Genomic DNA, 71,367 nt, shown 5'->3' on the forward strand with positions numbered 1-71,367 from the left:
CTCTATCTCCTTCCCTGTGACTCTCCCCATCTCCAACTCTATCTCTTTCCCGGTCTGACTCTTTCTCTTTCCTTTCATTCTCTTGATCTCTCTAACTTTATCTGTTTCCCTCTCTAATTCTATCCATTTCCCTCACTCACTCCTTTCAAACTATCTGTTTTCTCCCCACTCTCTCCTCTTCTCTAACTCTAGCTCTCTCCCTCTATCCAGATCTATCTATTTCCCCTTTACTCTTTCCCTCTCCCTCTCTAATTAGAACCCATTTGTCATACGCCCTTGCATCCATAATTGTACATTATTTTCTATCCAGCTTGAGAGAGGTAATTTAGTTGAAAGGGCGACAAAGGTTAGTGGAATATTTTGTTTTTGAAGATTGACTTAATACTTAAAAGATAGTATTCCTAACATGGGTAGTCGTGTCATGTGTTTATTTGATTTATTTGTACTGGAGCCACGACAAAACTTGCATGTTTATTGTTTAATATTAACTTTGAGATTATTTTTTTAGTTCAAAACCATGACATTGACTTTCAAACATTAATTAGTCAACATGACCAGACCAAGACAGAACCGCACCAAGAACAGACAGTACAGCAGGCCTGGTTTTGGATTTTAGTTATAACTGGACGAAGACCCCACTGTCACCTTCTTTAATCTTTGAAACTTTAGGTATTAAAATATCTTCAATGGAGATCTTTCTGCTCATATTTAACGTTCTAATTATTCCGGAATTTTTTAAGTACTTTAATTTTTCTTTAAAAATAAAAAAAATACTTTTTCCACTAAAATATTAATAAGTTAAGGATTAAATTCATAAGATATACAAAACATGGTACCTGGAGCTGAAGCCTCACATATAAGATGAAAAGAAGCTGATAGTGTCTTTAAGTGCCTCGATGAAGATATCTACTTCCTCTTTGGTGTTGTAGAAATGGAGGCTGGCTCGGGCACTGGAGCTAATCCCCAAGTGGCGGTGTAGAACCTGGGTGCAGTGGTGTCCAGATCGAATCGCCACTCCATGCTGATATCAGTCAAGGCTACTACGTTAGATCTAATACAGAATTTGAAATGCGTTATTAAACAGGTTAAAAGGTCCAAAGTATTTTGAGTTTAAAAGATAAACTCAGAGAAAGATTCTAAAATAGTATTTCAACTATGAAAGACTGAATGTAGTTACTATTGAATTCCACAGGGTTGGGATTATAGATAGAGAAGGGAGTAGAGATTTAAGCCAAATATATGTCTTCCAAATGCGTTATAAAACAGGTTTAGAAATCAAAATATATTTTGTAATTCGAAAGATAAACTCAGGGAAGAATCAGGAACGGATTCAAATATTGATTTCAAACAAGAAAATGTAGCTGTTGTGGAACTCCACTGGGATAGGAGTAAGGGAGAGGAGGATGAGAAGTAGGGGGAGAAGTGCACAGGTCGTCAGGAGGAAACCCCGACACTGTGGGAATGGGGTAGTTGATGAAGATAAAACCAAACTCAATTAGGAAGAAAGTTTCCTCAGCTCTAATATAAGCATAGGTAACTTAAAGGTAGATAATACAATGATAAGCCTACTTCTAACCTGCCAAGAAGTTATTTCTAGGCGTTTTTTCACGCAAACGAAGGAAAAATCACAACAGATGTAAATAATGGGCCGGACTGGGCAGAAGTAATTAGCTTTAAAGGGAAAATGATTTAGCTTCTAAAAAAGGACGTCATAAAAAGGTTATTAGATCATTCTTTTATTCAACTTCTGGAAATTCGGATAGTATCATGAAATTAGATGATTATTTTATCTGATTTCAAGAAAAGAAAACACAATGTGATCAGAATTGGGGATTACATACCTGCCCATCTAGCAGGGTCGCGATGTCAGTTGGATGGATGTTCTCCACGTTGAAAGCACAGAGTGGAGCTTGGCGGCCCGTAGCTGAAGGGGCCGGCCCATAAATCCGCACCTTCGGCACAGCCTGGAGACTGTGATAGAGATAACTGACCAGCTCCAACTGAAGGAGCAAGAGATTGAATCAAGAGGGGAAAAAATAGTTAGCAGTGATAATTGCTAGAATATATTTTTCTAGAGATTTAGTAAGATTTCATGCCTCGTAGTCATGAATTCTCTGCATTCCGATGCCGGACAAATAATCGACTGCGGCACCCAGCCCGATTGCTTCCCCAATTGCCGGAGTCCCTGCCTCAAATCTGCCACAACAAATATTCAATTATTTCTCTAACAGAAATAAACATGTGAAAAGATACAAATCATGAAGTCAATGAATCTTCAGATTCATGTTTGCAAGCCAATTTAGATGCCATCACATGTGACAAGGCAAATGAAGATAAAGATGAATAGGAATCAGGAAAGCCAATATTTTGAGCACCACAAATACACAGATATATACATGTTACACATCATAAACCGTAGAATTCCTAACGGTGAAAGAGGGATATAAAGAGGAGAAAGAGAGAAACAGAGAGATTAACTTTCTTGTTGCCCTCCTGTGGGGAGTCCTACACTATTCAAAGGAAAAATAAAAAGGCAATGGAAAAGGGAGACATACCCCTCGAGTGTATTAAATAGTATCACGAAACTACCACAAGCACACATGGGCAACGATTAAACAAGCAGCTAATGATTAATATAAGCCGTAATATTAATAAATTCAATGGAAAGTAGAACTTTTCGTAAAGGAGAAAGAGTAATTAATTTATATTTTTTGAACTTAAATCCTGAACCTTGATGGAGGATCTGCGTAAGTTGAATACTCCTCAAAAACATCAGCAATCATCTCGCCTCCACCTGACTTAGACAAGATTTCAGGCATAGGCATGGTTTCAAAGAAACTTCCAGATTTAATCAACCATGAAATTGTCGAAGCTTACCTAGAAATGGAGGCATCGCAGAAAGAATGTTGATCTTGCCGTATAAAAAACCAACGCCTGTAGGTCCACACATCTGGGTAAAGTCTTTTTAAGTCATAGATTACCAGAACTGGTGATTATGCTTGAAAAGGCAGAAAATCTGCACCTTGTGAGAAGATGCAACCAAAAAATCAGCATCTAGCTCTTGTACATTAATTGGCATGTGTGGGACACTTTGGCAAGCATCCACAAGGATTTTCGCCCCAACAGAATGAGCCCAACTAGCAATTTCGTCCACAGGAAGGAGAGAACCTTAAACAAAAGTAAAATAGGTTGCGTTATCTTAAAGTAAATACTAAATAAAAATAATCTGATGAAGAAAGTTTCAGCAACTTGTGTCCGAGGGGTTGATAATGAAGTAAATGAAGATTATTGATTAGCATTGCCGTCCGCATAAAAAGCAAGCCAATGATGATGGTACTTAAAAAAATTAATATAATAGAGTCTCAAATATTGTTTGAGCCAAACACAAAATAATTCCCAAAGCCTGCAGTGAGTTCGAGCAAAGTAGAGATAGAGAATTAGGATGGATACGAGAGAAAGTGAGGAAGGCAGAGAGTGATGGGGAGAACATGAGAGAGGGATGGATATGCCCCGTGCTATCCTCCTCTGACTCTGCAGAGCTGCCGCTGTTGGGGTTTACCAAAAGTACCCCTTGTCCAATCTCCAAAAACCTCCACCATACATTATCTCACACGAGACTCTGAAGATTCCCTAGAACAAATGATCATTATACCTTTAGTAGGCCAGCCTAGTCAAAGAGCCACTTAAGTTCCTTTCATAATATTTAAATCCACATTATTACCCAGGATCACAGGGATCAGAAACGGCAGTGGCAACAGAAAGAAAGGTAAGAGTGCAAGGCTGGATTCCAAACCACGTCAGTGATCAGTATCAATTTTTTTCAGGCTTCTCGTCGAAATTCAAGACCATAAATTGGTCGGGCCTCTAACTCGTATCTTCATGGCAAAGGAAATGACGAAAATATACCTAGCGCATTTGAGACATGGTGAACGACAACAAGCTTCGTTCTATTTGAAATGAGCTCTTTTAGCTGCTTGATATCAGGTTTTTCTTCTGCAGTCAACCCAACGAATTTCAGAACTGCACCAGTTTTCTGAGCAACAATCTGCCAGGGGACTATAGCACTGTGATGTTCTGCAACTGTGAGTATAACCTACAAAAAAGGATAGTAAATCACCGTTGACTCCTCATATACGCCAGCTTGGGCAAAGATATCAGGGACAAAGAATGCACGCAAAATGAGGGCAATGAAAGATTAATGTTCCTCTATTGGGGAAGGAAAGAGAGTAAACAATCGATTGAAAAGATAGAAGCAACTACAGTTCCAGGCCCCAGACTGGTGCCAGAATCCCCTCATGGAGGATCTCCCTGGCAATTCAGCAACTTCATTGAATGTTCTCGCTAGGGAATGGATACATGGATTTGAAGGTAAACAACCCTAAAGTAAAAATGACAGAAACACCCTGATTGGAGTGGGGGACCCAAACAGGGGTTGGGATAAAATATTTGAATAGGATCTCTGCCAAGAAGCTTATAAAACCTCGACTGACAGTAGACAAACAACAAAATGGCCCTCTTGGTACTCTCAAGAATCACTTTCAAGCCACCTCAAACTCTAAATTAAGAAAAAAGATGAAAAGAGCTTCCACTTTAGAGGTTTCACTTGCTGAGGTTAGACAGGAGTAAAAACTTTGCACTGGGATCACAGTCAACAAGCCGTTCGAGAACACAGTAGAACCATGGAGATCCTATTCAAATATTCGGTAATAGTTTCCATGTTACTCTTTCTTTGAAGATGCCATTCATTTTTCTCAAAATTCATCCGATTGATCAAATCCGAACCAGAACATGATAGTCCAGATGAGGGAATAAGGAAGGAACTAGAATTTCCACAAGCAGAAATTCTTGGGAGACAACAACCGGATGCTGCTGCCCAACCAAACATTGATTCGATGCTACATCCAGTCCTAAGAGGAATCAGTGCCTTCCAAAAGTATTCATACCTGGCTAGGAATCAAGATTTTTTCCTGTTTTTTCCCAATACCGAGTCTTGCAACCATCCTGTTGGGTTTTTCTTCTTCTGCTCATAGGTCCACCAACGGACTCTATCAGAATTCTTGCATTTTATCAGCATTTTGACCCGACTATGTACTTCAAGAGGTCCTCACAAACTATATGAGGTTTCAAGGCGGATAGCAGAAAGAATTTATGCCTTTGATACGCATGAGAGAAAAGGGATTGAGAAAATAAACATTCATCAAATACGAAATTTCATATATTTTATGATTCTGAAGTATCCAAGCCCTAGCGTGATTTGCCTGTCAATTAAGCACCTAGAAAGTAGTTTTTTCTGTCTCTAATAACAATAATGAGCGGATGGCGATGAGTCAAAAGTGTCCCTATAAATTTTCCTTGCCAGGATGACGATAACAAAAAAAAAAAATTATCATCGTCATAATCTCTCTTTCTCACCAAGAGATGACAACGTAGAAATCAAACCATTCATCGCCGTTCACCGTTTTCCCTTTGTTAACCTGATTAAGATGATGAGATGCGCGATGACATCATCATCATCGCCATTGGTCCGTGTCAATATGACGATGACAATGATGAAATCCTCTTGTCAGCGCCTCTCATCATCATCCCTCTGTTAACCTTCCTCAGATGATGCTAGATAATAAAATCATCGTTATCGTCACCATCGGTCTGCGGCAGGATGACAACACTGATGACTAAATCGTTATCATCACTCCAGCTGTATAAGATGACGACGACGGGTTTTCACTAAAATAATTCAAAAGAAAAATACCTCATCACCGGACTTCAAGTTCGTGAGGCCCCATGAATAAGCAACCAAATTGATCGCTTCAGTTGCATTGCGAGTGAAGATGATTTCTCTAGATTCAGATGCATTTACAAATGTTGCTACCTTCGCTCTTGCTCGCTCATATGCTTCTGTAGCTCGCGCACTAAGCAAATCAAAAGATTATAAACATGAAAACCCAGTTTTTCTTTCTACTAGCATGAATATAAGTGATCAAATTCAGAAGATATCATCGTTTCACCAACATTAATACCTCAGATAATGGATGCCTCGGTGAACATTTGAATTATAGGACTCATAGTAATCGCTCAAAGACTTCAGGACAGATGAAGGCTTTTGAGATGTTGCAGCGTTGTCCAAATAGACGAGTTTGAAACCGTTTACCTCCTAAACAACAGCGACCCACAAAAAGAATTTAATCGAACTAGCCAAAAATTGCCCAGGAGACATTAACTGAAGTTTTTCATAGATAAATAAGTTTCTCTTCGTACCGTATCATTAGAGCGCGAAATTATTACACGACCACAGATTGTAATTCACGCTCAAAATTTTAAATTCAACAGCCTAAAATGAGAATTCTTAAAAGATTAGGAACACCGCATGCTACCTGATGAAGAATGGGGAAGTCGGGCCGAGTGAGATCTCCTAGAGAATGCGTCGCAACCGAAGATGATGAAGAAGATGAAGAAGAAGGCGAGGAAGAAGAAAACAAGCAGTTCAGGCGGCCTCTTTTTCCCGCCCTAACGTTCCCACCAATCGATTTGAAGCATGAATTGAACCCACTTGCAAATCGAGGAAATACCGTCATTGGCTCGGCGGGGAGGCTTCGGACCGACGCCATGGCGATAGAAAACTGACCCCGGCCGAGGAGAAGATCGGATTGCGCTGGAGAAGGTCGAAAAGAACCGATTTTGAACCTCTGCTTTTATAGGCGCCGCTGTACAGAGATTACCAGAATCTTCCATGATTAACCAAGTTAAATTCTATGATTAAGTCTAAATAAACATTACTCACATTTCCAGGACTCTATAGACATATTTGACTAGAGAGAGAAATTGAGTAAAGAGAACGGGGAGGTAGAGAGAGAAAGGGATATGGAGGAAGAGAGGGAAAGAGAGAGTGATTGAATGGTCTTAAATATCCTTATTAGCACTTGGGATGGGACGGGAAGGGAGGACTGGCGGTTGACGAAGACGTGATGGTTGGCGAAGAACCCCGATGATGTGACGTGATGGTTGACAGAATGTGATGAAAGCATGATGCGATGAAGTTTTGGGTGTTTCACTACTGGAGGTGAGGGCTTTCTGAACTATGAAAAAAGTGGGGAAATGATGAATTGCGATGTCCTATGATTCCTCGTTGCTATCGCCATCTCGGTCGCAAGGATGTGGATTATGATTCTCGACATGAAACCAACACTTCGCAATAAGAGGATTCATATTGTGCACATTGAGTTTTGAATATGATGACTGCACTCACTCGTAATATGCACTGAAAGGATTTGTGCAAGCCTCCAAGACTGGGTAGTGTAGTGTGTCACGACACGTCTTCACAATAGGAGTGTCATATGTTTTTGTGCTTCAGTAATACCTTGAGATATAAATGTATGGGAATCATGGCCTCAATCTACTCATTCTGAATTTGAGTTCGTATTTGACAATCAATTTCCAAGGCGAATCTGAAAACTGAAAAACATAAGTAGAACAAAAACTATCACCTTTCAATTTATTAAATCCGTTATCTCTTGGTTCCCTAATTGAGCATATTTCAGTTTTTCAGCTTTACGGCCTCTTAACATATACATGCAATCATTAGAGCATCAGATCTCATCTTATTTCATCAAACTATGCTACCAAAGAACTGATTTCCTCTCCATTCAGTCTCACTAGAAGCAACACTCGATAAGATGGAGATAAAAAAACCGAGGCAGTCAAGAAAATGACTTGCTTGGGTATTAGAAGAGTGCTCCCCCTTCTATTTATACTATTTTGGAAGTTTTCATAGAAGTCCATTGACATTCTCATTTATGTTGCCGAATGTTGAATATATACCCCAACATCTAAAAATGTGATGTGTGTGACCCTCAAGGCCAAAGTATCAGTGTAGTTAACGACTCTAACAACGGAATAAAATTTATTATTTAACCTCATTAACAGTTTAGTTAATAAAAATCAACTGGGTGAGTTGTCAGCCCATCGAGTGCCAAGATACACCTCGTGCTTTAGGATGTATAAAAGAATATGTCAGCTCTCTGATTGAACATTTAGTATTGTTGATTACCATGTGTGTATAGTATTTCCTCCACGACACTCTCAAATGACTTAGGGTATGGTTAATTGCAAAACCCTAATTGGTCTTTCTAGTTAGTGTTGATGCGTGATGAAATCACTGAAGAACACTTCTTTTGAAATTTTACTACCTTGGGATTTAACTACATCTTAAGTTAATATCCTCTCACTCGAGGCAGATGATCTCAACAAATCACCTTGGTGGATCTGATGCTTCATCAAAGCTAGGATGATTCGTAAACACAATCATATATTCTCAAAAATATTATCATATATTCATAATGTGTCTATGATGTTTTGGGTCTGAGGACCACTTATACAGCTTTGACGTGAATCTATTTGATTGATGTTAGGTATAATACTATCCAGGGACTCATAAGGATCAATTCAGTGAACTCGTTCTCAAAATAGCACATGATATATATCCTTAGTATCTCCAAACTAATGACCATACTCATCATATGATCAGGAATAGACAATAATATCCAATTTGGATATTTTGATGTCATTCTCAAGTATCAATGATTGTGTAAGTGGTTCTTAGGCCTAAGAAACCAAATACATCTTATGGATGGACAATTGTGTTTTGGCAAAGATATTTGAGTCCTGGGATTCAAACATTCTTAGCTTGCATAACAACAAGTCTTTAAATTTTATTGAGTTATCAAAATGGGATCTTATGGCTTCAGTATACTATGATAAAACTTAGGAAAGAGTATGCAATAAAGTCATTGGCAAAGGTAGTGGAAATATGGGCGAAAGGGTTCTCTAATTGTTCTCGATGCATCAAATTCCAATTGCAATGAACAATTAGTGTTTCATAGTTGAAAATGCCCTAAGGCATTCTAGGTGTATCTCATAGATAAGGCATAATTTTTACATGGTAACTAATAATAAAAGGTTAGATGAAATGATTGATGCACCCATTGCAAATTCTTGAATGACAGAATATGTGGTGTTAATTGGCGCCTTGTTGGTGACTCAACTTATTGATTAGGCTAAATCATTACAATATTAATTAATATACATACTGAATAGAGTCAATTAATTAGGTTTATCAATGAAGGGTTATTGGGGTTATGGAGTCATGAACCATACCGGTACATGAGCCTAGATGGCCACATAATGTTTATGGGGATGTCAGAGGATATGTTTCTCATATAACGGTTTTATGAAAAACTATAATAAAGTAAAAGGAGATAATCCCCAAACAAAATATGCACATGAAAAAAAAAATTGTGCACTCCTCCCTCTCTCCTTGGGCACCCTCCCCTGCTTGGGAGACCAAAATGACAATATCATTTGGAGCAATGATGTCACTTATCAAGTAGAAGATGTGGATATTTGATGTGTCATGACCACCTAGATACTTGTGTTGGTGGAACACGTGTACAGCTCATGATGACTCATTGGAGGAACCACAATAGATAACTTATTAAATTCCAATAAAAGATGCTTCAATCATCAGTATTTTGAAAGGTTTCTATGATTTTTTTTATTCCGCAGCGTGAATCAACTTCAGATCATTGATCAAGGCCAAAAACTCCAACAATGTATTATCATATTAATGAGATATCCTACACGAGAACAAACCTGATACAAGCGTGCCTTTTGATGGAGACAATTTATGGTTTTAATCTTAACTTCGTTGTAAATTTAATCTGCCTAAGTAAAATAAAATTGTAATTATAGAAAACTGAATCTAATATGAATAATGAGAGTGAGACCATCTTTACACGGACTGGCCTTTAGAGGTAAATCTAATACTTTAGTTAGGGTTAGGGAAAATAAGATGATAATAAGGATAATAAAACAAATTATTTATAAGCTGATTAAGAGGAGTGATAATAATAATTATAATAATAATGAAGATAGGGAAAGGGTGGAAGATACGCAATTAGTAAGTGGGCATAAGTTGTAAGCTTTAGAGAGAAATAAAGAAGGTAGATGTAAGGTGTTTATAAGATAAGATAATAAATATACTATTTTTTTAGAGTTAATAATTTTAGGGATATTGGAGATAGTTAGTAATTGGAGAGTTAAATTTATATATATGATTATAGTTAAGCAAGAATAATATGATTTTTGTAAGATAGATAGTGAGATACTATAACTGGATAGTTAGTAAGATAGATAGTGGAGGATATATTTTGGATTTTAATTAAGATACGGGAGAAATAAGTTGAAGAGGGATTAGAAAGAATACTATGATTAGTAGGTGAGATTCTCCGTATGATTATTTATTTTAATTAGTTGTATGTTATATGTAATAAAGATGGAAAGATATAATAGTGAAGAAGGATGATTATGTCGGGAGTAAGCTAATAAGAGTATTCATTTTAGTAAGGTACAATAAGAAGGATAGCTGAGAGATTTGAGGATAATGGTTATAATGATAATAATAAAGGTATTATCTTATTCTATATAGCTTAGTGAAGTACAGAAGTGTTTGTATCTAATGAGTTTTAAGAGTAAAGGAGATAAGGAGAGAATACATTTCATCTAACTTTAGAAGAGTTTATTTAATATGATAGAGATGGTGAGGATAAGAGAGGATGGTTAGGATAAGTAAGAACACCTAAGAGGTAAATATTTATAATATTATATGACTATTAGTTAGATTATAATAATAAAATGACTTCTGTAGGTACAATATTTAATCAGTATTTTTTAGTATTTTTATGAGGCATAATCGAGAGAAAATACGGTAAATTGGGGAACATTCCAAATGCACAGTAGGTGTTTGAAAAGATGCATGAATATAATTAATCTATGAAAATAAATAGAAAACCATGTCCAAATTTTATTTCAATCACATTCAAGTATCCAAATGAGATGACCAAGTAATCTACCTTACGGAGTTCAAAAACTCACCTGAATTGCCTGTTTCAGGTTACCTTATGAAAAGATTATATTAAAAGTATTTTTTTAACCAAATGGCCATGAAATGAGAATTCACATCAAAACAAAGATAATAAGTGAAATGATGCCAAAATAACCTTAAAATATGTAGGATCTAATGCTTCATTTTTGTTTGATCAGTTATATTGCTCGAAGCAACCTCTATAGTTCCATGATCAATGCGATGTAATATGTGCTTTAATTTCCCAGGAAGAAGTTATGAAGCGAGAGCTCATTGTAAATCAAAATGGTGATATAATGAACAATATTATGCTTAAACGTCTTGACAAGTTCATTTTGCAGTATAAGGTTCAAGAGAGCTCAAGATTTTGTTCATTTTTTATCCACATCTAAGTTTTTTTTGGGAATATGCCCGACCATGAGGCCTTCAGGTTAGTTAATTGGACATTATGTCATTAAGTCAGAAGTGGATATCCTCAACTTGAAGGTAGTGAAAACTTCCATGTAGAAGATATTCATGTTGGACCGAGCCCAGCAACCATTAACTCTTTCTCTCTTTTTTCTTTCTCTGTCTCTCTCTACGGCCTAAGTGTAGGTGGGCCACAAGCCTATAAGTGGCCCACCAAGAGGCCTCCCCCTCTTTCTCTCTCTTTCTCCCTCTCTTTCTCTGTTTTATTCTGAGCGCAGGACTGTCCCACGTGGGACCTTATTTTAAAGAACCTCCCACGTGGGAGGTCACTTAAAATCTTCCCACGTGGGAGATTGTAAAGGGGCCCCTTTAAAGGGGCCCCAAACCCTAGCCGCTTTAGTGAATGACATTTTCTCCTTTCTTTTGTTCCAAAAAGCGCCGCCTGAGGCTGGAGCTCTTCCTCCCTTCTCCTCTTCCTCCATTCCTCCCAGTTTGCTCTCTCTCTGCTCCCTTTGGCTGCCTCTTTCTGACATGGTATCAGAGCAGTAAAGCCTAGGGCTTCATCGACCAAGGATAGCAGAGAAGTTTTGCTGGAGCAGCAAATCCAGAAGTGTGTTTTCTTGGCCTGTCCCTACCACCTGCCTTCGAGTACAACCTTTCTACCACCTCCTCAGACATGGCAAGCTTTGAAGAGGCGAGTTCAAGTCAAAGACTCCCAGGGGTGGTCCAAGAAAACTCTGAGGCAAGGATAGGAGAAGTCAGTGGGCTGGTTACATCCCAAAACTCAGAGGTTGGAAGAGGAACAATTGTGTTTCCCCCTGAAGAAGTAAAGTTTGATGGGGGAAACATGTTTGAATGGTCAAAGATGGTGACTTTGACAGTTTATGGATTATTTCTGGGGGATCATCTCACTGATGAACCCAGAACTCCTGCAGATCCAGATTACAAGCGATGGAAAGCAGAGGAGTCTCTTATTTTGCAATGGATGCTGAGATCAATGACGCTGAAATGAGGAGGGACTTTCTCTATTGTACAACAGTGAAGGAGCTATGGGATGAAATCCAGAAGTACACGTCTGAGCAGTCAAATGATTGGAGAATCTACGAGTTGAAAGTGCAGGAATCGATGGCGCGTCAAGGCGGGGAGAATATCCGTCAATACTCCTCCGGCTGAAGGCAATTTGGAGAGAAATTGACTACTTATGGCCAGTACAGAATCCACAGTCAATAGAGCGGCAATACATCCTGAAGCAGCGCATTTTCACGTTCCTCATGGGACTTAACCGGTCTTCGAATCGGTGAGGAGTCAACTCTTGCATCGAGAGAAGCTGCGTCCTAGAGGAAGCCATTGGCGCCATCCTACAAGCTGAGAGCAGACTGGCTGTCTCGTCAGACTCACAGGCCAGAATTCGGCTGCCCTACTTACAAAGCGTCCTGAGGGTCGGACGAATCCTCCGGGGGTGGCACTGCCCGACCAACCCCATCGAGCTCAGCGAGGTGGCGGCGGGAAGACAATCGAGACTCTCTTTTCTGCAACTACTGTAGAAGCGTCGTCATACGAAGGAAACTTGCTGGAAACTTGCCTGGAAGAATCAAAATTGGGAAAGAAGGCTCTTGTAGCAGCCGCAACCACAACAATCTGGCCCCACTGTTATCAGTCCGGAGTTGAGGAGGTGCAGGAGAAACTCAGTTCTACTGCCCTCGCTCAATCAGGTACATCCTCTCCAAATAGTTGGATCGTGGATACGGGGGCCACAGATCATATGTCTCCCGATAAGTCGTTTTTCAATCATTATTCATCCACTGCCATATCTCATAAAGTTCAGACAGCCGGAGGAGGATTATTGGCGGTCAAAGGGGTTGGAAGTGTTTTGCTTCATCCACTTGGCGAGCTTAAAGATGTTCTCCATGTTGAAAACCTGAGAGCTAATTTGATATCCATTCAGAAAATTGTTGATGACTATGGATGGAGGTTTACTTTAGATCGTGACGGGTGTTTTTTATGTGACAAGGACTCCGGGAAGAGGATTTTATCCTTTAGAAGGGAAGGCGGCTTGCTCCTCTTGGATGGTGGAACCGGACAATGCATGCTGTCCCGGAGGACAAGCTTGAAGCAGGAGAAAGTGATCCGTCTCCACCAGCAGATGGGTCATCCTCCGTTCGATCTCCTTAAGACTTGTTTTCCCTCATTGTTTCGAGGAATTTTTGTTAAGAACTTATTTTGTGAAGCATGCCATATGGCAAAACTTCGGAGAAGTACGTTTAAGTTAATGGATGATCGTTTTCTTTCGCCATTCGATTGTGTCCATAGTGACTTGTGGGGACCGTGTCCAGTGGAAAGTATGACGGGGTGCCGTTACTTCATTATTTTTGTTGATGATCACACAAGAGTGATGTGGTTATACTTATTGAAGTCTAAAGGGGAGGCTCCAAGGGTAATTGTCGAATTCTGCAAGATGATTGAAAATCAGTTCGGGAAGCGGATTAAGCGGCTCAGATCAGATAATGGGTCAGAATTTCAGAATTCTGAAGTTAGATCCTACTTCTCAGATGTGGGAATTGTTCACGAAACGTCGCGTGAATACACCCCAGCAAAATGGGCTGGCAGAGAGGCGCAGGGTATACACTTGCGACAGCCAGGACGCTATTGTTTCAAGGTAATCTTCCAAAGAGATATTGGGGAGAGGCTGTCCTGACAGCAGCTCATCTGATAAACCGAATTCCTATGCGGGTGATTGGTTATGAAAGCCCTTTAAATTTGCTTAAAAAGTTCTTTCCCAAGGTGCGACTCTTCTCGGGACTTCCTGCTCGTGTATTTGGGTGTGTGAGTTTCATCCATCAGAATATGGGAAAACTAGATCCAAGGGGACTTCGGTGCGTGTTTGTTGGTTACTCTAGCACACAGAAGGGGTATAGATTTTATCACCCACCATCTCAGAAATTCTATGTCTCTGCCGATGTCGTGTTCAATGAGTCCGAATTTTACTTTCAGGCAGAAAATTCACCTCCAAGTGCCTCCTCAGATGACAGTATTCCGTTTTTTGAGTTCCTTCGTCACAGGGACACAGTCATGGCCACTCCGGTCCCACTAATGCCATCGATCCAAGATGATCCACCTGAATCTCCATCAGCTGATGAGGTCACCAAAGTACAGTCAAAAGAAGACGGCCAAGTGGACCAGCCTGTGGTAGAAGATGAGCAGGTGAGTGAAGCATCAGCAGAAAGTGAAGAAAAATCAGATGATATTGTTCCCGGTCAACCAGCGGATGATGATCTTAGTTGGCCGATAGCACTTCGAAGGGAGTACGAACATGCAGTGCGGGCTATGTATCCTATCAGTCAAGATGTTAAGTATGGGCGATTTAGTGAGCCATATAAGAGTTTTCTGTCTCAATTGGGAGATTTCGAGTTCCAAATAAGGTGGAGGAGGCCCTTCAAGATCCTGGATGGAAAGCAGCTATGGATGAAGAGATGAGTGCCCTCATGAAAAATGAAACATGGGAGATCGTGCCATTGCCCAAAGGCAAGAAAGCAGTTGGGTGTCGCTGGGTATTCACCCCGAAGTTTTCATCCGATCAAACATTAGAGCGGCTCAAGGCCAGATTGGTTGCTAAAGGGTATACCCAAACGGAAGGCATAGACTATAATGAAACATTTGCCCCAGTGGCCAAATTTGACACGGTGAGAGTATTGATTGCGCTCGCAGCCAAGTGTGATTGGAAAATTCTCCAACTCGATGTGAAGAATGCTTTCCTTCACGGGGAGCGGGAAGAAGAAGTCTATATGCAGCCTCCCGGATATTTGCTGACCAATAGTCCAAATCAAGTTTGTCGACTCAAGAAGGCATCAGACGGACTGAAACAGTCCCCCAGGGCATGGTTTGGACGGTTTACTAAGGCGATGGTCGAATTGAACTACCGCCAGGCGAGAGGAGATCATGCACTGTTTATAAAAGGAGGCTCGACTAGTAAAGTAACTCTTTTGTTAGTATATGTGGACGATATATTGATTACCGGAGGGGACCGTGAAGAAGTTGGTCAGCTGGTGGCATCCTTATCCAAACAATTTGATATGAAAGATCTTGGGCAGTTGAGGTATTTCTTGGGAATAGAGGTGGCATACTCAAAAGAAGGCATCATGCTCAGTCAGCACAAATACATTCTTGATCTCCTTCAGGAGACAGGGCAATTGGGGTGCAAGCCATTTTCAACCCCTCTTGATGCAAATGTGAAGATTGGAAAGGCTGATGGGGGGGCAGCAGTTGATAGAACATCATACCAAAGACTAATTGGGAAGTTAATTTACCTCAATCATACCAGACCAGATATATCGTATGCTGTCAGCCTGCTAAGTCAGTTCATGAGCGAGCCCCATGAAGTTCACCTACGAGCGGCGTATCGCATACTTGCCTATCTGAAATTTACAGTGGGGCAGGGACACTTCTTTGCACGTGACGGAGGCTTATCTCTGGAGGCTTATACGGATTCTGACTGGGCGGGGTCTGTTGTCGACAGTCGATCCACATCAGGCTACTGCACATTCCTAGGCGGTAGTTTGATCACATGGAGGAGAAAAAAGCAGAAAGAAATCTCTCTGTCAAGTGCAGAGGCAGAGTTACGAGCTCTTAAACGGGGCGTCTCAGAATGCCGATGGCTGAAACACCTCCTGGAAGATATTGGTTTGTACGACGGTGGTGGAATCGTACTACATTGTGATAACCAGTCTGCTCTGGCCATTGCGAAAAATCCTGTTCAGCATGACAGAACCAAGCATATGGCCTTGAATCGACATTATCTGGCAGAGAACATTGAGCGCGGGATCATCAGACCAGTCTTCATTCCTTCTGCAGACCAGAAGGCGGACATCTTCACCAAGCCGCTGCCGGGTCCCAGATTCCAGTTGCTGGTGTCCAAGCTCGGCATGGTCAACATCCACACCTAGCTTATGCGGGGTGTTGGACCGAGCCCAGCAACCATTATCTCTTTCTCTCTTTTTCTTTCTCTGTCTCTCTCTACGGCCTAAGTGTAGGTGGGCCACAAGCCTATAAGTGGCCCACCAAGAGGCCTCCCCCTCTTTCTCTCTCTTTCTCCCTCTCTTTCTCTGTTTTATTCTGAGCGCAGGACTGTCCCACGTGGGACCTTATTTTAAAGAACCTCCCACGTGGGAGGTCACTTAAAATCTTCCCACGTGGGAGATTGTAAAGGGGCCCCTTTAAAGGGGCCCCAAACCCTAGCCGCTTTAGTGAATGACATTTTCTCCTTTCTTTTGTTCCAAAAAGCGCCGCCTGAGGCTGGAGCTCTTCCTCCCTTCTCCTCTTCCTCCATTCCTCCCAGTTTGCTCTCTCTCTGCTCCCTTTGGCTGCCTCTTTCTGACAATTCACAATGAAGGGTAACCTCTTGAGTACTTCCAAAAATGTTCATAAGGTGTCACTTGCTATGGATTTTTAAGATGAAGCTTGTGAATTTCATGATCTTTCTTTATCATATTAAGGCTTCATCACTGTAGCCATATTGAAATTATTTATTGAAATGGTCATTGGTTATGTCATATTCCATAATATTATATATTTAATTTAATTATACTAGATGCGTGCTTGATAAGATAATGAAAACACAATTACAAGGGAATGAACACCAAATATATACTGTCTAATAGATAGATTTCATGGTTCTTACTCTATACAACACTAGGCATGATTGGAGTTTGAGGCTCAAGACAGCATTGACACAAAACATACTTGAGTGATTCCCGTTGCAGGGATGGAATCCCGTTGAACAGATGGAAATAGATGAACACATCTACCTTTTAGAAATCCTGCACCAATTTCACAGTAGTTCATCTCTTTTTTTTGAGATATGTTTCCCATATGAGCACTTTTTTTCCAATTGGATGAGTCAGTATCACACATGTAAGAGGTCAAGGCTCAGTATGTATAGCATTAAATTTTTCATAACCTTGAAATCTTGGCTTTCAGTCATTAAGTATAAGTAGGCCAATCCTCCTTAAGGATGATGATTAGGACAATTATGTATTCATATTCCAAATTTTGTTAAGTAAAACTATGGTTGTTGTTTCTTATATCTCTTTACTTTCAGGTAGTAAATATTTATGCTGAACATTGATGTATTCATATTCCTTGTCACAGGGTGTTATTTCCCTACATCCTCCTTAATTCGGAATGTGCATTTCCTTCACTGCTATAGGACCAAATTCCAATTTTTTTTTGAAATTGAGCTTGTGGAATAAATTTTCGAAATTCAAAAGTTCGTAGTAGAATTGAAATTTGAGATTGCATTACCAAGGTTTATCTCATCAATTTCAGGTCAGCTTTAATGTCATTATACTTTAATATTTCATGACCATGAAGAAACCCTTCAATGTCATTGACTGAGAAATCATTTCCTATAGTATCCATTTTTTGTGGTGATGGATGATTTTTATTTCTCTGATTTATTCTTACAAACTAGGATATCTTCCTGGAGAAAATAATAGTTATTCTTCTTATTGCGTATTATATGGTAGAGAAAATATCCCAAATATAACTTGAAATATCCATATCATATAAATATTTCAAAAGTGTTGATATATTTTTAACCATTTGTTGTATGGAATGATTCAAGCCACAAAAAAATTAAAAAGCATTTATCTTAGATTTTTTATGTTTCTTAAGATCTTTCTCCAGCCTGGCCCATGATCTCCAACTCATCTCAAAGAGATTAAGTTCAACGATGTCGATGACCATATATGTGTCTTTCTGCTATTCTTGCTTCATGGTGGACAATGTTGATGTCCAAAAAAATTTGGAAAAAGACCCTGAAGAATACCCAGTAGATATAAGCTCAGAATATGACTAGAGAGGATATTGCCTCTTGATCACATAGTACCCATTGATTTGCAATTATTCTTTGTTCCAATGTTTCACTACTTTGAACATACTATAGGTTTGTCACGACAGCATATCTAAATTTGGGTCCCATGAATGCCTGACTTATGCCCTCATAAACATTTAATTATAACTTTTGGATTATTTCTATTGCTTACTTGTTTATACCATTGGTTTCTGTTTTTGTTAATGAAATCTAATATCCTTAAAGAGACCTAGAGACAGAGAGATAGGGAAAGAATAAATAGAGATACATATAGGGTGATATACAAAGAGTTAGAGAGATAGAAACAAAATTCTATATAACAGGAATAGAGACACATATTGAGCGAGAAAAAGAGAGATATCTAGAGATAGAATAGATATGGTGTATAGATAGATGGTGAAATAGATGGAAACAAAAAGATACGCGTAGGACAATTATGAAGAAGAAACAGGTAAAGATATATATATATATATTAGAGCCAGAGAGAGATAAATATAGAAAGATGGATAGACGAAGACATAAAGAGACAGGGATAGAGAGGAGATATATTTAAATAGAAATAGGCATTATGGAAGAAATAAATAGGGACTTAAAGATAGAGGATAGAGGGAAATAAAGGGAGATCGACAGTCATTAAGAGTTAATAGTATAGGGCGATAGACAGAAAGAGCTAGAGCAATGTAGACATTTCAAAAGAGAGACAGAAAGAGATATATAAGGAGAGAGAGAGAGAGAGAAAGGGAACATGGATATATATAGAAAGAGAAATTGGGAGAGATGGAGAGAGACATATCAGGAGAGAGAAAGATACAGAGAAATGGAGAGGGACAGAGACGTAGAGTTTGAGAGAGAAATGATTTCAATAACACTTACAATGTGGTAAATAATGTTCAATTTGCTTCTATCTTCAACTAGTATTTTCAATCATTTCTTTTGCATGTATCATCCAAATTCATCGTCCAGTCGTCATCAATAAGTTTTAATGGGCATCTCATTCATCCACAATTGAAATCACCACCAACACCGTCATTTTGTCCATGAATTCTCCCAAAGTTTGCACCACCATGATCAAACAACATTCTAGTGTCTGGAAATCTTGGAGAGAGAAAAGTACTGAAGAGAGCCATATTGGAGGGTCTCAAACAACAAGCACAACCATGGTATGCCCAGAAAATCAGAATGAGAGAGAGATAGGTAAATAGAAGATGCACAGGAGAGAGAGACAGGGAGAGGGGGGAGAGAAGGATTGAACAAAAAAGTAGGTAGATGCATGAAGAGCTATAGAGAGAAGTATACAAAGAGAGAGAGAGAGAGAGAGATAAGATATGAGCAGTGAAGAGAGGGAGGCAGAGGAAGAAAGAGAGAGAAGCATAGAGGAGAAAGAGGGCAGAGAGAGAGAGAGAGAGAGAGAGAGGAAAAAAAAAAAAAAGAGGGTGGTGGGCTGTTGGTTCCTTAGAGAGAAGAGAGAGAAAGAGGGTGATGGGCTGTTGGTTTCTGGTAGAGGAAAGAGAGAGAGAGAGAGAGAGAGAGAGAGGGGGGGTGATGGGTTGTTGGTTCCTGAGAGAGGAGAGAGAGGGAGAGGGTGTTGGGCTGTTGCTTCCCTTAGAGAGGAGAGAGAGAAAGAGAGGGTGGTGGGCTTTTGGTTTCTCAGAGAGGAGAGATAGAGAGAGAGAGAGGGTGGTGGGCTTTTGGTTTCTCTGAGAGGAGAGATAGAGAGAGAGAGAGAGGGTGGTGGGCTTTTGGTTCCTCTGAGAGGAGAGAGAGAGAGAGAGAGAGGGTGGCGGGCTGTTGGTTTCTCAGAGAGGAGAGAGAGAGAGAGAGAGAGGGTGGTGGGCTTTTGGTTTCTCAGAGAGGAGAGATAGAGAGAGAGAGAGAGGGTGGTGGGCTTTTGGTTTCTCAGAGAGGAGAGAGAGAGAGAGAGAGAGAGGGTGGTGGGCTTTTGGTTTCTCAGAGAGGAGAGAGAGAGAGAGAGAGAGAGAGAGAGAGAGGGTGTTGGGTTGTTGGTTTCTGAGAGCGGAGAGAGAGGGTGTTGGGTTGTTGGTTTCTGAGAGAGGAGAGAGAGAGAGAGAGAGATGGGCTGTTGGTTTCTGAGAGAGGAGAGAGAGGGAGAGGGTGATGGGCTGTTGGTTTCTTAGAGAGAAGAGAGAGAGAGGGTTATGAGGTTGTTGGTTTCTCAGAGTGGGGAGAGAGAGAGAGAGAATAAGAGGTTGATTGGCTGTTGGTTCCTGAAAGAGGAGAGAGAAAGAGAGAGAAACGAGAGACAGAGAGAGAGAGAGAGGGTGTTGGGCTTTTGGTTTCTCAGAGAATAGAGAGAGAGAGAGATATAGAGTAAGAGGTTGATGGGCTGTTGGTTCCTGAGAGAGGAGAGAGAGAGAGAGTGGTGGTGGGTTGTTGGTTTGAGAGAGAGAGAGAGAGAGGGTGTTGGGCTTTTGGTTTCTCAGAGAAGAGAGAGAGAGAGAGAGAGAGAGAGAGTAAGAGGGTGATAGGCTGTTGATTCCTGAGAGAGGGAGAGAGAGAGAGAGAGTGGTAGAGAGAGAGAGAGGGAGAGAGAGAGTGGTAGAGAGAGAGAGAGAGGCTAGTGGGATGGTGGGGGAGGACGGTAGAGGAGGGAGGCGGGGCGGACATAGGTGAACCCAGAGAAGGTGCAAGAACCCGCCACCGGGCTGGCCACGGGGGAGTCGGCCAGGGGGGCCGTCGTCCACCGCTCGTCGAAGTTGGCCACGCAGAGCCTGCCCGACACGCTGGGCCTGAACCCCGGCGCCATCTCCCTCGCCTCCACCCGCTTCCAGTTCACCCCCCTGAACCACCGCTGCGTCTTAATCTCCCCGCTCCCCCCCGCCCCGCTTCCCAGCCTTCTCTCCGGCTCCTTCTGCAGCAGCTGCACCCCACCACCACCTTCTTTTTCAACTCTTTTGTTCCTTTTTAAACAGACAAGGAAGAGAGAGAGAGAGAGAGAGAGAGAGAGAGAGAGAGGGTGCAAGTATAGTGCAGGGACGCGGACGGGACAGGACGTGGACGGTTCGGGACGAAATTCGTCCCGTCTTACGTCCCATGTTAGCGTAAGGACGAAGGACGGGACGGTTTTTTGTCTGCGGACAAAAAATCGTCCCGTCCAATAATCTCGTGACAATTTTTCGTCCCGTCCAGTCCTCCCGGGATGAATTTTCGTCCCGAAATTTGTCCCGGACGAAAAAATACATAATATATTATAATATTTTATAAATTGTCCTCGCCAGGCCACGTGGCAACATCTCAACCGTCGGATGTGAATCCGGCGGTTTTCCGTCCAGATTCGTCCGTCTGTCGTCCAGAGAGCTCCGGACGGGCGATTTTTTCGTCCCACGAAAACTGTCCCGTCCGGTGGTCCCCAGGATGAATTTTCGTCCCAGAATTCGTCTTTGCTCCCGGAGAGGACTATTTTTTCGTCCGGGGACGAAAAAACCGTCCCGTCCGCGTCCAGGATCTATAGGTGCAAGACTAGTTACCCCTTTGAGCAATGCGTGAGCGTCGCTGGAGAGATACCCCGGCAACTTCATCTTCTCCTTTATGATCTTCTGCTGAATTTTCTCCCTATTCCCCCCGCAGAACGGAGGCTGCCAAGAAAAAAAAAAGAAAAAATAAGTCTTTTTATCTTGGATGCATTCGTTTGTTGTTCTAATCTGTATGCATATCTTTTTATCTTTCTCTCTCTCTCTCTCTCCATCTATAATTCTCTAATTTGTGATAACTCTCTTATAATTTTCTATATACCATGTATCTATCTATCCATCACTTGACATCATCCTACATACCCATTTATCTATCGTTGATCTCTTCCTATATAATTATCTCATTTGTTATTCTATCATCCACCTAACTCTATCTACCGATCAATCTGTGATCCCCCCATCTTTTAATCTGTCTCCCTATATCATCCATCAGTCCAAAATCCTCTTAGCTGTCAATCCATCAATCATCTTCAGGCAACAGGACTAACCTTTCCTTGCTTCTATCCATCTCTTCTTCTGTATTCATACTCTTTCTCCTCCAACTTCCTATTTATTTATCTGTCGGTATGTCACTATACCATCTATCGATCTATCGATCTATCAATCACTCTGTCATCATTCTGGCTACTCATTTATCCATATAATTCTCCTATCTTTTAGTCTATGGATCATCCCAGGCAAGAGAACCAACCTTTCCAGTGAGCATCTCGAACAACAAGACCCCCACGCTCCACCAGTCTGCCGCCTTATCATGGCCCTTCCCCAGGATGATTTCCGGAGCCATGTACTCGACTGTCCCGCAGAGCGAGTTTGATCTTGTGTTCTCCTCGAATTGCTTCGCCAGCCCAAAGTCTGTCAGCATCGCCTGGCAAAAAATAAAACCATTTAACAGCAATAGAGATAAAAAGCAGCAGAAACAAATAATTAAATTAATAAAATTTATTTACATGGCCATCAGCGTCGAGGAGGATGTTCTCAGGCTTGAGGTCTCTGTGCATGATCCCATTTGCATGAAGATGTGAAACCGCAGAGATGATCTCCGCCGCATAGATCCGTGCCAGATCCTCACTAAAATAAAAACATAATAATCAGAATTTTAATATTTTACATAGAAGCTTACTGATGAGAAATCATGATCTCCGTCCTACCTGAACATCACGTGACGATAAAGCTGAAAGAAGAGGTGCCCGCCGTTGATGAAGTCGAGCACGAGGTAGAGCCTATACTTAGTCTGCATTTTGATTAAAATGTTATTTCCCGAATAAGATCCACTCCATGAAATTGATAAATTAAGCATCACGTACCTGGAAGGAGTACCGGAGTTGAACGATAAAAGGATGGTCAACCTTAGTCAGGATGTCTCTCTCCGCTTTCATGTACTCAACATGGTTCTTCTCCATGATCTTATCCTTCCTCATAACCTTCATTGCATATATTTCCGAGGTGCCCTTCTTTCTCACCTGGAAAACCTTTCCAAATGCGCCTTGTCCAACGAGCTTCAAAACTTCAAAGTCCTCAAGGCCCACACCTCCGGCTTTCTCGGGTCTAACAACTCCATCTCCCAATACTTCCTCGGCAAACTCACTTGAACTTTTCTCCGAGTCCAAATCCGACTCGGCCGAGTCGTCGGATTCATCTATGGTGAGCTTAGCGAGGTTGAGCACTTGGTTCACACAAGAAGAGGGACCCACCAAGGAGTGAGATCTATTGTGAATGACTTCTGGGTCGTCGTAAACTGATGCTTTTAAACTAGACAAAGGCAGTGAATTCACCGAGTGAGCTTCAACTGGGTTTTGTTGAGGGGTAGGCCCAAAAACGTCTGAGAAGTCGAACTCGACAAGATCCGACTGGACGACATCAGGAAGCTGGAGTGGGAGGAGCAACTGCTTGTTCAGAGCTCCTGGGCAATAAGTCTGAGATAATCTGGAGATTTGAGAAGAAACCATCTTTTTCAATGCTGGAGAGAGATGGTGAAATTGGAATCACTGGGAAGAGACTCTGCAAAGGCTATGGCTGAATTCCTCCAACTGGACTCCTGATAATGGCCTTGAAAAGCTGGAAGTTTACGTAGTGGACCAGTGCCCCCAAAAAGCCGGGATGAAGGCAGACCAAAGTCCAGAACAAGTTGTCCTTGTTTCCCGATTTACAGGAAACGGCAGATACAGCGGCAGTTTTTGGATTCATGAAGTAGCAACAGACTGTTTCAGGGAAACCGAAGGTCAGGAAATTTAACGCAAGAAATATGACAGCAGAGGAAATGAAAAAAGGTGAAATAAATTATCAAGAAATGGCGATCATAAGAAAAAAACACACGCATTTCATACAATATTACGAAATTAATTCACAAGAGGAATCAAGGGAAGCCAATTCTCCTTGATAAAATAACAGAATTTCGATAAACTTGTATTTGTATTTGAGAAGTAACGGACACAATGGTCCTTTTTTTGAATTCATGACTCAGAAACTGACTGTTTCAAGAAACCAAGGTCAGAAAATTTAACCCGAGAAATAAGGTAACGGAGGAAATCATCTATTGAGGAAACACATTTTCGTTACATAATTATGAAAGTAATCGATGGGACGACAATTCTTGCCCACAAAGTAATAGTTCTAACACCACAAATTGCCCCTAAAAATTACACAACGGGGAGAAACCAAAAAGAAGGTACATTGAAAGAATAAGACGAGAGGGTGGGGTTTGAAGAAGCGCAAACACTAAGGAGACCCTAACTGAGAAATCCACTGAAAAGATCCCAAATTACCAAATTGATTAGAATGCAAGGTAAACGAACAGCAACCGAACACTCCGCCCCCCAAAAAACAACCAAATTCATCAACAAAACAATGGAAAACTAAGGTACATGAAAAAAACAAGACGATAAGGTATTGTGTGAAGAGGCGGAGACCCCAAGAAGATCCTAATTAGGAAAATCAAGTCAGAAAATCCCAGACAACCAAATCAATTAAAAAAGCAAAGACGACGAACAACAACCGAAATCTCCGGGCCCCCAAAAAAACAACCGAATACATCAATAGAACATTGGAAAAAAAGCTACGAGAAACTATAAGACGATAAGGTATCGTGTGAAGACGCGCATAAAACAGGAAGAACAAGCGAATAGGGGAAACGGAGTAAAAAACTCCCAGATTACCAAATCAATCAAAAATCAAGGACAACGACAGCAACCGAACTCTCCGCCCCAAAAAACAACCGAATTATCAACAAAATAATGAGAAAAATAAGATATCGTGTCAATACGCACAGACAACAAGGAGACGACAAGAAATTGGGGAAGCGGACTCAAAAACTCTCAGATTACCAAATCAATCAAAAAGCAAGGACAACGAACATCAACCGAACTCTCCGCCCCCAAAAACCAACAGAATTCATCAATAAAAACAGAAAAAACCCGAGAAAATTCCCAACAATCCGACTCCACTGCAAGTTCCCCGGCGCCTTGACTAAATCAAAAACAAAAAAAAAGGAAGATCTGATCTCGCAGGCTTACCTTTTCCCGTTCTCGGGGGGGATTCGTGGTCAGGGCTGAAGAACTCGCCTGGTCGATCTCTCGATCTGAATTTCAACTGCCCGCCTCTCTCGATCTTTAAAACAGCCTCGGGACGACACGTGTCACTCTCCCATTGGTCGGTAATCTGTCAAATCGTGGCCGCGAAACCTCCCGCCACAAGGAATATGCGATCTGTTAGGGTGGCACCTCACGCAATCGAAATGACCTTTCTACCCTTGCATTTTCATCGTATTTGCAAATGTGTAACTGCCCTCGCTTGGATGACGATGACGATGCCGGTGACGCATATTCTATCCTTATCTAGAGAGAGAGAGAGATGGATAGGTAGGATAATTTGAAGGGTATAGGAGAGAGAGATAGAAATAAAAAGAAACTCCAAATCATCCTTGCCTATCCATCTCTCTCTCTATATATCTATCACTATATTTATCCATCTCTCTATCCCCTGCTCTCACTATATTCCTCTCTATGTATCTTTCTCTCGCTCCATTTCTGTCTCTATCTATCCATCTCTCTACCCTACTCTCTCTCTCTCACTAAATGACCATTCTACCCTTTACTTTCATCATATTAACAATAGTGTAATCAATTCATATTGCTGATGGTTCGAGCCTTCGAGGACAGTGACAGGCAATATTAAGATAAAACCCCTAATTATCCCAAAAGTCGCAGCAATATCCGAATTGTCTTTCTTTTGTTAAAATGGCCGATCTACAGCGAAGCGCTGGGACCAGAATTTAAAAAATAAAATCAACGGTCGAGAGACCGCGTCGTCGAGATCGAAGGCTTCAGAAGGAGACACGTGGAAGATAGAGATGGAGATAACGGTCGCTTTCCTTCCCGCCGAATTTTGACGGGGGTTTGACTTCTATAATAATTAAAATATTTGGTTTCTTATCGAGTATACTGTGCTTCGAATTGTATTAAATAGTCTTCTTCGTTTTCTGCAGAGAGAGGAGAGATAGATAAATATATAGATGTAGAGATAGAGATAGAGATAGAGATAGAGAGAGAGATGGCGGATGGCATGATGGACCATGGTGTTTTAGTGTGACTTTACCTATCAATTTGAGGTTTCTTGAGGAATAAAGTGTATTCCAATGTTAGATCTCTCCATCTCCATCTCCATCTCTATCTATAAATGTTTGTATATATATTTATCTCTATCTCTCTATCTAATCCATCTACACGTCTCTTTCTCTCTATTTATCCACCTATCTATCTCTGTCTTTCTATCTACCTCCATATATCTGCCTATCTATCTATCTCTCTCTATATATATATCCATATGTCTCGTCTCTCCCTCTTTCGCTGTCTTTCTACATATATCAATATCAATCTATTTGTATATATCTGCACATATCAATATCTTTCTATCCTATGTATGTATATATATAAATCACATTCTCTCTATATATGCGTACCCATCTATCACTCTCTATCTCTCTATAAATCTTCATCAGTCTGCATATATTGATCTCTCTCTATAATTCTAACAATCTCCATAGATCACTCTACATCTATCTCCATCAAGTTCCATCCGTATATGTACATATCAATCTATATACTTACCTCTCACTCGAGTTCTCTCTCTCTCTCTTTCTCTCTCTACATCTAACTATGCATCTCTCTCTCTCTTTCTCCCTGAAGATGTTTACATATCCATCTTAATTTATCTATCTGTCTATTTCAACCTCCAACTATCTCTCTATCTATCCACAACTCTCTTTCTCTCTCTATGCCTAACTACACGTCTCTCTCTTTCTCCCAATGACCTCTACCAATCCATCTCTATTTATCTCTCTATCTACCACTGTGTGTCTCTCTCTCCTTCTATCTATCGCCATTAATCTCCATTTTTATATCTCTCCAGATCATATCTATGTCCGTCTCTCTCTCTTCATCTATCATGTATCTCTCTATATATCAATCTCCATCTATCCTGTATCTCTCTATATACCAATCTCTCTCTCTCTCTATCTATCTATCAATCTCCATCTATATATCTCTCTATATATCAATTTCTATCTATCTATCTATCTATCAATCTCCATCTATATATATCTCAATATATCAATCTCTATCTATCCATCTATCTATATATCTCTCTATATATCAATTTCTATCCATCTATCTATCTGTCTGTCTATCTATCTATCTATCTCCATCTATACGTCTCTCTATATATCTATCAATCTTCATCTATCTATCTCTATACATAACAATCTCTCTCTCCACCTATCTATCTGTAAATCTTCATCTATATATCTCTGTATAAATCAATCTCTGTCCTCTATCTATCTCTCCGTATCACTATCCATATACGAATCTGTCTCTCCATCTATCATATATCTCTATATCTATCTGTCCATCTATCAATCTCTTTCTCTCTATCTATCTATCTATCTACCAATCTCCATCTATCTATCTCTCTACATCATTATATATATCTATGACTCTCTCTATCCATCCTATCTATCTGTCTATCTATCACCATCTATCCATCTCTCTCTCTAAATTTCCATGGATTTGACCAGGTCTTCGTGCCCAAGCTCAAAGGAGAAGAAATTGCACTCCAGTGTGAAATAAGAGCAGTCAATGAACTCGTCTTCACTGAATGTCTTCGTCTGTGCTCTTGCAAGTTGATCCGGTAAGCGTGATCTGCACGGGATTGGATCATCTTCGAAATCGTCGATATATTTCTTCTTTTTTTTCGAATTTCTCCTCGTTTTCTTGATACTCTTTGCTGTGAATTCGCCGACGAGGTACGCATGTTTTCTCTGATTTTCTAATATTTAGGGCTTGAATTTGCCCTTCCGTTTTGATTCCGAGGTCGTGTTCGAAATCAAGATTCGTCTGTCGGATTTGTTCCTCGATCGGGAATGGTCTACTTTCTTTCTTGTTGCGTTCGAGATCTAGCGGGATTCCCTCGCGAATTGTTTTGATTTCCCATCAATTATCACAGATGCCCTCATTTATCTGCGTTGGTATCGATCACTAGATCAATCTCCACGATAATCGAAAGAAATGTGCACAAATTCACTCGGTTCGTCTGATTCGTTTTTTGGTACTCAAATTCGATGCTTGATGTTGAATCTCCACCAATCTCCCCCATTTCTATAGATTCATAAAGCGGGATTCCCCCTCGAATTGTTTCAATTTCTCCTCAATTTGCATTGAAGCCCTCATTTATCTGCGTTTGAATCGATTATTAGCTCAATTTCCATGAAAATCGAAAGAAATGTGCACAAATTCGACGCTTGATGTTGAATCTCCACCAATCTCCCCATTTCTATAGATTCATAAAGCGGGATTCCCCCGCGAATTGTTTCAATTTCTCCTCAATTCGCACAGAAGACCTCATTTATCTGCGTTTGAATCGATCATTAGCTCAATTTCCATGAAAATCGAAAGAAATGTGTACAAATTCGCTGCTCGATGTCGACTCTCCGTCCATCTCTCCCATTTCTAGAGATTCAAAAAGCGAGATTCCCTGACGAACTGTTTCAATTTCCCCTCAATTCGCTCAGAAGCCCTCATTTATCTGCGTCTGAATCGATCATTAGCTCAATCTCCACGACAATCGAAGAAATGTAGAAAAATTCGCTGCTTGATGTCGACGATCCATCAATCTCCCCCATTTCGAGAGATTCATAAAGCGGGATTCTCTCGAATATTGTCTCAGTTCCCCCTCAACTCGCTCAGAAGCCCTCATTTATCTGCTTCTGAATCGATCATTAGCTCAGTCTCCACGAAAATAGAAAGAAATGTGCACAATTTTGCCGCTTGATTTCGACTCTCCACCAATCTCCCCGATTTCTAGAGTTTTTTAAAGCCTCCAATTCAGTCTATCATCAGTTCTTAACCATTCTAAAATCAACAAAAACTCTGACATCTCCGATTTCTCCTTGAAAAGATTCGATCTCGGCAGCCATGGCCAACACCGGAAACGCCAATCTCCGCGTCGTCAAGTGCCCCCGCTGCCTCCGCCTCCTGCCAGAACCCCCCAACCTGCAAATCTACAAATGTGGAGGATGCGAAACGATCTTAACAGGTCTTCCTCAAACCAAAATTCCAAAAATTTCATTCAAAAATTTCACTTCATCTCCTATGCAGCCAAGAACAAACGACAAGAGAATCATCAACAAACCTCGGACAACGCAGCAAGTTCCAGCCAAGAAAGAGATGACCAATCGGCCAACGAAGAACACGAAATTCCAAAGATTTCAAAGGGAAAATCTCATCGCAAGCAGAGCTGGGCATCATCCACAACCGACGACGACTTCCACTCCGCCAGGTTCTCTCTCAGCAGCCTCTCCATCTCCAAGAACTCGACGTTCCTCCCATACCCATCAAAGAACTCGATCAAAACAACACAACCCAGATCAAGAATAAGTGAAGAACTGGAAGAAATCTCAAGATCATCGCTGGATTTTAGTTCCTGGGGGGGTTCATCGGAGGGGAGCAGTCAGCTGGGGAAGAGATCTCAGCCGTCGAAACGCCACTGCCGGCCGATCATGGGGGGATCTCCGTTCGTGATCTGCCATCACTGCCGTCAACTCCTCCATCTCCCGGCCGATTTTCTAGCTTCTTCCGGCCGCAGCCACAAGCTCAAATGCGGATCTTGCTTCAAAATTCTAGTTTTCTCCTTCTCCGCAACGCAAAATCAGCGGCCTTTCAACAACCCTCTTCATCGACTCATGGGATATCCTTCAGCCCGCGACATCCTCTCCCGGCCCGACCCAGCGGTAAAAAAAAACCCAACTTTTTCTTTATTTTAGAGGAATCGAGATCTTCAGAAATTGAAGGAAAAAAGGCTTTTTTTCCTTTTTTTTCTTTGGACTGCTCTCTTCCGGCCGACTCAGCGGTAGAAAAAAAAACCCAACTTTTTCTTTATTTTAGAGGAATCGAGCTCTTCAGAAATTGAAGAAAAAAGGGCTTTTTTTCCTTATTTTTTTCTTTGTACGGCTCTCTTCCGGCCGACTCAGCGGTAGAAAAAGAAGCCCAACTTTTTCTTTATTTAGAGGAATCGAGCTCTTCAGAAATTGAAGAAAAAAGGGCTTTTTTTCCTTTTTTTTTTCTTTGGACGGCTCTCTTCCGGCCGACTCAGCGGTAGAAAAAGAAGCCCAACTTTTTCTTTATTTAGAGGAATCGAGCTCTTCAGAAATTGAAGAAAAAAGGGTTTTTTTCCTTTTTTTTTGGGATTAGTCTCTTGTTAAGAAGTGGGAGGGGGCGATGAGAAGAGACGGCGATGGAGGTCGATCCGACGGACAGAACGCTGGCGATGGAGCTCGGCGAGGCGCGGAGGCGAAGGGAGCGGCTGAGATTGGATCGGGAGAAGACGGAGAAGCTGTTAATGGAGAAGGGTCGGATCTTGGAAGAGGCCGTCAGAGAGATGGAAGATAGATGGGAAGCGCAGTTGAAGATGGAGGCCGAACTCCGCTATCTCATCCGCCTAAGGGAACTTGGCCCGTCTTCTTCCTCGGTGAGATCTGTTCTTCCTTGTTCTTCCCTGTTCTTCATTGTTCTTCCTTGTTCTTCTTCTCCGTGACTGACCGTTTCTCTCAGATCTCGCCGTCTTTGAGGTCTTCTCTCAGGAACTCTGCTTCCCGGTTGGTAAGTTTGATCATTTTTCAAGATCTTGGTTTTAGACTTGTTGGGATCGTGGGGTTTGATGTTTTTTTTTTCTTTTTTAACTTGGTGCAGGCGTTGTTGGGTGAAGAGAGTGAAGATCCGATGCCTGGATCTGCTGTTTAACCGTTTGATTATTGTGATCCTGCTCTGGAGTTGTACGAATAAAGCGGATCCATTTTATTCCTGATGAAAGGTTTCGGCTGGAAGAAGATTGAGAAGAGATGACACTAGTTTTCGCTCACCAGGTGACAACAATATCTTGCAATTTGATAACACTTGTTCCAGTCCAGATCTCTTGAGAGAGAGAAATAAAAAGATGGATAGAAGGAAGGCGAGTGGATGAGCAGGAGAACTTATAATTTGATTAAACTACTCTCTTTTTTCTCTCTCAAGTCTTGCAGCAGCCCAGATTACGAACAATGTCAGAACCAATTGCCTATCATCATCATCATCATCATCATCTCTTGAGAGAGAAATAAGCATAGAGACAGAGATCTCTCTCTCAAGTCTCGCAGCAGCCCAGATCATGAACAATGTCAGAACCAATTGCCCATCATCATCATCATCATCATCATCATCTCTTGAGAGAGAAATAAAGATAGAGACAGGGATCTCTCTCTCAAGTTTCGCCGCAGCCCAGATCATGAACAATGTCAGAACCAATTGCCCATCATCATCATCATCTCTTGAGAGAGAAATAAAGATAGAGAAAGAGAGGGGGGGGGGGGGAAGATCAACAAAACTTCCAATGGTTGTTGCACTCGACGCAGGTGACAAAAGTGGTCATGGGCTCGTCGGCGCTCCGGGTCTGAAGCTGGTAGTAAGTGGTCTTCCTCTTCCCACATCGCCCGCACTTGAACTGATCCGTGGTGGCCTTGGCGGGGGCGCCTCGCTCGCACTCGAAGATGGCCTTGTCCTTGATCTGCTGATTCTGCCTCTTCCTCTCGTCGCTGGCCATGTCCTCTGCCGCCATGTCCACCAGCCCCGCCGCCGTCACGTGCCCCAGCAGAACCCTCCTCCGGAGATCCGGGTTCTTGGCATCCCTCATGTTGAACAGAATTGACCTGTACCTCGCCTTCTGCGGCCCCGTCGACTTGCCCAGCTTCTCGAACATGCGGCACTCCACCGTCACCGCCACCCGGATCGGGTCCGCCGCCGCCGCCTCGCTCTTCAGCTCCGCCGACACCTCCCCCGCCACCCTCGCCAGCGCCTCCGCCAGCAACTCCCGCACCTTGTCCCTTGCCTCGTCGTTGCACTTGACCATCGACGACAGCTTCGGAGTCGAATTCTGCTCCAATTGGACGTCTCTCTTCGCTTTGGCATGTTCTCTTCCATTGGGAAGAGACTCAATCTTCGTGCCGGCTGCGGATTTGTTGGATCTCTCCGTCGCCGGAGAGGCATTGTTCGCGGCCGCGGCTGATTTGTTGGATCTCTCCGCCGCCGGAGAGGCGGTGATGGCGGCGGCGGTGGATTTGTTGGATTTCTCAACACGGGCGGTCGCCGGAGACGAGGCGGCGGCGGGGGATTTGTTGGATTTCTCAACATGGGCGGTCGCCGGAGACGAGGCGGCGGCGGGGGATTTGTTGGAATGATCTGTTGCAGCAGAATTATGGGATTTCTCGGTGGTGGCGGTTGCTCGAGAGGCGGCGGCGGCGGCGGAGGCGGGCGGCTCTGGTGGGTGGCTCTTCTTGTTCTTGGCGGATGCCTCGTCGATGACCAAGTTCTTCCAGTGCTGGCGGAGCTCGGCGGCGGCTGCCTGGATCTTCTGCTGGGGGTGTTTTGTGAGGCAGAGAATTGCTTTGCCCACCTGCAGAAAAAAAAAAAAAATTGTTTAGAACAGGAAGAACTTTGTTGAATTCACTAGATGGTTCTTGATGAATCAATTTAAAGTAAAGGAGTGAGGAATTCATGGCCTCTTCTGTAGAATTTTCATTTCCCTGGAAAAGAAATTTGGAAACAATGATTATGGAAAGCAGCGAAGCTAAATTGGTGAGCAAAATTCAGTTTAAAGAACAGGAGTGAGAAATTCAAGGCCTCTTCTGTTGAATTTTGATTTCCCTGGGAAAAAAAGTTTCAGAAACAATGATTATGGAAAGCAGCGAGCTGAATTGGTAAGCAAAAAATCAACGGAGAAATCAAATAAATTCATCGGATTCGATAGAATTAATGACAGATATAATCTCGATAAAAGCGCAACAGAATCGATGAATCTAGAGACGAAAAAAATTCAATGCGAATGGATAAGAAACGACTGTGAAAAAAAAACTCGATGCTGGTAATCGATGCTGCTGCAATCAAATTACAGAAATGATTCCAAGTTGTCTAGATCTTCGCAAACCAAAACCGACTATCGTACAGCTCCTGAAATTAGAGATTAGGGTTAGAACAAACACAGAAATTCATCGACCAAATGGAGCGCCGGAACTGAAAATTTCGGAATGAAATTGAGAAACGGAAGAAAGAAATGACGACGAACTGAGAAAAAAACATGGCGGAGACCTACTTTCGTGGCGACGAGCTCCTTCGTCGTCAAAGGAAATTTCCTCAATTGCCGGAGCGCATCCAAACATCGAGCGATCTCCGCCGAGCCACCATCCGCCGCCGCAGCATCCCCCGCCTTCTTCGCGACCGCGAACATCTCCAGAATCTCCTTCTCCATTGTTCTCGAGAATCCGATTCAAGCGAAACCTCGAACCGAAAGTTCGAAAAAATCTCCACAATCTTCCGCAAAAATGATAAATTTTCCCCACAATCTACCGAACAATCATGGAGAGAAACGAGAATCAACGAAACCCTAGCGGATCGACGACGGAAGAATGGAGAGCGGAGAGATCTCGCTTGAACGAAACCCTCCCGATCTCGTAGGGCTTACAGAGTCCACGATTGATCTGGGCCGTCCATCAATCTCCTCATGCTTAACCAACGGTGAGATTTGCAAGATAAGGTTTACTCTGCTGAAAATAACCTTCTGGTTCAGACATTTTATTAGCCTATGTTTTAGTCCCCTTTGCATGCTAATTTTCATTAACATTATCTTGTTGATGCTACTGAAAAGGGTTACATTGCTGTTTAATGCTCTCGAGACGACGAGCTACGATAAGTTTACGAAAGTTTTGATTGGTGTGGAAGGGAGATATGTTTATGAAGTAGTTCACGTCTCATTTATCATTGTTGATAGCCTAGGTTTCTACTATCATGTATGTCACTTTGACGTAGGACGACTACGGGGTAGGCGAGGAAGGGCGGGACGACAGGACTAGGGGTAGGATAGGCGTGAGGGATAAAACAATCCACAGAAATTCACGGTCGGATCCGGACTTTAAAACCGATGAAAATCTGGGGGTGTAGCTCCGACCCTTATCGAGGGCGGGAGTACCGTCTTCTCCCACCGCGACGATGCCTAAGCACCGAAATCAATACGTCGAATTCGCGTCGCGAGGAAACACTCGAGAGGTAGGTTGAAGAAGCAGAGAATTGAAACCAATTCAGATTCCGACGGCGGTGGAAACTTCCCGAGAAAACACTGGACGGAGAACACGTCGACACCAAAGAGTTCAGGCGTACCTCAGCACCGCAGTGCGTGAAGAGGTTGCGGGCAATTCTGAACGTGACGAGGCTGGGCGAATCCGGGCGTTGAGCGGCCCACTGGACGAGGACGAGGCTGGACGTTCCGGGCGTTGAAAGGCCCTGGTTAAGTGTGGTTGTCGTGGGCGCAGCGTCAAGCGTGGGCGAACACCCGCGCGCGCGAAGCGCGCTGAGTGCGCGGAGTGCGGCGGAGCGCACCCGAGTGCACGCAGCGCACGCGGCTTGAAGCGCCGACGGCGTCCGGACAGGGGCAGCCGGAGTGCGGTCTCGAGCGGCCTTGGCGAAGGTTGTCGGGGCAGGCGAGGGCGGCGCGCGGGCGCGGCGGCGCGGTCGGCGCGCGAACGGCGCGCGGGCGGCGTGCGGGCAGTCTGGGTGGCCCCCTTGGAGAGAAAGAGAGAGGAGAGAATGGAGAGAAAGAGAGAGAAGAGGGGAGGCCAACGTTGCAAGGCCGCGGCAGTGGCGGTAGCGGCGGCGGCGGCGGCGACGGCGAGTAGGGTTTGGAAGGTGGAAGATAGGGGAGGCTGGGCAATCCTCCAAGAAGAGTTAAACAAAAACTCGATTCTTGAATTTTGATTGCCTAATGTTTCTTGAAAACAATGGCCTATATATAGGCCTTCGAGGAAAGAGAAAATGACGAGAAAATAAAGACGTGCGTCGTGTCACGCCAAAGGGCAGTTGTGGATCTGCCTCTGGCGTCGTGTCATGACGCTCGTAGGGACGTGCGTGGGTGGAGACGTGCTTGTCGACGGTTGTGGCATGTTGACTTCGGTTGACTCCGGTTGAGCGTGGTCCATAGCGGGCGTGTTGACTCCGGTTGACCGTGGTGACGCGTTCGATGCTGAAGTGTTGGCGTCCTCGCCATCACACTTTCATCGCAGATGCTTGTTGGCGCATAACGACCTCCATCTCTGTTGCCACCGTCGACCGTAAAATTGTCATCACTCGCCTCGTCTCTGTCGTTAGTCAACGCATATCCACCACCATCTCTGTCGCGATCAGTGGCCGTATTTCGTTCATGTGTTCCACCCCCGCCACACCATCGTCGTCAACCATCAACTGTTTCCCTCCAAGCGCTGGTTGAGGTATTTTAATTGGAATCACTCAGTACTTTCAACTATGATATTTATTTATATGAATTTCCTGCAGATATATTGGCTTAAGTTTCACTATAATCAGTACTTAAACAAATATAAAATCCAAAAATATAAATTAATGACAAAATTGTTTATTCAATACTTTCTCCCTGTGGATTCAACCCTTGCTCTGGGCTCGTAAGGAAAAAAGTAAATATTGATGTACAAACTGTAAGCCTTAAACGATGTACTTAACCCTAAGTTATGGTTCATCATTATATCATGTCAGTACGGATCCCCCTTCCTGATACTGGTATTGTACTACGGTATCGGGATGGATACTGTACTGGATATCAAAAATAAATTTTTTTGGTATCCTTTTTTTTATCCAATATCCAGATATTGGATAACGATATTGGATATCGGTCTGTTAAGTACCGATGTTCGATATCGATATCCGTCTCAATGTCGTTATCCGCCTCCGTCTCTCGATGAGGATGACGATATTGGATATCGGAGTTGGATATCGGATTTCAATATCCAACTTATAAGGGTTGTGTAAAAATATAATGTAATGGTCATATTGCAACAGTTTGGAGAGGTTATCCGTGGGCCAGCGGTGTAGCAAAGAGCTTTCTAAATTACAAAGTAGCTTGTTTAATATATACAGCTCTAACTTTTTTGTTTTCTTCCATATGGGATAACATGATTCAGAGTTTAACATTAAACTCTGAATCCTATTGTCCCATATGGAATAAAACAGAAATTTTGAGCTGTATTTATTAAACGAGACAGTAATATATTGAATATATTTATTTATTACGTATTAATTGAGTTAATAATATAACAATTAATTATTAAATTGTTTAATATGTATATCCTACCTCGTTCAATATATACAGCTCAAAATTTCTGTTTTCCGGAAATTGGATTTTGAACGTCCGATACCAGATATAGGACGGATATCAGACTCTGGCCATGTCCTCCACCATTACTATCCAGCGCGACCAGATAAGAATAGTTTGGCTCTTTATCTGGCGCCAAACTAGTTGATGTCAAATTGAAGCTTTCCATGATGAAAATTTTCATAGAAGGTCCTTATAATTTCCGGATAAGCATTAGGTTATAATTTTTCAAGGTCATAGTGAAGCAATCTTAAACACGACATCACTGTTTCAAATATGGTCCAAAAATAGTAGACACAAATACCAGAAAATTATGATCCTAAAAGGTCTCAAACACTACTCTTACAAAGAGACATTGATATTCAAATTTGATTAATTAATTTTCAAGGCCGAGAAAATTAATTTACAAGTTATTAATGTTTGAGAAAATTAATTTATTATCGATGTTTTATTGAATACAGAAGCTGACTAGGTATTACAAACAAATATAATGTTGGGTTCTAGAGGCCTTGACTTGGATGAAAAAATCGAAACGATGTGCAACGGAAGTCTTTTGCGAATCGAACGGCATCAACGAAAACATTAAACAAAGTACCTTTTCACAGATCGCATCCGTGATTTCTTCGATCCCGGAGCAAGATGAGTTGAGCTGCTCAAGTGTGCAGCCTCTAGACGTATCGACGCAGTCCTCGGCGCGTCTAATCTCCTCCTTCTCGTTGACGAGCCCCGTTCTTTCTCCGTCGGCGTCGTTATGTCATCCCGATCACATCAGGGATGGAGAGGGGGTATGGGGAGAGTGGAGAAGAAGGGGAAAGGCCCCTGAACAATTCTGGCCTGGGTGAATTTCGTTCAGGGCCTTCCCCTATTTATACTAAGTGGTTATTTTTCATAAAAACCCCCAAAACTTAAGTATATCTTCCAACGTCCAAAAGACCATTTGCGTGTGACCCTCTAGGCCCATGTATCAGTCTAGTTAAAGACTCCAGCGGCCCAATAACCTTTATTGGCCTTCCAAATTAATTAACTATATCATCATATAGATTAATTAATATCGGATTGATTTAACCCAATCAATAGGTCGAGACTCCGACACGTGGGGTGCCAAGCTACACCTCGTGTCCTAGAAGATACAAAGGAGTGTGTATCGACTCACTTATGGAACCTGTTCATCATCAGTTACCCTGTATGTATAATCCCTCATCCACTTGACGCTCCTTGGACGACTTAGGGTATGGTCAACTGTCAAACCCTAATCGGTCATCCGAGTTAGTACTGATGCATTTGGAAATCATCGGAGAACTCTTCTTCGATATTTCACTGCCTTGGCCAAGGACTTAGTTGCACCGTCTTCCTTGAGCTGTCACCTCTTATACCGAGGGTGGACGATCCCATCTTGACCACTCAATCGCCTTCGTGTACTTCTTGATGCACCCAAACTAAGACTGTTTAGAATCCCATGATTAGAAACTCGTCGGCCATAGCCAAAGTACAACCGTCCATCCACAAGACGTCTTTGGTGTCTCAGGTCTAAGGACCACTTACACAACCGTGACGTAAATCAACCTGATTGACAGTTCGGTATAATACCATTCAGGGATTCGTACGGATCAATTTAGTGAACTCTTTCCACTAAAGAGCACCCACTATCTATCCTTAGTGTCGCCACACTAATGGCTACGGGACCGGCCATACTCATCATATGAGTGAGGCTAGATAGTGCTATTCTATCCGGATACTTCGATGTCCTTCTCGTGTATCCTTCGAATAGGAATGTTTAGAACACATGCTTAAAGACTAGTGATCTCCGCATTACGATCTCATCATAATTCACTAAGTCCGATCTTGTATTCGTGGACTTCATTATACGCATCACACGTGCACTGTAATGAATATGTTCTACTAATGAATATGGAACGTGATGTGGAATGTGTGATTGGCTTGCCGGCCACATATATTTCCATCACATAACAATACAAAAATATGCATCTACCATTTACCTAATACCTAAATGACTGAATTTGATTTTTGAAATAACTATAGGCTCCTAGATTTTTATTCTATTTTATTATCCCTTATTAAAGACAATAAATTATGAAAATTTTTGAAGCTTAAGTTGACTACTATTCTGAATTACATGAATAGGGATAGTGAGATGACAAGTGAAGTTTAATTAGTTAGACTTATCAAGTCTGTCTTCTAGAGAATTTGGAAAATTAATTTTTTTGGTATAAAGGGAAGAACTTGCTATCTGAATGATTGTCGTATAATTCTTTGTATATATTCAATCATTAAAAGTGTCAATCAGAACTCGGTATTTGAAATCACAAGTTCATCCTCTATCATCCAGGAACATCCAAAGACAAAATACAGATTTGAACTCAATGACAGAATCAACATTATTTTAGGAAATATCCATAAAAATATTAACTAAATCAAAATGGGACTTTTGGGGAATCAACATTAAAAATAAAATTTATACAAAAAACATTCAAATCCAAGATGATTTAGTCAAAATAAATTTGGATATAAATAGAGTGAGAAATTGGTTGCACTTCAGAACAATCCTACAACCAAAAGCCTTCCTAAAAACTCTTGCCCTTGAAACATGACTGTATATCATTCTTAGATAGGCCAAAAAAAGAGCTCTAAAATAGGAATTATAGAATAGTGGTGAAGCAGATGTGAATAAGCTTAGACAGTCCCAGTCTGGTCATCGTTTTTAGCAATTTAAATAAAGTTTGGTCCGGTTCCATCCGTCTTATCCAGTCTTTGTCTGGTCCTGTCAAGTCTGCTAGTCAATGTAAAAATCAAAGCTGAAAAGTCATGAAGATGATTGCATTGACCATCAACATAACCACTTTCCCTTACCTTCCCTTCTTTCACCCTTCCTGTTTTCCTCGACAGGTTCTCTCAGCCAATAATGGGCGGGAAGCTAGAGCAGATGGATCTGGATCGGAGTGAGAGGGAGGCGAGAGGCGCACACAGGGATGACTAAATAAATATTTAATATATTTAATTCAGGTCATGGTCCAGTTTGAACCTTAAACCCATAGTGCACCATCATCCAGGAAGTGGACAAAGGACAGGACAGGATGAAGATCATCCCGTTAAATGTCCCAATTTTTGGAAGTTCCGTCTTGAGTTCGTCCCGTCCCAAATATTTTCATCCCGTCCAGAGTTTGTCCAGTCCCAAATATTTTCATCAACGTCCCGTCCCGTCCGAAAACCGTCCTGTCCAAGACATTATCGTCCCGTCCCGCGTTCGGGACGTGGTAGTGCCTCAGGCCACTTAGAATTTGACATGTGGCACGACACGTGTCAAATTCCAGCTGGAGCTCTCAGGCAGATGAACACACGACTCTTGCAGGACACAGAAACCATCCTGCCCGTCGTCCAAGGCCCCAGAAGGCACGGTTATTTCGTCCATGGATGAGTCAACCGTTCCCTCTGGGGATGGGCGGACAACTCTTCGTCCCGTCAAAGGTCGGAACTCCTGGGGGGATGATTTTTTCGTGCACGGATGAAATTACCGTCCTGTCTGTGTCCGTGCACTATACTCAAACCCGATGCTACCCGTCTAATCGGTTCGCCCTAAAATGGTGAACCTGCGGTCCCATTTCTGTCTTCAATGTTCAACCCTAGACATGAATAAAATGCACACACAGATGAAATTTTCATATAATCAAAATAATAAATTTATTATCATCTCTCAATAGCTATAAAATAATTAATTCAGAATCAAGTCCAAAAAGTAGGAAGAACTCTCTCAATCAATCGACTTCTCAGAGAGTAGCCCATCTTCTCTTTCGATCAATTGAAGATCTTTCGACCCTAGACGTGAATATAATGGATGAAATTTTCATATAATCAAGATTAAAAATATATTACGATATCTCGAGAACTATGTAATAATTAATTCAGAATCAAGTCCAAAAAAGGGGTATAAAATCCAAGTAGAAAGGGCTTTCTCAATCAATCGACTTATCAGAGAGTAGCCCAGTTTCTGCTTCGATCAATTGAAGATTTTTCGATGCCTCTGGCGCTTGGATGCCGCCAAATCGCCTGTTTCGATCCACATTTACCCCGGAAGAGCGCGAAGGAATTATCTTTTAGGGTTCCCGACGCTCCTTCTCAACTCAATTTCAAGAGGGCGAGTCAATTTTTGTGCAAATCCGCTTCGCTTGCTGGGTCTGGCGCGGAATTTCCAGGTCTGTTTGTTCCAATCTTCTGCAACAGGAAATTGTTTTGCTTAATTCGGATTGAGGGATGATATCAAAGCCGTCTATTTTCGACGTCGCTTGCTCAATTGGCACATTATCGTCGATACGGATATAGTCAGCATCATCTGTGTTTTTTTTTCTAGAGCTAAACAGCGTGTATTTCAGTGTCATCGAGATCAATATCGTTAATATCCTCAATTTCGATATCATCAGCTTCGTTACTATCATCAATTTCAATATCATCAATGAGATTGCATTTAGGGTTGTCCTCTAATTGCTCAATTTCTCCAACCCAAGAGTTCGGTTCACGTCAACCGTCGCCATAACGTCTGCAACCATAGTTGACCTTGTTGAATGTTGGTCAATAATCGGTTGACGATGACCGGTATCGTGGATGGTTGACCACATTCGTCATCGTTGACTTTGACTGTGCTGAATTTAAATAAAATGCAATCCCACCCCTCTAATTCCTCAATTTCTCAAACCCTACGGGCTAGGGGTTGGTCTACGTCAATCTTCAACGTCAACATCGACGTCTACAACCCTCGTCGATGTGGACGAATTTGGCTGGCAGTTGGTTGAGGAAGATGTTGCTGACATCACCGTTGGCGTGTATAGCAGTCGGTTGACGATGACGTCTTTTTTATGCGAAGATGTCATCTGGGTCAACTTCGCATCTATGTCATTGTCAATGATTTTCAATGTTGATAGTCAACGTCATCTGGAGTTGCAGAACTCGACTCCGAATTGAGATCGTAATGGCAGGCTTTGCCTATAGTCAATGTTAACAGCATCAATGACGTTGATGGGTGCCATGAACGGTTGGTATAGATGATGGCATTGGCGTGCATGGGCACTCCAATACAGTTGATGTGGATGGCATCATCTACAAATAGACAACCAGTTGGTTTATTTCAATGTTTTAGACAACTTTACATAAAAATTGTTGTTGGCTTTTATTTTGGTGGTGGACGATGATGTTATCAGCAAATTGTCAATGACAACTTCACTGGCAAACTGTTAATCAGTCGTCAACATTGCCATCGACCTGTTAGGGACGTGCTGAACCTTGTCTGCATTGCTTTTGAATTACACAGATCGCCTTTCGGAAGCAGAATCGAAGAAGAAATCGAGGAGTATAGCAGGGGTGGATCAAGATGAACTGGTAGATCCAACCTTATTATCAGACCCAGATAGCTTATTCTATCAATTTGAGGGTGTCAATATACACCACAAGATATGTTGCCCAGAAGAAGAAGGCAAAATTGAGTTGTTCTCGATGCCCATGATTCTGCTTCATGGATTTGGGGCTTCTTCCTTTTCATGGAGCCGAGTACTGAAGCCTCTTGCTAGTCTGATGGGCTCATCTGTTCTAGCTTTCGATAGACCTGCGTTTGGATTGACATCAAGGCCACGCCGGGACCCCTTGGGCATCAAGAAAGCAGACGACCCACCTCTGAATCCTTACTCCATTGCCTTCTCTGTCCTGGCCACGCTCTCCTTCATCGAAAAACTGGGTTCCCAGAGGGCTGTTCTTGTTGGGTATGTCCTCTCCAATGACTAATTTAGTTGGGTATTTTGGTTAAAATTTTAGTTTAGGTTTAGGGACAGATGAAGGATGCCCGTTTGGGATGGATGAAATGAAAGCTTCAGGAAAAATGAGACAGATGCAGACGGAAATTTGGTCAGTCATCTGTCACAGAATCTTACGTTTCAATCTGTTTCGGTCTTAGGGTCTGGTTGAAATGAACAGAGGATGGTTGTAAACTAGAGACATTACCAGTACCCAATGGCAGAATGGGACGGAATCAAAGGAACAAAGTCTCTGTTCCGTTTTCCATTCCGAAGTTAGGACGGATGACTGATGACAGTAAGAAACAGAACGGATGATGGATGGCCATTCCTCCCCGAACCTTTATGGAACAGGACTGTATGGACCTTCTGTTCAGTCATCCATTACTGGGGTTGTTTCCTTTTGACCAATCCGACTAGGGACTGAATGGCTGACGGAACAGGGGGAGAAACTGTTGTAAAATGTAGAGTAATAGAGCAGAAATTGATGGCAGAATTAAACAGAAAGTGACATTGCAAGATCCAATAGAGGATTTCATTCCACTTTCTGTTCCGAGATCAGGAGAGATTGAGTTCCATCCTGTTCCATTTGTCATCCGTCCATGAACCTTAATTGTATTAATCTACTTCTCCATCACTACTGTTCATCAGGTCAGATAATTCAACAATGTCTCAGGCACTCGGCTGGTTGCCTTGTCGCGGTTGATGCTTACTTTGAATCTCCTGAACGGGTTGCTGCACTTATCCTTGTGGCACCGGCTATCTTTGCTCCAGTTGTTCAGTCTAGAGAGAGAAAGGATGTGGGAGGAGAGACGAAGAATGGTGAAAGAAAAGAAGATGGGGGAGAGAGACATTGGAATGTCTTCTCTGTTGTTGGCAATCTCTTGTCCAGATTCTCTGGATTTATTGTTGAGGCAGCAAGGAAAGCATTTAAAGTGATTAAAGATTTGATTGGGTATCTATACAGAGTTATCTTGACAGCAATTTTGCGCTCAGCCCTGTGCAGATTTCTGGTAAGTTCAATTATCTCCTGGGTTTCTTTGATCGGTCTTCTTTGTGCACCATCTTAATTACCATAAAACAGCAACGGTGAACTCTAATTTTTTAAATGTAATATAATTTTCCATTGTCATGGTAAAAACTCTCCAGGTTCCTGATACGATCCTATACCCCTAAAGGGTATCTTAGGAAGTTTAGCCCACTAGGAGCATTTTAGTCATTTCATGTTTAGGGTAATTGCTTCCATTTCTTATAAATACGTGTAGCCCTCCCTGGAGGAGGGCAGTCAAGAATGAAGGTAAGTTTGGCCTCTTGGCTCACTATCTCGATCCTCCTCGTCTCGGTCCCGTCCCCTTGACCGTCCAACGATTCCCTGCCCCCGTGATCGTCTCACCAGATCTTCAGCCGGTTCCCCTCCAATCCGATTCCTACCTCTGCCGTTCGGTTCCCTTCTAGTCTCCGGCGATCCCCGTCCCCGCGATCTTCAACCCTTCACCGCGTCATCAGGCGGCTCGTCTCCGGTCGATCCCTTTCCCCATCTGTTTGACCCCTCTCTTCATTCCCGTTTCGACTCTCCTACCCCGGGAACGTCTATCTCGCCTCGTCCTCCAACCTCCTCCCGATACGAACCTAGATCAAGGTTCGTATCAGTTCCTAGCTGGTAAGGTTGGCTTCCACAATGACAATGAGGAAGGAGTGATGAATTGACCATAATAACGAGAAATTGTCGTCGTCATTAGCACAATCACCATTGTCATGGTCCGGTTTCCAAGCTAAGACATCACATTCAATCATGTCGTCATCATTGAGATTATTATCTGGTTTCCAATGCCAACATTTTCATCTTCATCGTCGTCATCGTCAGCCATCTTTTGAATTCATCATCTTCATCGGTGGTCATCTGAGTCACCCAGAAATGATGATAACTATGATGCAATTTAGGGATGATGGTGATAAATTCGTCATCGTCTGCCAACCAATACTCTGCAGTTTGTGAAGTAAATTGATAATGCTTTTTACAATAGATAGGCTGCACATTACATCATTAGTTTTAGATTTGATATACCTTTAACAAATGTCTCCCTAACAAAAAGGATATTCAGTTAAATTACCTCAAATGTATGCAAAGCTAATAATTTTCTCCGGGGAAATGTCTTTTATCAGAAATCAAGTTTCGCACTTAAATTTTACCTTTTGTGGCAATTTATGCCAAAGGTCAGCGGATGCTGCTTCACCTGAGATATATGATAGTGATGGAACCAAAGACTGCTTCACTTGAGATATGTTGAAATGAAAATATTACTGTATTGTTATGTTGACTGTTTCCTGCTGACTTGAAAACTTCCACAGGCTCTGTAGATAAGGTGATGGGTATCAAGTATACATAACTAGAACCACATTATTTTAATGGTCACTTAACTTCTTTCATTATAAGAGTACTTACTTCCTTTGCTAATTTAATTTCTCTTTTCCTCCAATTGTTAGTCGTCTTTCAGGAGTTTTTCTATGAAACGGTTGCTAAATTCAATTATTCTTGTAAAATTATTTTCTTTTGTCTTTATTTGTCAGGTAAGGAAGATCATCGATAAGTTTGGTATCCAGGCAATTCGATCTTCCTGGTATGATGCGAAGAATATTTCTGATGCCATCATAAATGGATATACGAAGGTGGGAGTATGATTCAAGCTCCTGTTTTATTTGTCTGACATGATCTCCTACCACTCTTGTGGCATTTTCGTCATATTACCCACCAGGGGTATTTTTGGTATTTTCTACTGTTGAGTTTATTTCCCTCTGCATAGTGGTACTCCTTCCTTTAGGAATATATCCAAGAATGAAAAACTGAAGTTGCAGCTCGACTCAACCTGATCGTTTAACCCGATCTTCGGCCGACTTGTACTATGATTGATTCGTACCTCATCTATGATTGATCCCTTATCTCTTCACTTTCCTTGATAAGAATCTTCATCAGCGCTATTACCACTCATCGAAACCCATATGATCACCTCAACCTTTTTCAGGATTTCTAACAATTTCACTTTTCATATTTGCTCTTATATTGATATTGTTTTGCAGCCACTCAGGGCCAAAGATTGGGATGTTAGCCTGCTGGAGTATACTTTGGCTATGATCACAAACTTGGCTCCCAAAGAAAAGCCTCCATTATCAACACGGCTGGCTGAGATAAAATGTCCCGGTACATCTCTCGGCTTTTTCTCTAACCGAGTTATGTTATCGGCTCAATTCGTTTTAATTTATATTTTTTTCCGGGAAAGTGAAACGTGAAACCCCGGTTCCTTATAGCTTTCATTGAATTAAAAATTCCCTATTCCATTTTGAGAGATTTGAAAGAGCACTATCTCGTTCAAAGGTTCTATACATCTGCTGTTTCTCAATGCATTTCTTTAGACAAAGACTCTGTTAATCACCAACTCCAAACTAAAGCTGGAGGATGAGGTCAAGCTCATCATTGTCATTTTGACTCCAAATTATCTTCATCCTCATCCATGTTTTTCTTGGAGAAATGACAATGACAAGGTTGTTTTATCATCAACAGATGGATGACAATTATGGCCTTGCAAACTGGATGATGAGTATGATGACAAGTCGAAATATTGTCATCACCATCATCATATGCTCTCCGTTGTTATTTTTGGCTCCAAACCACGGATAGAGGACTACGACTATTTCCTCATCCTCATCCCAAAATATATTCTTAGTCATCACCATCCATGTTGGGACTTGGAAAAATGAACCTGACAACTCTTCTTCGTTCACTCGTCATCCTCCTCATTCTCGACAATGCCAAACGCTGATCTTGGTCATCCTGCTTCCTATTCCTCGTTATTTTTGTTTCTTAGATATGATTAAACTCTGCGATATATAAATAATTTTGCATTTTCTTGGAACTTGCAGTGTTGATCATAACAGGAGACGTTGACCGGGTGGTTCCACGTTGGAATGCTGAGAGACTGGCTTCGGCCATTCCGGGGTCAACCCTCCATGTTGTCAAAAATTGTGGGCACATTCCCCATGAAGAGAAGGCAGAGGAGTTCTTGGCGATCGTCAGCGAGTTCCTGCAAATGGCGTTTGGAGCTCCAAGTGAAGCGAAAATTGCTTGTGATTGATGAAATTTATTCAATCAACCAATAGGTAGGGTAGAAAATGAATCATTTTCACTGTATTTTATGTATATGAACATAAAAACCGATTATCCAGCAGAGACATGAAGGCATTTTCTCTGGCACTTTTTTATTTGAATTAATATGATGCCTGCAGATGTTGAAGCTCAGTAAAAGTTTCCAAAAAACCATTTTGTTTTTGAAAATGAATGATAATATTATAGTTGAAGAGATCGTTTTCAAGGAGAGGATGGCTTTGTCCGACAGCGTCGCTAACAAAGTGTAGGGTTTTGTTTCATGTAGGATAAAAATCAATTATCCTGCTGAGACATGAAGGCATTTTTCTCAGGCATTTTTTTATTTGAATTAATATGATGCCTGCAGTTGTTGAGGCCCAATAAAATTTTACTTAAAACCTTTATCTGCTCGAAAATGAATGATAATATTATATTTAAAGAGATTGTTTTCAAGGGGAGGATGACTTTGACGGACAGCGTCGTTCATGAAGTGAAAGGTTTTGTTTCATGCTGGTTTATGAGGGAATAAATATTTTAACGGGGGACTAGTATGGTCCTTCTCGTAATCTATTTTACATTTTTATAATATTGGCTTGATTACCTATCTGGGGTGATCTTGCTTTTTCCTTTACAAAAACATTTATTATTCTGCTAGGATGATGAAGGTGATTCCAAAAGATTTGCTATTTTTAAAATATAATATTATTATTCAGTCACTGAGGCAGCAGTCTCTTTCAGGCACTGGGATTTATGGAAGTTTCCCTCAAAGTAGGAAATCATCCCTAAAGTGTTTCACTATGAAAAACAAAATATGCAAATGGAAAACAAGATTTCCAGCTAAAAAGCAAGGCTATTTTTTAAAAGATACATTCAATTTCAATTAATAGAACGCTTGCATTAGCTGCAAAAGTTCATAAGAATTATTCAAAGACAGATCAATCAGCCCAATAATGATTTATTTTTGCAGAACTTTGTGTCTGACAAAGTAAAAAACTAAAAATATTTTTTTGTTTAAATCAGGAAGGCATTTTCTGAAAAACCAATTTATGATGCCAGAATTGGAATCAGTAGTTTGACCAGAAGCTGAAATGTAAATAAATTCCTAAGAAACAAACTAATCAGATGACAAAGAATCATTTGAACTCCTTTTTCTTCCACTGTTGATCTAAAAATCAACTTTTGTCCAAAATATGAATTAAGTTTTCCCATAATAATTTGTTATGTCAGTTTTTTTAAAGTAGTAGTTTGTCCAGCTACTGAAATTTATATAAATTACCGAAAAAAAAGATTAATAAACTACAAAGTGAACCATTTTTTACTGAAGTTCATGAGTAGTTGGCGTAAAAATAAGGAATTTCTTATAGAAGGACATTCTCAGAATCTTTTTAAAGTGATTTTTCATCATGCTTGATGCAAAAGCATTATTTGGTCCAGTAATTCAAACCTTGACTTAGAAAAGAAGAGGTCAACAGAGGAGACAGGGATCAACCAAGGGCAAGTCGCCTGATTTTTCATCATGATACGGTCTCGACTAAGGACTTATCATCTCCAATGTAATTTTAGGACAAGGAAAGTTCCCGAGGTGAAGAAGAGAACGGGAATGGTTGGGGAGAGGCCGAGCTGAGGGGGTAGGGATCGGCCGAGGACGAGCCGCCTAAAGATGCAGTGAGGTAGAGATGATCACGAGAGTGGGGATTGTAGAGAGTGAGAGAGGACTCAGACTTGGAGAGGGAAGACAAGAGACCTTACTTCATACTTCTTGGCTCCCCTCCTAAAGGGAGGTCATCCCTATTTACAGGAATTACACAATAGCAAAATGACTAAAATGCCCTTATGGGCTAATACGACGAGACTAGCCCTAGATGGGTTGAGGATCCTATTCATCAACAGAGGAGACACAGATCAACAAAGGGAAAGTCACCTGAAGATACGGTGAGTGGTTAATGATTGTGGGTACGTAGATTGTCGAAGGCAAGGAGAGAATCTTTGGATGGTTAGTGATACTGTCAAATTAGATCAGTAAAACAATGGTTTTATACTTAATTTTACCACATATTTTTAAATTTGCACAAGCGTTATTCAAAATTTAAGGATAAAATGATAAATTTATGATTTATTTTCCTAGGCTCTAATTTTATATATTTAATTGATTTTAGAAACTAACCCCACTTGACTTTTAGAGTCGAGTGGATTTCTCACATCTTCTTGGACTTTTATTTGATAGACATGACTTAGGTAAATATAAAGGGGGATTTGAGATACAAATGGGAGGAAATTAGAAATCAAATGGATAATGAGAGGAGGCCCAATACACAAGAAGTTCATTCTAGAAGTCAATTCAAACCTCCTTAAAGACCGGGTCAACTAAAGGCAAGAATTGTGGAACTAACCCAATATTTGAATTTGAATGGTCTATTTTCAAATCTGAGAAGTAGGGCACATGGGTCCAGGATGAAAATCAAGAAATCCTAGCCCTGCAATCCCTTGGAATTAAATCCAATGGCTGGGAGAGTTAGGCCACTTCTATTTATTCTCTTTTCCCCTCTTTTTTTATCTCATCTTAGATTTCTGCTCCCAACTTGTTGTTGGAGGCCAAGTGCATCAAATTTATTTGATCAATTATTGTTCTAAAAGAGTGTAGGAGAGAGAGTTCAAGGGAGATCAAGATTCTTGGAGAAAGAGCACCACTTGGCCCTTGGGGGACGTGATAACAAGGTTTGTGTGATCTCCTGAAGGTTTGATTGGAATTTTTTTCACCATTTTCTCTAGCTAAAATTTCAGAGTATAGATTTCAAGCTTTCCAACGCATCAAACAGCACTAAAAAATTCCTCATGTAGTAAAATTTACAGCGATTTTCGTCCATTACTCATTTCTGCCGTAATTTCACCGCGGGAATGCGGCCTAAGGTTCTATTTTATTTAGAGTTATTATTGCCTTAGAAAAATTATTAAAAATCATATTAAATTATTAGAACTTATAATAAACAACATAAAGACTTAATTAATTTATTTAAAATAGTTTTGGCTAGTTTTCTATCATTTAGTTGATTTTCTCTTTAGAAAATAGTTAAAAATCCAAAAAATATATAAAATCACCAAAGAAAGTTATTTCAAAATATATTCGAATTGCAATTTACTCTCTCATTACCTGCTCATTGAGGATTTGACCCTTACTTACCCTATTCTAAGTAAGGAAGATTTTGTAAATATTGTTGCACAAATCAGAGCCTTAAACAACTTATTTAACCCAAATTCTGGTTTATCAGTTAGGGATCATATTAGAGTGGAGATGGCTGAAGATCTGGTGAGGCGATCACAGAGAGTAGGGGATTGGCGGCCTGTTGAGGAGATGGGATGGATCCGATATCCGATGCCAATATCGGATACTGCTATACGTGGATAATTTTTCCTTTGTTTCAGATATCCAAGACCGAATCCGCCCTCCTTTTGGGATCCAATATCTGACGCCGATATCGGATACCACTTTATGCTGATAAGTTTTATGTCGCTATTGATATCCGAGACCGAATCCGCCCTGATTTTGGGATCCGATATCTGACGCCGATATCAGATACCACTTTATGCTGATAAGTTTTTCGTCGCTCCTCATATCCGACACAAATATCCATCCTAATATTGGGATCCAATATCTGACGTTGATATCGGATACCGCATTATGCCAATAAGTTTTCCGTTGCTATTGATATCCAAGATGATATCCACCCTGATACCGGGATCCAATATCCAACACCGATATCGGATCCTGCTTAATGGGGATAAGTTTTATGTCGCTACCGATATCCAAGACCGATATCTGCTGTGACACGGGAATCCAATATCCGACGCCAATATTGGATACCGCTTTACAATGATACATTTTCCTTTGCCACCGATATCCAAGACTGATATCTGCCCTGATATGGGAATCTGATATCCGACGCAGATATCGGATACCACTTTACAAGGATACATTTTTCCCTTCGCTACCGATATCCAAGACCGATATCTACCCTGATGCGGGAATCTGATATCCGACGCAGATATCGGATACCACTTTACAAGGATACATTTTTCCCTTCGCTACTGATATCCAAGACCGATATCTACCCTAATACGGGAATCCGATATCCGACGCCGATATCGGATACCGCTTTACATGGATACATTTTCCTTCGCTACCGATATCCAAGACCGATATATGCCCTGATATGGGAATCCAATATCCGACGCCGATATTGGATACCGCTTTACAAGGATACATTTTCCTTCGCTACCAATATCCAAGACCGATATCTACCCTGATACGGGAATCCGATATCCAACACTGATATCGGATACCGCTTTACAATGATACATTTTTTCCTTCCCTACCGATATCCAAGACCGATATCTGCCCTGATACGGGAATCCGATATCTGACACTGATATCGGATACCGCTTTACAAGGATACATTTTCCTTCGCTACCGATATCAAAGACCGATATCTAACCTGATAGGGGAATCCGATATCTGACGCCGATATCAGATACCGCTTTACAAGGATACATTTTCCTTCACTACCGATATCCAATACCGATATCTACCCTAATACGGGAATCTGATCTCCGACGCCGATATCAGATACCGCTTTATAATGATACATTTTTTCCTTCGCTACCGATATCCAAGACCGACATCTTCCCTGATAGGGGAATCCGATATCCGACGCCAATATCGGATACTGCTTTACATGGATACGTTTTCCTTCGCTGCCGATATCCAAGACCGATATATGCCCTGATGCGGGAATCCAATATCGGATGCCGAGATCCGATACCGCTTTACAAGGATACATTTTTTCCTTCGCTACCGATATCCAAGACCGATATCTACCCTGATACAGGAATCCGATATCCGATGGCAGTATCGGATACTGCTTTACATGGATACGTTTTCCTTCACTATCGATATCCAAGACCGATATCTAACCTGATATCTAACCTGATACGCCGATATCGGATACTGCTTCACGCGGATAAGCTTTCTGGTGATACCGATATCTGAGACCGATATCCATCCTGATATCAGGATCCGATAACAGGACCGAACCGTCTTACCAGATTTTTTAATTTCAAATTTAGGCTATAAATACCCTAATTGCAGTTTGAACAGTCTCATTTCCCCCCATTTCTTCCCTCGTTCTTCCTCTAGATCTTCTAGAGCGATCTTCAGCCATGACATCGCAAGAGGAGGTCACATCGATCGTCTTCGAGAGGGGCGCTGAGGAGATTCTGCATCAAATTGTTCGAAAGATGGAGGAAATTTCATCGAAAGTGCAAATTTCTCCCGGCGAGGCGTTAGGAATTCTTCCGGTTTTCAAAGGCGACAATCCGGACCGCTGGATCAAGCTTGCCGAGCTCCGTTTCCGATTATATCGGTGTTCTGAGAGGCGGATGTTGGACATCGCGGCGAACTCGTTGGAAGGCGCGGCTCTGGACTGGTTTTTCTTCGCGGAAGGACTATTTCCGTTTCAAAATTGGCAGGATTTCAAGGATCAACTGGCCGCAAGATTTCGCACGCCAACTTGCAGTAATCCTTGTCAGGATTTACTCGGTCTGTATCAAACAGGCTCGATCCTTGAGTACCGCGACGAATTTGAACGAATTGCTGCATACGCGAAGGGCCTATCGGAGGAGGTGCTTGAACAAGTTTATCTGAAGGGATTGAAGCCCGAAATTCGATCGGAAGTAAGGTGCAGGCGCGCTCTTGGTCTCAGAGAAGTGATGGAAGCTTCGGTAATGGTTGAGCTTTACCATAAAACTCTCCGCGAAGCTTGGGAAATATAGATTAATCGCCACAAAATTCAAGACCATCTCCACCAGAAATTCAGATGGGTTATAACCAGGTAAAGGAGATCAATCTCGCAAATAATTCATAGCTTTTATCAATCCTTCTCTTACGACCAACATTATCTTGCAATCATAGAAATATTGTTCTCTGTTAAAAAATCTTTCTAGATTGTTAATCCCTGTTTGTTTCTTTCAGTAGTCGTATAGCCCTCCAAATTTTCCCTTTGAAGTTCTTTTTGTTTGTACATATTAAAGTTTTTCTTTCCAACAATTTTGAACAGACATTACATTGAATTAGTTCTTAATTTCCTGCTCGTTTCTGCATCAATAGCTTCCTCTCCCAAATTAAGTTCAATCTCTTGCAGATTCATCTGCTTGGATCGTATCATCTCAGAATTTAAGTATTTTTGAAAAAAAGACTTTCAATTTTTATACTTTATTTTTCGCCGATTAATGTTTTCCCAGTATCTCTATTGCAATACGAGAAAGAATCAATTAGGTTTTTAAGAACATTCTAAAATTTTCACGTATCCCTTTTTTCTATAAGATATTTGACCTGAATAAATTTAAAAATACTATCATTGTCTGAAGAATACTCGTACAACGGTCCGGGTTTAAAATCTTCTTTGAATTTATTCAGGAAAATGTGAAAAATGTCTGAGGAATGCTTAGGGAGGATATCATGATAACCTTAATACAAAGTTCTTATGCACGAAAGTTTTGAGGAGGAAAGTTATTAATAGAATAATCTAAGTAATCCTAAAAAATTAGTACTAATAGAAAAATATAAAAATAAACAACATGGTAACTCAATTCACGAAAGTTTTATTTGATTAATACATGAACTGCCGCTGTAATTTCTTGAAATCAGTCATAAATAAAACTCACTGTATATTAATTCCTGTTCTTATTTAGAGAGCCTTCATACTCAAATTATTATTTCTATTAATCTTTATTTGAAAATGGCAGCTTGGTAAATAAGACCAATAAAATAAATACATGGAAGGAACCTACTGTTTCGTTATGAAAATCCACTTCTCTAAATAAATATCTTAGGTTACCTAAGTCACGCATAATCGAACCTTTCATTTATGAATTATCATTACCTAGAAACTTCTAAAGTTTATGGAAAGTCCTCAAAATTTCTCAAAAAAATGAATTTAATTAAATTTATTTGTGATTCTGATCCTAAACATATACAAACAATTAAGAAATGGGGCTTTAAGCTTCTAATAACATGATGATTTTTGAGCTTTCTGACTTATTGCAATTGCCCAAGACTGGATGATTTAAGTTAAAAAGATGTATTTTTAATTAAAGAATTCTTATTATTTTTTTCTTCATTCAATATTTCAGTACGCATTTTGTAACATGTTTTGATAAAAACCTGAAGATTAAACGCACAGTTATATGAGACTTTCTTACCTAAATCTATGGATATTGGGATGTGATTTTTCTATCGATTCTTGGTGATGATGGTCCAATGATCTTACATAATACTGTGAATATTGAGGTAGATCCATGCATTGGATGTTTTTTCCCAAATATTTTAATAAAATCTGATTGGATATATCTAAAAAATATTATATTAGATAAAAATTTTTAGATAGAAATCACTCTGCCTTAATCCTCCTGAAAAATATCAAACAGTTATTAGTCATCTAATACTAGGTATCAATTTTGGATTGAACAAATTTAGTGAAAAATATGGGCCCCTTAAATTCTTTAAAAGTTTCATTTTATTAAAAAATGGTCTTTACCTTTGAATAGAGTGCACTAATTTTTACATGTTTTATTGTTTTGTTGATGCTAGGCTAAAAACAGTGACCCAAGAGGGACAGAGGAATTAGAACTAGAGTTTCTCACAAATTATCCTTCAGTAATTCTTTATTGGGGTACTTTGGCTTCCACGTAGTTTCTTAATAGATTGCTCAAATTTTCATGTATGTGTGTACATCACACACATACATAGAAAAGAGATGGAGTGGCGATTAATTTTTATAATTATTTTGGGTGTGTACGTAATAGGTTAATAAACTTATTAACTTAACTCACTTATCTGAGAGAAACTTCTCAAACCCTGTCAATAAGTTAATACACTTACTCTTGACCACCGAAGTCAATTTTAGCCAATAGATTGTCTTAATCTTCATCTCCTTATCTTCTCACCCACCCCAGCTTTCCATGGAGATGACATTAAATTACTGTCAACCTGCATCAGAAGTTTGGACATGACATATCCTAGAAATGACCTTAGTAGGCCCCTTCAAGATTCAACTATTATTTTATCCTCTTAGCAATTTTCCTTAATTCCTATTTCTTTGTTTCCTTGATCAATATAACCTTCACAATATAACTAAAAGTACAGATTAATACGTCCTCAGAAGTCGTTAATAGAACAATTTAAACTTTAGCTCCTCAATAGATAAGCTCATATCTACTTTTAAGATCTGCTCTCTTATCTCCTCGATTTTCATGACATAATCGAAATTCAATCTTTTTTATCCAATTAAGATAAAAAAATAATAAAATAAATTTACAAATTTTGAGTTTTCTCTCTAACATAGCTAGCACACTTTGGCCATCTAAAATAAACGCATTTATTATCCAATTTATGGAGAAAAAAACATGATTTTATTTAATATAATATAGTAATTATATATGAAAATAAACTCGGTATCTCCGCAAAGTCATTTATATAATTTTTTGTCATAAAAATTGTTTTTATGATTCAAGACATAATCAGACACACAATAATCGGTGATAATTATATAAAAGGTTTACGTGGCTATGGATTTTTTTTAAAAATTACAAAGTAATTTATCTTCTTGTAGGTATTGTGAACATCCTTTTAAACACATTGTAATACAATCTTTTAAACACATTGTAATTTTAGGTATCTGCATATTCCAAAGTCTGTTGGGATAGATATATTGATATAGAATAGCCAAAATAAGTTAAATAAAATATAAATGAAAGATTCCCCTTAACTTATTATATTTATAATTATCCAAAAATAATAGTACACAAAAATTAAAAGTCATGTACTTAAATTTATGAAATTCTTCCAAAATTTCCAAAACAGTGATCCCCTCAGTAAAACAGACCAAGTTATCTGTATTTATAGTAAATCATTGAACATAATATAAAAGATCAAGGCGTTCTATTTACTATAATTCATAAATTAATATTATATGGTTCTAATGATTACATTTTACTATAAATTTTTATGTACTATGACTTTTTGTTGGAAATTAAATTTATGAGTTTCTTTTGAATGTAAACTTATAGCCTATGTTTTTAAAGAAAAATTTATATTCACTCTACATTTTAATTCAAAACTAAATGTTTAACAGTAATCCACTAGATATTGTATTAAGATAGCATATTAAACATGAATGACAATACCTTATATGGCTGAGTCAGAACCTTTTGGGTAGTTCAAAGGATGTGTATATATGATTGGCTTGAGAAAAATTGCATGGATAAAATAGATCCTGAGTTAATTTCACGGGTGATGAAACTTAACACAGCTAGATGTTTTGCATAAAGTTGTATGCATACATAGCTTATAGATTGAAAAAATAATTCTATGAGTTATATTTTTTCCCTGCATAGATATTTCTGTGTGGGTTGATTCCTATTTTATGTTCTTATGGATAGCCTTTGTGGATTTTGAAAGTTGGATCCAACGTAAATATCAATAAAAGTTATAAAGAGCATGTGATTGTCCCTGCAAATTTATAAATATAATACCAAGGGGAGGTAAGCACCCCTTATAATTGGATTCAGTTGGGATGTATAAAAAAATGAATTATGAAAAAAATTTGGCCTCCTTTCTATTTACTTGTTTTGTGCGTGTATATATATAACAGTGATATATATATATATATATATTTATTCAAGCGTTTACCGAATTAGATATCTTTGGTTGACTATGTCACAGTTAACATCTTGTATCTGAATCAGTCTTGTCTTTTGATCTTTGAAATCTATTGAAACTCTTCGAAATAAATTTAATTATATTAGCAGCATCTATAAAGTCATAAACTAAAAATAATATTTTATCAAATTATATAATAATTTTAATTTACATAATGCTTAAACCTGCTAAACCTCTTATTCATTTGCATTGAGAAAGAATGACTCTAACTGCATTTCTTGTAAATGGTTGGTAAAAGTAAAATAAACTATTCTAATATTCATAAAAAGTAAAAATTCTTTTTATAATGTCATGCCAAACATTTAAAATGATAAAAAAATATTCCCATACTTTTCCTGCTTTCTATGGTTTAAAGCTCAATCCATATTTCTGGATTGAGGTTTAAAATGGTGTTAAATCTTTATTTTTGGAATGAAATCACAAGTTTTTAGTGAGATAGTTCTTGTCTTTAAAAATATTTCATTTTTAAACTCAGTCCATATTTTTTATAGCACCATTATATTAAGATGTGATAGTTTACACGTGCATCTACCGTTTGTTTGGCATGCCGTGATGAGATTTAGGATAAGTTTATGCACGAGATAAAAATTTTTATTCCCAAAAATTAAATTGGGAATATCCTATAAGTATCTTCATTAAATATTTTTTTTGAAGTTGAAAAACTTTAACATTGACTTTTTTTGTCCTCCCAATGAAGCATAAAAAATACATAATTTCCCCTCAAGTTGACCTAAATATTATTTTGATGTAAATAAGAGATATTTTCCTAATGTATGGTGGACCATTCATTCTAATTCTCCATTCAAGAAATGATATATCTGCTGATTTCCCTAAAGTTGAGTTTCAATATAATAATAATAAATGATTATATTCTAATGAGTGTTCATAGCAATATTATAATAAAAACTTACCTCTTGTATCTATATAATGGAATATTTTTATATGGATGGTTGAGAAAGAATAAAGTTTACATTTTAATTTATTTCATTGCGGCGGGGGGTAACGTATTTCTCTTCCGGCGTTGAATTCAACGAGCAGAATCCGGAAAATTTGAAATTCTGTTGTCCGATCGTGCTCAAATTTCGGTTATTTCGAACTATCGATCGATCTATCAATAAATCTCTGCAAATCCTGAAAATTTGAAATTCTGTTGTCCAATTGTGCTCAAATTTCGGCTTTTTTCGAACTATCGATCTATCTATCAATAAATCTCTGGAAATCCTGCTATTTTGAAATTCTGTCGTCCAATCTTGCTCAAATTTCGTCTTTTCGAACTATCGATCGATCTATCTATAAATCTTTGCTCATCCTGCAAGTTTCAAATGCTGTTATCCAATCCTGCTCGGATTTCGGTTCTTTTCTAACTATTGATCGATCTGTCTATGAATCTCTGCGAATCCTGCAACTTATATATTCTGTTGTCCAATCTTGCTCAAGTTTGGGCTCTTTTCTAACTATTGATCGATCAATATTTGAATCAATGCAAATCCTGCCATTTTGAAATTTTGTTATCCTATCCTCCACAAACTTCGGCTCTTTAAATATCGATCGATCGATTTATATATGAATCTCTGCAATTTTGGACTTCTGTTATCCAATCCTCCTCAATTTTCGTCTCTTTATCCATCTACTTATCGATCCATATATCTACGAATCTCCGCAAACGCTGCAATTTTGAAATTCTGTTATCCAATCCTCCTCATTTTTCGTCTCTTTATCCATCTAGTTATCGATCGATATATCTATGAATCTCCGCAAAAGCTGCGATTTTGAAATCCTGTCATCCAATCCTTTCAAATTTCCACTCATTTTCTATCTATTTTTCTATCCATCGATCTATGAATCTCTGACTCAGTCGCTCGTGGTTACTGTCCTGTTGATTGGGGGGGATCGTGATTATTTTCCAGAACGGTTCGCGCGGATTAATCGGAAGTCGCCCGAACGACGACGTCTTCGGAGATTTGAAGAAATTGCGGTACTATTTCTCTCTTCCCTCTCTTTAGTAAAGTTGTTTTCTTTCGACTCGCTGGGATTTGCTTGCGGCGTGGAGTTATCGACCGAAGGCTGTTCTTCTAATTCAAAGCCTGTTCTGCGAAGGTTTTTTCAATTACCGCTCTTGTGATATCATCGGTAATGCATTTCTCTAATTCCGTGTTCTTCGTTCTTCGATCTTTCTTTGATAGAATACATAGAAAGAAGATGAACTAGAAGGAATCAAATCGTCTCTGAAGTAAAAGGATCCGTGTTCTTCGTTCGTCGATTCTTCTTTAATAGAATGCATTGACTGAAGGTGAACTAGAATGATCCATATCCGTGTTCTTTGTTCTTCGTTCTTACCGTCTCGGATGATTAAATTACCTCTAATTGTACTTAAACTGCGTAGATTCAAGTTTGTCGAGTGTACATGTTCGGAGTTTTATTTCTTTACGATCCAAATGCGTAGATTCAAGTTCTTGCTTTGATTTTAATAAGAAATTGGTTCGTTTGTATTATTCGCATATGAAGTTTCTCTGTGAGTTTTTCAAACCCGATCAGATAGAACGAGTTCCAGATTTCCCCTTCTTAAACTGATTAAACTGCACTTTTGAAAACCACCCGTGTGATTAAACTGCTTGATTATGCCTTAGTAACCAAGATTCAAGTTTAGTAATTTATGCATTTTAAAGTTTTTCTTGAATGCCGATCTTATTGAGCTAGTTTGTTCATTTTCTCTTCCTGCTCCACTCAAAATCTAATATAATGTATTTTAAAATGATAAACGCACCGATCAGATTGAACTAGTATGTTCATTTTCTCATCCTGCTCCACTCAAAATCTAATGCAATATATTTTAAAATTATAAACGTACCGATCAGATTGAACTAGGTTCATTTTCTCTTCCTGCTCCACTCAAGATCTAATGCAATGTAATTTGAAAATGATAAACGCACCGATCAGATTGAACTAGTATGTTCATTTTCTCTTCCTGCTCCACTCAAGATCTAATGCAATGTAATTTGAAAATGATAAACGCACCGATCAGATTGAACTAGTATGTTCATTTTCTCTTCCTGCTCCACTCAAGATCTAATGCAATATATTTTAAAATGATAAACGCATCGATCAGACTGAACTAGGTTGTCCAGATTTTCTCTTCCTGCTCCACTAAAAATCTAATGCAATATATTTTAAAATTTTAAACGCACCGCTCAGATTGAACTAGTTTGTCCATATTTTCTCTTCCTGCTCCACTAAAAATCTGATGCAATGTATTTTAAAATTTTAAACGCACCGCTCAGATTGAACTAGTTTGTCCAGATTTCCTCTTCCTGCTTCACTCAAGATCCAATGCAATGTGATTTTAAAATGATAAACGCACCGATCAGATTGAACTAGTTTGTACAGATTTTCTCTTCTTGCTCCACTCAAAATCTAACACAATGTATTTTAAAATTATAAACGCACCGATCAGATTGAACTAGTTTGTCCAGATTTCCTCTTCCTGCTCCACTCAAGATCCGATGCAATGTAATTTTAAAATGATAAATGCACCGCTCAGATTGAACTAGTTTGTCCAGATTTTCTCTTCCTGCTCCACTCAAAATCCAACACAATATATTTTAAAATGATAAACGCACCAATCAGATTGAACTAGTTTGCCCAGATTTTCTCTTCCTGCAACCTCTCAAAATTGGCTTCCTTCTCATGCAGGCTGAGCATACAGCCATATCATCATGGATTATGAACGGCTTCATCATGGCAATATTCAGGCGCAATCTATCCTCTGCATCATCTGCCGGAGAAAACTTCATCCAGAGACCGAAAGCGGCCGGTCTTTCGACCTCTTCCACATGTGCAGAGACTGCCAAACCGACGTCATCGACGATGCAAGAACAAATTCAACACCAAGTGTTCATCAGAGCTGTCAGAATAGAGATTCAGTAGACGACTTGTCTCTGCTCATGAATCTTGCAAGACAAAACCACAATCACCAGAGTTTGAATTCCACAAACCAAGAAAGATCGGCTCTACGATGGCGGCAGGGTTTTTTCGATAATCAATTCATCTGGGTTCCCAATTCAAACATGGATGTTGATGAGCTCATACCCGGCATCGACAGCGACATCCACCTGATGAATGCAAGGCTGAATTACGTCTGGAACAGACAAGACCAAGTCCATGAAAATGAAAATTTGCCTTTGACAATGGCCCAGGAAGACGACAGCGACGACGACGACGACGACGACGAGTGGGACGAAGTAGAAGAAGAAGAGGAAACAGAGACTGACCATGGAGTACTTGAATTGGAATTGCCCAGTATTTCTCCTTCTCAGGAAGAACATGAGAACCATGATCTAACAGGTCTGCAGGATTATCTCTACCATCTGGCTGCGAGCCGGTTGAGAAGAGGCCCTCCCCCGGCGTCGGCCTCGGTCGTCGAACGTCTTCCCAGATTCAAATTCTCCGAGGACGAGGCGGGCATGGCCGAGTTGACTCTCTGTGCTGTCTGCAATGATGCGTTGACTGGTGGGAGTAATGCGATGCGGATGCCATGCGAGCACATCTACCACACTGCTTGCATCCTGCCTTGGCTCACTGTGAGGAATTCATGCCCGGTGTGCCGCCACGAGCTCCCCACTGACAACCCGGACTATGAGCGGAGGAGGCTGAGCCGTCTGGCTGGTGTCCTTGTAGACTCCTCAGAGGACGAGGATTCTGATGATGATGATGATGATGATGGTGGTGGTGGTGGTGATTCTGATGATTATGATTCTGATGATTATGATGATGATGATTATGACAACTCGTCTTATGCAGAATCTGGTGACTCATATGATGATGAAGATGATGATGAGGACGACGACGACGATGATGATTCTTCTGATGATGATGACTCGTCTTCTGCAGAATCTGGTGACTCATATGATGATGATGATGATGCTTCTGATGATGATGACTCATCTTCTGCAGAATCTGGTGACTCATATGATGATGAAGATGATGATGAGGACGACGACGATGATGATGATGATTCTTCTGATGATGATGACTCGTCCTATGCAGAATCTGGTGACTCATATGATGATGATTCTTCTGATGACGATGACTCATCTTCTGCAGAATCTGGTGACTCATATGATGATGAAGAAGAAGAAGATGACGATGATGATGATGATGGTGACATTGAGGAGGAGATGGTCAGCTGTCAAATCAATAATGGGTGTCAGAATGATGGTCAGAGGAAAGGAGATGATGGAGGGTGGCTTAATTTTTTTGCTTCTCCTATCATGAGCCTTGTGGAGAATGTTCTTTTTCTATGGCTGGGCGAGAGACGGATGGGCGGCTACGGATGCACGTCGTCGTCTGCCGGAGCGCCTGCGCCGGGCAGGATGAGGAGATGGTGGCCGTTTCCTTAGATGGTAATTTTTGGCCTCTTCATCTGTATTAATTTCCTCTTTTTTGTAAGGTTCTGTTAGATTCATTATATGGAGGAAATTATAAGATTCATAGAAAGAGATTCATAGGAAATTATGATATAGCAAAGTGTATATTGACATCACTTGGTTTGACATGGAAAAAGAAAGAGATGTTTTAATGGCCAGTTCGATGGAGAGATAGATGCATAGATAGAATGGATCGTTTGCTTATATAGCTTGATAGAGAGATTGAAATAAATATATATGGATTCGTTTGGTAGATAGAGAGATGCAGAGATTGAAATATAGATAGTTCGTTTGATAGAGAGAGAGAAATATATACATATGGATTCGTTTGGTAGAGAGACAAATACAGATGCTGAAATATAGATAGATCGTTTGATTGAGAGAGATAGAAATAAAGGTAGATCGTTTGATGGAGATAGAAAATACAGATAAATCGATCGTTTGATGGTGAGTCAGAAATAAAGATAGGTCGATCGTTTGATGGATAGAGATAGATAGAGAGTGGAAATACAGATAGATCGTTTGATAGAGAGATACAAGTATAGATAGATATATCATCTAATAGAAAGATAGAACGTTTGATAGAGAGATAGATAGATAGATATAATGTTTGATAGAGAGAGATATAGAAAGATAAATAGAACGTCTTATAGAGATTGATAGATAGAGATATAGATAGATGGAACGTTTGATAGAGAGAGAGATAGAGAGAGATAGAGAGATAGATATATATATATATATATATATATATATATATAACGTTTGATAGAGAGAGATATAGAGAGATAAATAGAACGTCTAATTGAGAGAGAGATAGAGAGATAGATAGATATAACGTTTGATAGAGAGAAAGATGGAGAGATAGATAGATATAACATTTGATAGAGAGAAAGATGGAGAGATAGATAGATATAACGTTTGATAGAGAGAGAGATGGAGAGATAGATAGATATAACATTTGATATAGAGAGATAAATAGAACGTTTGATAGAGAGAGATAAATAGAACGTTTGATATAGAGAGATAGAAATACAGATAAGATCGATAATTCGATAGAGAGATACAAATACAAATAGATCGTTTGATAGAAAGAGAGAGATAGAGGAATAGAAATACAAATTATAGAACATTTAATAGAGAGAGATAGAAGTACATATAGATAGATTGTTTGAGAGAGAGAGATAGAAATACAAATTATAGAAGATTTAATAGAGAGAGATATAAGTACATATAGATAGATTGTTTGAGAGAGAGACAGAGAAATACATATAGATAGAATGTTTGAGAGAGAGAGATAGAAATACATATAGATAGAATGTTTGAGAGAGAGAGAGAAAAAATACATATAGAACGTTTGATAGTGAGAAATACAGATATATTGATTGTTAGATAGAGAGATAGAAATACAGATAGATCTTTTGATAGAGAGAGAGAGATAGAGAAATAGAAATACAAATGATAGAACGTTTGATCGAGAGATATGAGATAGAGAGATAGAATACATGTAAATAGATTGTTTGAAGAGAGAGATATGAGATAGAGAGATAAAAATACATATAGATAGATTGTTTGATAGAGAGATACATAGAAATACAGATAGAACGTTTGATAGAGAGAGATATGAGATAGCGAGATAGAAATACATATAGATAGATTGTTTGATGGAGAGATAGATTGAAATGCAGATAGAACGTTTGATCGAGGGATAAATAGATAGTAATTAAGATAGATAGATCGCTTGATAGAGATATAGATAGAATATTATTATCCAATTACAGTTGTTTGAGCCGCCTCACGCAGGAAACCAATTATCTTGGTGCAATGGTCGTATGGGGATAAATAGGATATATGAGAGACTTGATCAAATACCAATAAATATTCATATGCATAATCTTCCTGCATATGACATTAACTATCTTCCAAAAAGACTTTCAGACCATGTCCCAATGATTATGAGATATCAAGAAGTTCCAACCACAATATGAAGACCACCATTCCGATTTCAGACTATGTGAACTAGACATTTACGAAATAGTCGCTAACTGGGATAAGGGAGGTCATTCTGAGCCCATGGAGAATTTAAGTGTTAAACTTGGACTTCTTAAAATGGTGCTGAGGCAATGGAATAAAACAACCTTTGGAAATATTTACACTGACAAAGAGAAGCTGAAAAACAAAATCGATATGTTGGAAATAGATCTACTAAATTGTTGGGATAAAATTAAGCACACTCTTTTGAACACATTGAAAAAATAATTGGCACTAAGAGAAAAGCAATATGAAATGTTCTTGAAACAAAAGTCAAATAAAAAAGCTTTTAGAAGGGGATAAAAACACAAAGTACTTTCATTTAATTGTAAATGCGAGGTCAAAAGTAGATTACTATAAGCATATTTGTATAAATTATAACAACAACCCAAAACAATTGGAAGAAGGTGGAATGGAATTTTATAAACATATGCTAACATCACAACTTATATGTAGTGATCCTACTTTGTTTGAGATGATTCCAGGTGACGTGAGTCTAATGGACAATGAAATGCTTTGTAGAACACCAACTACATTAGAAATTCTAGACACATTGAAATCAATGAATACTGATAGTGCTCCTGGACCGGATGGCTTCACACCACAATTTTTTATTGATTGTTGGGAAAGTATTCATATTGATGTTTGTAATGCAATTCAAGCCTTTTTCCACTCGAAGTATTTACCAAGATCACGGAATGATACATTCATAGCACTGATTCCCAAACCTCAAACACCAAATTCCTTTTATGAGCTTAGACCCATAAGTTTATGTAATGTTACGTATCAAACAATTACAAAGTTTCTCAACCAGAGATTCAGTAGCTTATTGCCGAGATTAATTTCAGAGGAACAATTCCATTTTATCAAAGGCAAATCCATTCACGAGAGTGTTAGTTTAGTTCAAGAAGTTACCCAATCCAAAAATCATAAAATTCCGGGACAGAATATAGTTATGAAGTTGGACATGGAAAAGGCATATGATCGAGTGGAATGGACTTTTCTAATTGGTGTGTTAAATAAATTTGGTTTTAGTGAATCATGGATTGAGACGATTCGTATGTGTGTGGGACATAACACATTCTCTGTGCTTGTGGATGGAAATTCTTCCTCATTCTTCCAGGCATCTCGAGGCCATAGACAAGGAGATCCGATTTCTCCCAGCTTATTCATTTTAGCAGAGGAAATACTTAGTAGAAATATAAAGAACTGTATTTGTAATAGGCATGTAGGTACATATTTTACTAAACATGGAGCTCCGATTATATCACATAGTTTATTTTCAGATGATACATTTATATTTCTAAATGTAAAGAAAAATTCCCTCAAGAACATGATGAAACTACTAGCGAAATATGAAATGGTGTCAGGTCAATAAATAAATAAAATTAAAAGTGCATTTTACATGTCTGCAAAAAGGCCTACTCATATAAGAAGACCAAAATTCAAGATTATACGTATATTACTTAGGCTGCCCTATCTTCACTGGTCAAGTTAAATCTATTTATTTTGATGGACTTCTTATGAATATTAGGTGGAAATTAGAAGGATGGAAGGGTTAACTTTTATCCCCTGGAGGACGCTAACATTGTTAAAGTTTGTTTTAAATGCCCATTCATGTTCTATCAGTTTATGACCTACCACCAATTTTTTTCACATCAATTAACAGGATCTTTGCATAGTTTTTATGGGCCAATAGTGGAGGCCAAACACAACATCATTGCACATCTTGGGAAACCATTTGTTTTCCTAAAGATGAGAATGGTTTGGGGATTCAAAATCTGGATGAGACTATGAAAAGTCTTTGTATGAAAAGAGCTTGGTATTTTTGTACGAAAGACACCTTTTGGACTAGATTTCTTTGAGTCAAATTTGGAAGGTGGGATTTGAATGACATAGGCAGGAGGATGCCTAAAAGAACTCAAAATTTAAAGTCCGTATGGCAAGAAATGAATGAGGTTATTCAATGGAAGGTTGAGAAGGGCCACATAAATGCTTGGTTAAAAAATTGGAATGGTTTAGGATGCTTTGAGAATTTCCCCAAGACCATATATTCATATCCCCACTTAACTGTTCAAGATTTATTACAGAAAGATTGGGAAGAATACCTTAGAGGTTGTGGTTTTTCAGAGACAATCATTCAGATATTACAGATAGGAATATTAACCTTTCAGGGGAAAATGACAGCACCATATGGAGTATTTTACAATGCACGGTATTTTCACAACCAAATCAGCATGGCAATATTTTCGTATCAAGAAACCAAAAGATCATTTAGCTGATGTAATATGGAAAATGAAGTTGCCTACTAAAATCCAATTTTTTATGTGGAGGTTGTTAAGAAATACATTACCGATGGATACATCTGTTAAGAAATTAGGAATACATATGTCATCTAAATGCTTTTGTTGCCTTAGGAAGCCGCAAATAGAGGAACGCGAGCATCTATTTTTAAAAGGAGAATGGGCCACACATACTTGGAGATGGATGCTTAAAGCTTGGGAAATTACAAACATATCAGAATTCTCACTCTTTCATTGGATTCAATATTTTCTACAATACTCTAAGAGAGAAATCAAAGCCACTATTCTCAAATGCTACACTTGTGTATTTTTATTGTGGGAGATATGGAAGAAAATAAATTCACAAAAGTGGGAAACAAGAATAGAGGTTACTGGTCCATCATCGAATCTGTAAAGTTATGGATCAAGACTATGGATGAGATTATCAAACCTTTAAATGTCACTTCTAAAACAGAGATGATTGGATTCCATGATTTTCTAAATCATGGAAACTACAATCGTGGTGGGTCAAAATGACTTCTCATTCCCCCAATTTTTTTGCATCGAACATATATTTCATGAAATGAATTCTATAGTTGACACCTTAGCTAATCATGCGATTAGACAATAAGGAAATCAATTATTTGCAGTTTATCGAAATTACCACCCAATGCAAGAGGAAGCTATCGTATGGAGAAGATGAGGATCCCATACATAAAGCGTTTGAGAGTATTGCCCTCTACTTTGCTGCTGCATTAACAAGCCTAATCAGACTCAAAAACAAGAATACTTGACTAGGGATGGGAAAAAAAGTTTCACTCGTTCGCGAACATGTGAACGAACGAACATGAACGCGAATACAAACACAAAAATTTGGATACGAACATGTTCGCGAACGGTTCGCAAACAGAGGAACCGTTCGCAAACAGGTGGCATTCTCGAGGTAATAAAATAATTAATAAAAAATTATTTTGCAGAAGACGAAAAAATATAGAGAAAGTGAGAGGGAGAACGGGGATCTCCCTCTCACTCTCTCCCCGTCGGTCCATCTTCCTCTCCCCCCTGGCTCATTCCCCCCCCCTCCCTCTCCTGTGCCCATTCTCCTGTCTCCTCCGCATGCGGCCAAGCCACCACTGTTGCCTCCGACGGTTGAAAAGGAAGACAAACGAAGGTTACTTCAGTGCTGGTAAGCTCCAGACCCAGGAATCCTCTTTTTTCATCAAATAATTGAATAGTCGATAAGTTTCTCTCCCAAGTTCTCTTGCCATAGACGCAACCCATCAATGTTGAAAGCTTACTGATAGGTTTTTACATGTTTTTCACGTAAATACAGTCCTTTTCTATGACTCTTCTTTACAATGTTTGTCTATATAATATTTTTTCATTCATTTCTTTAACTATTAAAACTATTCTTGCAAATCACTCTGAATTCCTGAATCGTTGAAGAATATGGGAACAAGAATCATATATTCCCTATTCAAATCTTATTTTCATGAATTTCAAACGAGAAATCTTTGTACAGTTATCTGCATGCAAAAGCCTAAACTCTACTGGGAGGTCAAATGCTTCTGAGCTAAGTCTGTCACATGATACTGCTATACACAACTCAACACTATCTAAACAATAATTTGACCTCTCATTTTTACAAGACATAGCTATTAAACACGATAGACTAATTAATCTAAGATGCTTGCACAGCCTTTTGCTTCAGTTGATCAGTTGACGTGATCTCAAAGATCTTGTCTGCATTCCCAGCCTCAAAGCCATCACGTCTGTGTTTCTCTTCCACCTGTTCCATGCGGAAACAATCCCTCTAGTCAAGCATAACTTTGACCCCCCCATTGAATGTATCTATAATTCTCAGTAGACGTTAGTTTCCTTGATGCCACGATAGTTTCATTGCTATGTAATTTTTAGCTATTGGATCGACTGTTGATCTAGCAAGTGATCATTCATCATTTTCAAATATTGGATCGATTGATCAGTTTTGAGATTTAGAATGGATGGTGATCGTGAATACAATTGAATCTTAGAATAACTTATAATTTTTGAAAGAAAGTTTGATGGACTGATAATTTTGGAAAAAAAAATGGAAGACGGAACAACCGGGTACATAATCGCTCTCAGTTTAGAGATATTTTAAATTGTATTTAGGAACCTGATATAGGCGGCAAATCAAAAAAGTTTGTCCACAATGTTTTGTTTGCTTCAAAAAAGCTTATAATATTATATTTTATAGTTTACAAGAATATCTGATTTATTTTTAGTACTTGTTCTGATGGTAGTGCATGTTCCAAATGATATGCTGATTTGTTGAGAAATCTTAGTTATGAAATACATGAACAATTGCGTTATTCTTTGTTCTTAGCGGAGACGTTTTGGAAAAGATTTTCATCCAAGAATGTTGACGAAGGTCAGACGTGCAGTAATTCAAATGAGATGAATGTAAATGTTGAAATGGCACAAGAGCGGAGCCGTAAACGAGCGTCAAGCACAACTACTCCGATAACCTCACAGAGAAAGTGTCGTGGTCGAGAATCAGAGGCTATGCATTATTTTGAAGAGATATATGTAAACCACTATGAATGTATTTTATGCAAGGAGAAAACCCCTCGACAAATTACAACTATTGAGAGAAATAATGAGGGGACGACAACAATGTTTTGGAGGCACATGTAGAAGAGCCATAAGGAGCTGCACGATCGGCTCAAAGGTAAATAAGTGCCAGAGTCAGAGGAGAAGGTGACTTCTGGTGTTCAACAATCTATTATTGGAATGCTGGGTTCGCCCGACGGGCAGAATATCTTCTTACTATGTATCACATTTGAGAGAACAAAGGAGATGCTCATCCGATTTATGTCTCACTGACCAAGCATGGTCCATAGTAGACGACAGAAGTTTTAGAGAGGTGTTGCTTTATTGTGTGAAACACAAGATTAGAATACCATGCTCGAAGACCATTCATGATTACACAAAGGTCCTCTTTGGGCGAGAGAAGCAAAAGCTGGCCGCTCACTATCAAATGTTAGAAGTGTTTGCCTAACAGTAGATGCATGGATAAGTGAAAATATGATTCCATTATTGGGAATCACTGTGCATTGAGTCACGGAGGAATGGAAACTTGAAGAACGAGTTCTGGCAGTAAAGAAAATTGATGGTCCACATAGTGGGAGTCACCTCACACAACTTCTTCTAGAGGTGTTGGTCGACTTTGGACTAGTTTAGAAAGTAGCTTCTATTACGATGGACAACACAAGTAACAATAGATTGATGATTACATCCTTGATGAATGCAGTACACAAAGTTAATCCCAAATTTGATCGAAACCGGCACATGCCTTGTATTGTGCATGTGATAAACCTTGCAGTGCAGGATGGTTTGAAGGCACTGGGAATTCCACCGCCACTTACACCCGATGAGGCACTGGTGCTAGTGGACGGTGAGTCTGAAGAAGCACGAAGGCGATGTGTTGGCCACTCTGCCTTTTGGGAGATCTGGTTACGCGAGTGCGTAAAATTGTTGCAGCCGTTCACTCTTCGGATGAAAGACAGAGGAGCAATGTCCAATGGTGTACTCAATTAAAGATGTCAAATATTAGAAAATTAGTGTTGGATGTAAAGACTAGATGGAACTCCACACATGAAATGTTGCAAGTCGCATATCAGAAGAGGAAAATGTTGTATAAGATGGCAATTTTTGAGCTAGAGAGCACAGCGGAGAAGAACTTTGTGATAGATGAACATGAGTGGCAAATGGTGGCACATTTTGCTTGAATTTCAAAGAAGTTCCGTGAAGCGTCAAATATTGTTTGCAGCTCCAAACGTGTGACGGCGGCAACAGTTATATCATTGCTCCAAGTCCTTGATGAACACCTTCGGAACATATTGATGCCATATACCAAGGACGCCTTTTCCCAAACGGTGTTGTCCTCATGGTAGAACAACGTGCCTCCATCCAAATCACGTGTAGAGCCATGAGAGCAAAACTATCCAAGTATGAGGCTTGCGTTCGAGGAAATACTGCCTTCTCGGTTGCATCACTTGTGGAACCACATATTAAATTAGACTCCATTGCTCCGGAAGCACATGACACCTTTGTGGCATATGTGGAGAGACTTCTGAACGATGTTACTAAGGAGGAATTCACAAATTTGAGGGATGATGACAACAATGGAGGCGGAGTGAGTCGACAACAACGCATGAATCATGATGAGGAGACCGGGATGGATGAGAGCTACATACCGTCCATTAAGAGAAGGCTTGCACAGGTGTTCCCACGATAAGAATATGTCAGTCCATCTGTGGATGACGAGTTACAGAGTTATCAACAGATGTCTCATGTCTCAACTGATGCTCTCCTATGGTGGCAAGGCAACGGTTGCAAAAGATTCCCTAAGCTCTCTATTGTGGCATGAGATTTTCTTCCTGTATGAGCATTCAGTGCACCCGTTGAATGCTTCTTCTCCGATGGACGTGGAATTTGCACGTATAAACGTTCACGACTTTCGGCGGAGAACATGTCCATACTGAGGAATCTAAAATGTTGGTTGAGCCAACAACAACCAGAAAGCGACATATCAGAGTCATTGCCTGAGATTGAAGAGGTCGAATTAGTCAAAGAGGTTTCGGATGAAGAAAATGTAGATGAAGGATCGTAGCGCATGGATTCCAGGTATATTTCATTTTTAATCATGCATATTTATATTTCTTCGAGGTAAAAAACATTGATCGTTTACTTTTCAATTTCTTACCAGGTACCGAATATCATCATAAGTCGCATTAAGGAATTTTGGTATAAACAACATTTGGATGTCATTGGTTTTAGATACAACTTTTTCTGAACGTTATTTGACTGACTTGGAAAATCATTACTCACAGAAAATTTATGTAAAATCTCAAAAAATAGGTACATTGACGGCCACGCGGAGGCAATGGATGGAGCAGGAGCCAAAAATAGGTGCGCACCCCGGAGGAGTATGCGACTAGTCCGACGAAGATTGGTACATCAACCCCAAGACCTGACTCCTATTGTCATCAACTCTGACACCGAACCAGATGATGATGACAACATGAAACACACAAACGATACAAATGGAGGCAACAAAGAGCAATTTTGCCCAGTTCAAGACATACTCATTGGGGCAAGTACCAAGCGCATCCTTACAGAGATACTTCCTCTCAAGCCAACACACTTCATATTAGAGACCCAAAACCCTGCACCACATGGAAGAAAAGTGGTGAGTACTCAATGGAATGACAACACATTTTGGGTGCGTCACAACTTCACTCCAGCAATGATTCTTGTCGTCCAACGTAATGTCAGTCGTTTTGCAAACCAACTACTTTGATGTTTATGAAAATAAGTTGGCCGAACATTGTTTTCTGTTTTCAAATTTCACTAAGATTTCTCAATGTAATTAAGATTTACGTAATATTTATGAAACCAACTCCTTTGATGTTTAAAAACTTTAAGCATAAAAATTAAAGCAATGGACTTACTGTTGAAACTGATAAAAGTGTGAATAAT

The 71,367-nt window shown here is 39.9% G+C and overlaps 6 protein-coding genes across 6 annotated transcripts; 3 read left to right on the forward strand and 3 right to left on the reverse strand.

Moving 5' to 3' along the window:
- Positions 1 to 774: 774 nt before the first annotated feature.
- Positions 775 to 6,667, reverse strand: CPNIFS (chloroplastic NIFS-like cysteine desulfurase). The gene is made up of 10 exons (XM_078589227.1): positions 6,372 to 6,667; positions 6,018 to 6,151; positions 5,750 to 5,909; positions 3,907 to 4,093; positions 3,023 to 3,168; positions 2,878 to 2,950; positions 2,731 to 2,794; positions 2,097 to 2,196; positions 1,842 to 2,000; positions 775 to 1,021 (listed from the first exon to the last, which is right to left on the reverse strand). Exons 1-10 carry the CDS (start codon positions 6,603 to 6,605, stop codon positions 851 to 853), a joined length of 1,428 nt encoding a protein of 475 aa, XP_078445353.1. The 5' UTR covers positions 6,606 to 6,667; the 3' UTR covers positions 775 to 850.
- Positions 6,668 to 19,189: 12,522 nt separating this feature from the next.
- On the reverse strand, positions 19,190 to 25,299 carry LOC144714199 (serine/threonine-protein kinase AtPK2/AtPK19-like). Its single transcript, XM_078588903.1, has 7 exons — positions 25,189 to 25,299; positions 22,984 to 23,877; positions 22,828 to 22,910; positions 22,627 to 22,747; positions 22,371 to 22,544; positions 21,677 to 21,784; positions 19,190 to 21,069 (listed from the first exon to the last, which is right to left on the reverse strand). The coding sequence occupies exons 2-7, from the start codon at positions 23,623 to 23,625 to the stop codon at positions 20,767 to 20,769; spliced, it is 1,431 nt and encodes a 476-aa protein (XP_078445029.1). The 5' UTR covers positions 23,626 to 23,877; positions 25,189 to 25,299; the 3' UTR covers positions 19,190 to 20,766.
- Positions 25,300 to 29,131: 3,832 nt separating this feature from the next.
- On the forward strand, positions 29,132 to 31,229 carry LOC144714611 (uncharacterized). Its single transcript, XM_078589384.1, has 5 exons — positions 29,132 to 29,263; positions 29,326 to 29,957; positions 30,418 to 30,694; positions 30,778 to 30,825; positions 30,916 to 31,229. Exons 1-3 carry the CDS (start codon positions 29,143 to 29,145, stop codon positions 30,613 to 30,615), a joined length of 951 nt encoding a protein of 316 aa, XP_078445510.1. The 5' UTR covers positions 29,132 to 29,142; the 3' UTR covers positions 30,616 to 30,694; positions 30,778 to 30,825; positions 30,916 to 31,229.
- Positions 31,230 to 31,382: 153 nt separating this feature from the next.
- On the reverse strand, positions 31,383 to 33,703 carry LOC144714610 (transcription elongation factor TFIIS-like). Its single transcript, XM_078589383.1, has 2 exons — positions 33,347 to 33,703; positions 31,383 to 32,650 (listed from the first exon to the last, which is right to left on the reverse strand). Exons 1-2 carry the CDS (start codon positions 33,500 to 33,502, stop codon positions 31,577 to 31,579), a joined length of 1,230 nt encoding a protein of 409 aa, XP_078445509.1. The 5' UTR covers positions 33,503 to 33,703; the 3' UTR covers positions 31,383 to 31,576.
- A 6,665-nt stretch (positions 33,704 to 40,368) lies between these two features.
- On the forward strand, positions 40,369 to 46,550 carry LOC144714436 (alpha/beta-Hydrolases superfamily protein). The gene is made up of 6 exons (XM_078589179.1): positions 40,369 to 40,614; positions 41,724 to 42,168; positions 42,875 to 43,211; positions 44,767 to 44,865; positions 45,274 to 45,394; positions 46,114 to 46,550. Exons 1-6 carry the CDS (start codon positions 40,437 to 40,439, stop codon positions 46,323 to 46,325), a joined length of 1,392 nt encoding a protein of 463 aa, XP_078445305.1. The 5' UTR covers positions 40,369 to 40,436; the 3' UTR covers positions 46,326 to 46,550.
- Positions 46,551 to 57,078: 10,528 nt separating this feature from the next.
- On the forward strand, positions 57,079 to 61,689 carry LOC144714444 (uncharacterized). Its single transcript, XM_078589190.1, has 2 exons — positions 57,079 to 58,083; positions 59,799 to 61,689. Exon 2 carries the CDS (start codon positions 59,822 to 59,824, stop codon positions 61,502 to 61,504), a length of 1,683 nt encoding a protein of 560 aa, XP_078445316.1. The 5' UTR covers positions 57,079 to 58,083; positions 59,799 to 59,821; the 3' UTR covers positions 61,505 to 61,689.
- The last annotated feature ends 9,678 nt before the right edge of the window (positions 61,690 to 71,367 follow it).

This window comes from Wolffia australiana, chromosome 17 (genome assembly GCF_029677425.1).
Source record: "Wolffia australiana isolate 7733 chromosome 17, ASM2967742v1".
NCBI lineage: Eukaryota > Viridiplantae > Streptophyta > Magnoliopsida > Alismatales > Araceae > Wolffia > Wolffia australiana.

Excerpts from the sequence above, each read along its gene's own strand:
- LOC144714199 (XM_078588903.1), bottom strand. The coding sequence starts at position 23,625 with ATGGTTTCTTCTCAAATCTCCAGATTATCTCAGACTTATTGCCCAGGA. Across the intron at positions 22,748-22,827 it reads TATCGTCACGTGATGTTCAG|TGAGGATCTGGCACGGATCT; the intron begins GTAGGACGGAGA and ends TTTTTATTTTAG. Across the intron at positions 21,070-21,676 it reads CTCACGCATTGCTCAAAGGG|CTGCTGCAGAAGGAGCCGGA; the intron begins GTAACTAGTCTT and ends GGTGGGGTGCAG.
- CPNIFS (XM_078589227.1), bottom strand. The coding sequence starts at position 6,605 with ATGGCGTCGGTCCGAAGCCTCCCCGCCGAGCCAATGACGGTATTTCCT. Across the intron at positions 3,169-3,906 it reads CCATGTCTCAAATGCGCTAG|GTTCTCTCCTTCCTGTGGAC; the intron begins GTATATTTTCGT and ends CTTTTGTTTAAG. Across the intron at positions 2,795-2,877 it reads TGCGATGCCTCCATTTCTAG|GTGGAGGCGAGATGATTGCT; the intron begins GTAAGCTTCGAC and ends TGTCTAAGTCAG.
- LOC144714611 (XM_078589384.1), top strand. The coding sequence starts at position 29,143 with ATGGCCAACACCGGAAACGCCAATCTCCGCGTCGTCAAGTGCCCCCGC. Across the intron at positions 29,264-29,325 it reads ATGCGAAACGATCTTAACAG|CCAAGAACAAACGACAAGAG; the intron begins GTCTTCCTCAAA and ends TCTCCTATGCAG. Across the intron at positions 29,958-30,417 it reads TCTCCCGGCCCGACCCAGCG|TCTCTTGTTAAGAAGTGGGA; the intron begins GTAAAAAAAAAC and ends TTTTGGGATTAG.
- LOC144714610 (XM_078589383.1), bottom strand. The coding sequence starts at position 33,502 with ATGGAGAAGGAGATTCTGGAGATGTTCGCGGTCGCGAAGAAGGCGGGG. Across the intron at positions 32,651-33,346 it reads AGGAGCTCGTCGCCACGAAA|GTGGGCAAAGCAATTCTCTG; the intron begins GTAGGTCTCCGC and ends TTTTTTCTGCAG.
- LOC144714444 (XM_078589190.1), top strand. The coding sequence starts at position 59,822 with ATGGATTATGAACGGCTTCATCATGGCAATATTCAGGCGCAATCTATC.
- LOC144714436 (XM_078589179.1), top strand. The coding sequence starts at position 40,437 with ATGCCTCTGGCGCTTGGATGCCGCCAAATCGCCTGTTTCGATCCACAT. Across the intron at positions 44,866-45,273 it reads TCATAAATGGATATACGAAG|CCACTCAGGGCCAAAGATTG; the intron begins GTGGGAGTATGA and ends ATTGTTTTGCAG. Across the intron at positions 45,395-46,113 it reads GGCTGAGATAAAATGTCCCG|TGTTGATCATAACAGGAGAC; the intron begins GTACATCTCTCG and ends TGGAACTTGCAG.